Source organism: Tamandua tetradactyla, chromosome 3 (genome assembly GCF_023851605.1).
Source record: "Tamandua tetradactyla isolate mTamTet1 chromosome 3, mTamTet1.pri, whole genome shotgun sequence".
In the NCBI taxonomy this organism is placed as follows: domain Eukaryota; kingdom Metazoa; phylum Chordata; class Mammalia; order Pilosa; family Myrmecophagidae; genus Tamandua; species Tamandua tetradactyla.
Window position 1 is genome coordinate 206,953,025 of NC_135329.1, and position 70,543 is coordinate 207,023,567.

Consider the following 70,543-nt stretch of genomic DNA (forward strand, 5'->3'; position numbering starts at 1 on the left):
GAAAATCACATTGTTGACCTGGAGAAAGCATCAGAGTTCCTGCTCTACCCAACCAGTTTGGAACCTGAGAAGCAGAAGGTGGTTACAAATGCAATTTATTTTATGTTTTCTGAACAGCTGTTACATTTGTAGGGAAAGTTCTTTGCTAAATGCATGAATTCTTATCCAAGTTGGGATATCCCCAACCCCACATGGCAGGGGGTTGAGGGGCAGGCTTTGGTGAAAGCGAGTTACCGCTCTTTCTTTCTAGGAAAATCTGTACGGGGTGGGGGAGTGGGGGGGGGGGGTGAGGGGAGCAGTGAGATGGCAGAAGGCTGTAGGTTGTGGAGGGTGAAGCTTCCCGTGGGCCCCCAGCCCCTCAGTGGCATTACCTGAAACTCACAAAGTGCATGGTGAAGGTAGAATTTTTTGCATTGGGGAACCAGTGGCAGAGCTGAGCATCATCTCCAGGGTGTCATATCCAGGAGCAAAACAGAGGGTGCGTAAGGAGGCAGGAGCATACCTGCAGGGGGGATCCCCGGAGGGGGGGCCCGATTGTTACAGGTCCGGCAGGACTATAAGGGGGCAGGGTGGCAGCAGCTGCCCTCTGCCTAGGCCAGCAACCTGAGGGGGAGGGAGGACCCGAACTGGTGTCTGCAGGGAAGACTGTCCCCGGAGCCCTGCAGTGGGAACCCCCCAGCCTGCTTTTGTGACCTCACAGGAGGGGCAGTGGGTGACTGTTCTCTGTGGCATTTGAGTCCAGCTGGAGGCCAGAGCCTGCCCCTAGGGCAGAGGGCAAACGGCCCCTCCAGGAGGGAGCCAGGAGCTTAAGCGGCTCCATGTGGGTCCCTATTTAGGTTGGGAGGCCCCACCATGAAGAAGGGCAAAAAAAAGAAGCCGGAGGCCAGACGCCGGGATTCCAACTCCCAGCATCCTAGCTCGGAATCCACCCCACCCCAGCCTAGCTTTGAATCCGCCCCGCAGCCTGCTAACCCCAAGCCCACCCCGCAGAATCCTAGCTTGGAATCCACCTCGCAGCCTTCCAGCTCGGATTCCACGCCACCATCTCACACTCTTCCAGCTCCTGGAATCCGCCACTCCTCTGGGAGCCTTTCCTCTCCGGATGCTGACTCAAAAGCAGCCCCTCAGTCCAAGAAAACAGGTGGGCAGTCCTCTAGCTTAAGCAGTCTGCCGGTGGGGTCTTCCTGCGGCTGAATCCCGGGGCCGCCCCAGAGGCTGGTTCTTGTACGGCAGTAATGCAGGATGAGATGTATCCTGGAACTGTTTGTGGAGCAGGAGGGGCTTTGTTTTTGTTTGTACCCAAGACATCAGGAGGCATGGGCTTGGCCGTTCCTCACCATCCTCAGTGTCTTTGTAGCAGACCGCCATGCATCCACATTAACATTGAACTTGGCTCCGTGGTGATACTAGCTCGTTAGGAGTCAGCAGTGCCAGGTGGTTGCAAAAACAAAAAAAACAAGGATGTATTAATAGAAGCATAGGTTATAGAAGAAGGGAGGTGGTCATACTGCTTTACTGTCCTTGTCAGGTTATCCTGGTCGGCAGTAAAAGATGCCTGGAAAACTAGTCCAAAGATGATCTAGTCCATGTTGATGGAGGATGAGGGGTTGGGGGGCAGCAAGAATTATTTGGTATATGAGAATTGGCTGAGCAAACTGGAGGATGTGTCTGTCAGAGGAAGATTTAATCCATGTGTTACAGGTTGTCCTCAGAGGTCTGTGGGCCCAGGGTTAGGTTTGCCAACTAAGACACAGGATGCCCAGTTTAATTTGAATTTCGGATAAGCAATGAATAATTTTTAGTATGTAAGAGTGCCCCAGACATTGCATGCATATGGAATAGCTAAAATTTATTGCCAAATTTTGCACAGCACATACTTATCCTAAAAAAGTATTTGTCGTTTATCTGAAATTCTAATTGAACTAGGCATCCTATATTTTTGTTTGTGAAATCTAGCTGCCCTACCATGGAAGACACTACGGACCAAGAGACTTCTGCTCAATATAAAAAAAAACAAAAACTTTCCAACTCTTACATCTGTCTGAAAATGGGATGGCTGTCTGGGGGAAAAAAATGGCTCTCTGTCCTCTTGGGTAGCCAAGCAGAGTCTGAATAAGCATTGGCTGGTGTACAGGGTCTTCAGTGGAGTTCAGGAGGTGGGTAACTAACACAACCACTACTAGTGGCAAACGCTGACCTTTACTGCTGGGCATTTACTATACATCTGGCACTGGACTGCATGGTCTGTTAGTCATTTATCAATCCTATGAAGGAGGTGTTATTATCATCTCCATCTTTTTTGATGGGGAAACTGAGGCTCAGAGAAGTCAAACCACTCACTCATCAGCAGTCCCTGGCAGCACCAGGAGGAGAACCTCAGTCTGGTCTGACTCCAGAATCCCTGCTCTGAACCTCAGCACCGACCTCCTGGCCCCCAAGAGCAAGGATGTCCTTGTTCAAGCTTCTCCTGCACCCACCGGGAGCCATGACCCGCGGGCTGGGTGCTGACCTTGCCACACTCCCTGGGCCACGACGTCACCCTCTGGGATGGTCTGAGTGTAAACAAGATGAGAGGAGTGAGTGAGAGTGCGAAATCCAAGGTCTTGCCATGATTACAGTGTTTCCACGGCTAAGGAGCCATGGCTGTTGACACGTGGCAATGGCTTTGAGATTATATTGTCTACATTATGATCATCTACCGCTGAGATAAATAGTCCTGGATTATAGCCTTCAGAACTGGTATCTGCAGAAAATGAGATTTTCCATTTCCAAATCTTTTAATGAATGCGTGGGACTGTCACCGCGGAGATGAGTATAGATGTGAAGACTCAGCACATTCGGCTGATGGAGAAGACAAAGCAAGAAGCAGTGGCTCTTCAAAGGTTTCCCTGGTCACTTTTCTCTGAGCTTCCTCTGCCAAAGGATTTCCCTCTTTGAGCCAGAGTGGAAAGAGCTGCTGGAGATAAAGCATGAGGGTCTTGAAGTGGAGGACTCCATTTTCTAATATCCCAAGTCTTTTTGTATGCAACAAGCATACAAAAGGAAATCCGCTAGGATTCCCCACTAGGTTAGCTCCATAACCAGAAGGATAGTAAGTGTTGGTAGTAGGGAGAGAAATCAAAACCCTTTCACGCTGCTGGTAGGGATTTAAAATGAAACAGCAAATAACAATAATAAATAAATTTTAAAAAACGAAGCAGCTGCTTTGGAAAACAGTCTGGTAATTCCTCAAATGGTTAAACAGAGTCATGTCATGACCCAGCAATTCCGCTCCCGAGGGACTAGAAACCTGCGTACACACAAGAATTGGTACATGAGTGTTCATAGCAGCGTTATTCATAAGAGACAAAAACTGGAAACAGTCCAAATGTCCATTAACTGATGAACGGGTAAACACAATGTGGTACCTCCATAAAGTGGAATGCTCTTTGGCAGTAACAATAAATGAAGTATTGGTACATGCTCAGACATGGACGAGCCTCTAGGACAGTAGGCCAAGTGAAGGAGCCAGTCACCAAGACAACCACACTGGATGGATGATTCTACTTATATGAAATATCCAGAACAGACACATCTATGGCAGGTGTGGGACAGGGCCAGGAGGATAGGGAGAGACTGCTCACGAACGTCAGGTTTCTTTTTGGGGTAATGAAAATGTTCTGGAATTAGATAGAGGTGGCAGTTGCACCATGTTGTAAATATACTAGAAACCCTTGAATTGCACACTTTAAATGGGTGCATTTTATGATAAGTGAATTATATCTCAAATAATTTTTTTTTAATTTAGAAGGAAAAGAAAAGTCTTGCCTTTAGAATCCCTTCCTTCCACATCCCAGGAGAAGCATGTGTTTACGGGCAGATCTAAGTGGCAAGTCAGCAAGGCCACGGCTGGCGTTGGGCAGCTTCAGGTTGGAAGAATCTGTAACTCCATCCAGGAGCCAGGACCGGAATAGCCGCATAAAGGAGGGAATTATCCCGCCTGACAGCAGAGGCCCCATCTCTGAGTTCTGTTGGGATCCACAGCAGAGAAGGACACAATTGGGAGATAGATTTGGGAAAGTATTTCAAGGACTGGAAAGCTAGAGCAGCAATTGTCTTCTGGAGAAGTGGACCATGGCAGCTCCGGAGACCAGCTCCTGGAATCTCGGCGCAGCTCTCGCAGGGCAGCCACACGCCGGCTTGGGTCACTTCCTGAGAATTCTGTGGAAAGAGTACTAAACTGGGAATCAGGAATCCTAAATCTGCAAATTCTTCGTGCCTTTTACAATTAAAGTTTCCTTAATTGTAAAATAAGAGTAGCAATAACCCACTTGCTTTTCGGGATTGTTCTGACATTTAAATAGGCTGGATAATGAGCACTATGGGGCACTTACCAGGCATAAGCTATTGCATCCTCCTCATCATCATCATCTTCATTATTATTATTATTCCCAGGTAACTCCAGACTATAAAACCACCATTTGCCTGAATGGTGAGTCCCCGATCCCATTTGGTAAGAGAACTAACCGCCTGTCGTGGTCAGTGGAGTCCCAATTCCTTTAAAGTCCAGGGCTTCCTTCCAGTCATGCTGTCCCAGAAGCCACAGCCACGTGCCGTGGGGGGCCCTTCTCTCTGGTTGTGGCTTCCAGGCTCTCCCGCGAGCCCCCGAAGCAGGGGGGCCCCTCACCTCTCTCCTTTTCTGTCCCCCAGGGCCTCGGACTCAAGGGGGGCCGCGCGCCCTCTGCTCCTGCGCCGCGTGTCCCGGCAGCTCTGCCTGCTCGCGCCGCCTGGGGCTGTGCCACGGCCGCATCTGTGACGTCCTCCTGCCTCGGGACTGGCACATCATCCCAGGGAGAGGAATCCCCAGTCTCCTCACCTTCTACAGGTTCAGGACGCACGGGGGGGCAGGAGCCTGGGGCCTCGTAACTTCCTCTTGGGCGTCACAAGCCGAAAAGGCGGCCTCGACCTCCGAGGTGCAGCTTCCCGGGCTGGGCAGGCCAGGTCCTATCTGGCGTCCCCTCAAAGGTCGCCACGTGCACGGAGGGTGCCAGTTTTCTTCCTCACTGGGCGGTGCTTCTTCCAGGGGTCTCCTCCTTGGGGGATACTGCTTCAGCTCCCCTCGTAACTTCCCTGTCGCCCAGGAAATGCTCTGGCCACCTACCCCTTCCTTCTCCCTCACCCCAGCGGAGGGCGTCCAATTCCTGACCTGAGTCCTCCGGGAATTGAGAGATGGAAATGCGATGCTGCTCATATGCCCCTCCCTGCAACAGCAAGGCTCAACCCCCTTCAGGCTGTTTTGGGAGTCCCCTTGCAGGACGTGCCCCAGGCTGGTCTGTCCGGGGAGTCCCCACCCCCACCCCCAGGGCATTGTCCACAGTAACTGCCACCAAAAGAAGCCTCATGCCACCACTGCCCCTCAGGAAAGACCACTGTCCCAGCCAGGGGGACAGACCCAGGTCCGGTGCAAAGGCCATGCGAGGGGCCTCTGCCCATCCCGGCTCTGAGCTGCGCTGTGTCTCTGGCCCCAAGCCCCTCCGCTTGTCCTCAGAACCCTGCACATCTGCACAGAGGAGGCTGGCCCCGCCGAGGCTCTCACACCCCTAACCCAGGAGCGGAGACCCTCCGGCCCCCCATTCTCCTCTTCCCCGGCCCTCCCCGACCACTTCTGATCCTGGACAGAGATGGAGAATTATCTGCCTCATGGCTCGGGATGGCCAGTTCCTGAGACTGAGGATTTAAAGAGAGGGTTTATTGCTACATGCAAGCAGGAAAGCAGTTGGCCTTGTGGCCCCAAAATCCATCTCCCTGAATCTAAGGAGTCCTGGGTTTTTATGGATTCAAACAATTGTGATGTGTTATCATCACAATAGTAAGTGTCCACAAGGGTGAGACTAGCTGAGTTTCAGTAATTTCAGGTATTAACTTTTGGCTATTCTATAATATAGAAAGAAAAAAAATCTATATAATGATGTAGTAACCATAATCGTCCCTTAAATCCTAATTTCTCAGTTACACTTCCATTGTCCTGTCTGCAGTTGACAAATACCACCCCTCATACATAAGAAGAGAAGCAATCAGATGTCAGAGTGAAAATACTCTGTGACCTAAAAAGTGCCATCAGGAGAGGGCTTACCTGCCACCAGCCATGACTGATGTTACCCTTTCCTCCCATACATTGAGTCTCTCCATCAATCGGTGTCAGATTCTGCCAGAGCTTCCTATCAGTTTAAAACTTACAGGTGTTACTGAGGAGATCCCTGCTGTGTAGGATATTAGACTGGGCACTGTAAGGGAAACTTGAACCTACATGTTACGACATGTACCTATGAAGATAAGATGGAAGGCAGAGAGGGATGCATATCTTATTTAGCAAATAAGAGTTGGTGCTTCTTACTTGGGGTTCAGGTACACTTTGTAGAGTCGATAGTATTTGAGCAGAGCCAAAAAGGGTCTTGGGAACCATGATGGATTAATACGAAAGGGGAGCACATTCTAGGCTAAAGCAAGGCTCAGAATTAGGAGAGTGAAAGAGGAGGGGCAGGGACTCAGTTAAGGGCCTGCTTCCATATCTTGACATCTCTCAGTGGCATGTAACCTCAGCTCTTGGACTTAAATACAAATTTATGTTAAACAAGAATCCCTACTTTTGCAGGATTTTTGTCAACATGGATATTGCACTTTTTTTGAGGGCCTTCCTTGCATTTACTGCGCTATTGTGTCTTTTCCTTGACTGTATGGTGTGTGTAATACATCATTTTCCTACTTTCAGGGTTGTTATGAGGCTGGAGGAGGACAATGGGTGTGAGGCATTTAGCACAGGGCCTGGCACACTTGACCTTGACCACTCTTGACCTTGACCACTCTTCCTAACCTGCTCCCTCTCTTAGAATCCAGGGGAGCTAGCGCCCCATGCCAACTCATCTTCACATCCTGGTGGGGGTGGCTTGTGGTAGGGAATTATTGTTGGAAAGTATGGGGGGGGCGTTAAGTGCTCCCTGGAGAGGAGGCTCAGCAGGGGGGAGGCGGGGCTTCCTGCAGCCTCCAGGGGACCCTGCCTGCAAGCTCTCCCTTGCCTGTAGACAGGCACTAACGCCCCATGGGCTTTCTGCTTTGCTTTACAGAAGACCTACCAGAAAACACTCCGTCCACCGTAGCTCACGTCCTCCAAGCTCTAGGAACTGTTGCTGTGGCGCTGGGGCTCCTAGGAGCTGCCTACTTCACCATTGAGTCCTTGTGAACCAGCCCCCAGCCCATGGCCCGGCAGGTACCTTGTCCCCTGCATGCCTTATGTCTCTGCAGACATGGTCCTTAAGCCCCCTGACTCTAGAAGTCCTGGGGCCCAGCGCCGATGGGGTGCTGGTCCCTTCTCAGAACTGCGGTGGTCTTTACAGGCAGACCCAGTCCCCCCAGCTTCTGGAGGAACGCTGGGGGCTGGGTGGCTCCCGGCAGGGTTGCCTGGCATGGATTCTCAGGATGTGGGATTGTCAGAACAGAGTCTCCACTCCCACTGACCCAGGAGGTTCCCCTCATCACCAGACTGGATAGGAGGAGAAGGTAGGGGTGAGGACAAAGGTTCCCACCCACCTCACTGGCTCTGCTCAGAACTTTCTCGATGCCTAGACAGCTTCTCTCGTCTCTCCATTTATTTGGGGTCTTACCTATCCCTGGTGGCTTGGTCCCAGTTTGTCCACGAAGCCTTCTCCCCGGGCCCAGGTGCAGGGAGCTCTCCCCATCTTCTCAGTCCCTCTTCTCTCCGGCCTCTTCCAGCCTGTGTTGTTGGTTGTATGTACTTGGCCCCCTCCCTATCTACAATGCGTGGTCCCTGAGGGCAAGGATCTGCCTTCCATGAGCGTCTTTATTCCATCCTGTCTCTGGCCAGGGTCCCTGGATACAGAACCCAAGGGGATCAGGTGTACAGGATTAACAGAGGGGAGCCCTCAGGAGAAAGGAGGGAGGGAGGCACCATCAGGCAGGGGAAGGAGAAAGCAGGGTGAGCAGAGTCCAATTTCAACCTGAGCTCTGGAGCATGAATTATACGAGGCAGGTGGGTGGCCTTTTGTGCCTCTCGCTCAGTTCTCATCGTCCGGGTGTGGAGTGCGCGTGGCTGAGGGCAGTTCCCTGGAGAAGTGGGTAGCACTGAGCTCTTAGCAGCCACCAGTCTCCACAACTGGGAAAGGAGGCCCCAGTCCAGCAAGGGGATGGGAGTAGAGCACCAGGAGCACCCACAGTTTTCCCCATTGTCAAGTCCACACGGAGTGAGCACTGGATAAGTGATGCTGGGGGCAATGGTGCTGGGGGGTGGCAATCATTTAAGCCCACCCCCAGGCCCCCGCTGGTCACAGGAGTGGGCAGGGAATGGCCCTCCAAGAGCAGTTTGCTTCTGGGAAGCTTTGCTCACAGAGTATCTCAAAAGCTCAAGCGCATCTCTTCACAGGCTCAGCTCCCTGTTCAGGGGACTTGTTTGGAATAGCTAAGCTTCAAGAAATACTGCGGGAGCTCACCTGCAGGCCTCTGGTGGCTGGAAAGCCGCTGTCTTTGGAGTTAGAGCCCTTGGGCACCAGTCTTGACTCCACTGCTCCGTAGCTGGGTGTTGGGGGGCACGTTACTCAGCTTCTCAGAGATTCGATGCCACCGATAAAGTGGGGAGAATAATGACAACCTCCAAGGGCCATGGTTAAAATTGGGGGGCCACAGGGGGACGTGCAGAAGCCCCCGGATGGGCCTGGGCCTCAGAGCTTGTGTGAGTGCTGCCAGGGGGAAGGCTGCACCTGGGGGAATTGTCTTAGACTGTCCTTACAGCAAGGGGACAGCCTGTGAGCTTGGGTCCTGGAGGCAGACAGGCATGGGGCCACATCCCTCTTCAATATCCAACAGCCCTGAGCCTGGAGCAAGCTCGTTTTCTTTTTATTAAATGGAGATAATAAGCTTTCAGAGGGTGGTTGGGAGGGTGGAGTGAAAAAAGCTGCAGCGTGAAGCACTCAGCACAGTGCCTGGCAAAGCACAAGCTCAACGTAGCAACTCCATTATTATTATTAATATTTTTGGCCTGGTGTTCCCCAAACTTGATGGACTTTTGACACCTGTACTATTACTTTATTAGAGTAAATGTAAATGCTGTGAAAATGAAATGATGTCATGAAATTCTAGTGGTGCCTGATGAAGTGTCGGGCTTGAAGGTGTGGCGGAGCTGGGAGCCAGGGCCGCTGGGTTCTATCCTCCATCTGTGTCTGCTGAGCCTGCCCTGGTGGCAAACTCAACAGGGCATCGCAGAGACTGCACCCAGACTCCAGCACCTCCCTCCAAGTTGTGTATGTGGGGGGGGGGGGGGGGGTCAGGTGGCTGATGGGGGCTTAGAGACTTGGGACACTGACATCACCTGGGACACCATCCCTTTAACCCGAGCCGTGTCATGTGCATCACCTGACACAGCTCTGCCTCTTTACAGAGCTCTAATCCACGCCCTTCTGTCTCCTTGTACTGCCTCCCGAGGCAGGGGTTTGGTCTGGGGTTCTTTCTCTGGATGCTTAAGGTTACAGGAGGCTCTCTCAGGGCAGCCAAAATGGCCCAAGGGGCAGAACTTCATCCCGACAGGCTGGGACAGATATACCCTCTCTGCACACAGCTGTCCCCCACTCTGGTGCAGCTGGAGGGAACAGACGCCTGAGCCAGCCCCCACCTCACCCCCATGGGATTGATCCATGAGGCAGGGTCCTTTGCAGTCCCCAGGGCCTATGCCTAAGGATTCTGAGTAGGGGCTTCCCCCCTCGGACCTGCTGCTTTTGTTGAATTGCTGTTCAGGTGCTGCTTGGAAATCGATGTTAGGATCAATGCTAATTGGCAAGTGGCAGTGGAAGCTGCCTTAGATAAACCCGTTTGTGAGGACCTCCCTAAGGAGGTAGCGTCTGAGCTGAGGCCGGTGTAAGGGAAAGACCCAACCCTGGAAGAGCGTTCAGTGCAGGGGAACAGACAATACAATGGCCCTGAGCCATGCAGGAGCCTGTGATGGTCAAGGGCCAGAGAAGAGGCCAGTGTGGCTGGAGCTTAGAGAGGGCAAGGGTGGCCCAGGATGCTGGTGGCAGGAGGGCAGGGGCCAGGTCAGGCAGGGCTTTGGGGCTTCCAGTATGTTCTAGATACGGTGGGAAGCCATTGAAGACAGACCCTTAGCTAGGACTTCCTGTGGGAAGGGCCATGTCCTGGGCACTTCACAGACACCAACTCATTCATCTTTTGCTCAAGGAGATGGTTTACATTTCAAAAGGATCACAGCACCCACTGGGGAGACGGAGGGGACGGGAAGGTGGAGAGACCAGTAGGAGTCCCTTGCACTAGTCTGGGCAGGTGAAGATGGTTCTTGGACCAGGGCAATGGCTGTGGAGGAGGCGAGCGAGCAGGCATATTCTGGAGGTGGACCCATGCATAATCTTGCCCCTGGATTGGACAGAATGGTAGGGGAAAGGGAAGATTCGAGGATGTCTCTGAGATCAGTGCCATTCTAGAAGGAGATAATTGGGGGAGGGGATGGGAATCAAGGAGACTGTTTTGGCAACATTGAGATGTTAGGTGACCAAATGGACATGTCAAGTGGGCAGATGGATATATGCAGCTCAGGGAAAAGTCCAAACCTTAGGTACCAACATAGGAGTCATTAGCAATATTTAAAGCCACAGGCACTGGATGAGATGGCTCAAGTAGAGGATATGAAAGAAGAGGGACAAGTTCTGGAAGGTACCAGTGTTCTAGAAGTCCGGGAGTGAAGGAAGACACCCACCAGGAAGACACCGCTCGGGATCTGTTCTTGGTCTAGGTGAACACTGGGGCCCCAGTGAGTTCCCAGAGCTAAGAAGAGCAGGCAGCTAAGAAGAGCACCAAGTCTGCACATGGTGTTTACTGTTAAGAAAAGAGAGGTTGACCTCTGCTCCTAAGGACACAGCTGCTGCTTTTATGTTTGTTCTGGTTCCCACTGAATGGAGACATCCGTCCTGGTGCCAGTTCCCCTCCCCGTCTGTAAAGTGAAGGGTGGACCCTGCCCCAGCCCGAGGTGTCGGCCACGTTACCTCTTGGCTGGGAGGCCGAGCAGGGTGTTCCCGGAGCTCCCCTTGCCCTGATATCCAGCTCCAGGCCCGACATTTTCCATCACTGAGCTTGACACAACCCTTGCAGGTGCAAAAAGTTTTCAAGAGAAAAATCCCTTAGTTTGACAACTGAGGGAAGTTCCCCCCCTCCCGTGGTCGTTGTCAGTGTAGCGTTGCTTTACAAACTGGAAAGAGGTCTATTGATGGCTGCACTCCGCCTTCTCTTGTTATGAATCAAGGTTGCAAAGCGAAAGTGAGTTGGGTTGGTAGAAGTTTCCCAAATGCCAAGCGGACATATTCATCTTGACTTAGTGTATAAAGTAGATTACATGGGGCTGCAAATCTCAGAAAATCTGATTCAAAATGGTACTAAAGTAATTATCCCACATAACAAGAAGAGTTGGGAGGTGCCAGGGCTAATTAACTCTATGGGGACCCAAGGTCCCTTCCAGCTTTCTGCTCCGATACCCTCAACAGAGGGCAGACCAGCTCCAGAATTATGTCCTCATACACCAAAGCCAAGGGCAGGGAAAAGCCACCTCTTTCTGTGTCTCTTCTTAAGAACTAAATCACTGTTCCCAGAGGAGCCTTCCCCAGCATTCTTGCCCTCATATCTCATTGACGTGACATGCCCCTGTTTGGGATCTTGTGTCTCTTTTTTAAGCAGATAACCCAGCAAAGGGGGTGGAATTATCATCACTAGAGATCATTCTAGACGCCCCCCCTCCCACCTTCCTGTATCCACCCCGGGGCTAGGGCTCAGGTTGCTCCCCTACAGGACAAGGCCAGGCAAAGGAAGGGGAGCATCCAAACACAGGGGGCCCTTGCCAGAAAGGAGTGCAAGTGGGTTTGGGTGGAAGCCACCAGCACCCTCTGCAGTAGGTAAGAGTGTTGAAGGTGCTATGGTAGCTGTGGGCCGGATGCAGTCAAATGGGCCGACCTGTGGGCTCGGAGGCCAGGACGTGCGATTGTCATTGATAGCACCCAAGTAGGGGTAAGGGCAGTGCTGGGGGTACGTTGTTGGGGTATGCCGAGTCACCCTGAGTTTTGTAGGCTCAGTTCTTAGACCTCACAGAAGGGAACCACGGGCAGTTTGGTGTCCTTTTCTGCCTAGAGAGTGAAAAACCATCTAATGCCAATGGCAGAGCTTCCGCCTCTCTGGGAAAAGATGCGTCCAGGATATCCTTTCCCAAAGCTGGGTGAACCTCTCCATCAGCACCCAGCTGATGACAGGGACTAAAAGCACAGGGCATTTGCCCACTCCTTTCAGGCACTGAACATGGGGAGGCCCGTACCTGGGAGGGGGCATAGCTTTTGGTGAGGGAAGCACCATCTTAGCCGCTGGGAGCCCGGAGGGAAAGGAGAGGAAACGGGCATGGAAGGGTAACTGTGCATGTACCTGCTGCAGCCTGGAGGGAACACTAAGCCCCAGTGGGGCTGGGTGCAGCTCTGTAGCTGTGTTTGGTTAAAAGGAAGAGCAGTCAGTAAAAATGGAAGACATTTGAATCCTAAATAATTCATTTTTCTACAGAAGGATCTTAGAATGCCCTAGCTCCTGGGCCCCCACCCATGGGGTTGTAGAACTCCCATAGTCCCAGGGTAGCGGAGTGTTGCCTAAACTAATGGGCTAACGGCTGTGTCTTTATTTTTCTTACAGATCCAGTTTCCATCAAGGATCTAACTTGTCACTCAATTAGAAACAAAAAAAAAAGGAATTTTGTTTCTTTACTGTGCACTTTACTTCGACACAAATGTCGGACTCCAGGAATGGGTAGGGAAGCGAGCACGGGGCCTTGGTGAGACCTGGCAGCCCTGCCCTGGGCCCCAGACCCAAGGTGGGACAGCTTTCTTTGCACGCACTCCAAAAGCAAATTATGTGTGTGGGACTTCCCCACCCTTAAGAAAAATCGCAAAGCTCTATACCAACTGTAGTTTGTGAGCTGCACTTCTGTGCAGGGGTGATCGCAGGTCGGGGAGGAGGGGACCTGATGTCCAGGCCTGGGGCTTGGCGAGCCAAGGCTCGGAGTCCAGGAACACTCTGTCTCTAGGAAGTGGCTTCCTTTGGCTGCCCCTGCCATGAAGGGCGAGGACTTACTGACTTGCGGTTAGTCCTGGTGGTTTAGCAACCCCTAACCAGAGCCTGGTGGCCTTTTAAATCTAGCTCCTGAGCAGCCAAGAGTGGATCTTTGCTTTAGGTAATCCAAGGAAACACTGGGTGAGGGAGAGGGTTTTGAAACAGGAAAGGGATGTCAGCCTATAATGGGTACAGTGACCCTGGGGGGCACCCAAAGCTTAATCTTGTTGGGGGGCCCTGGGGATCTATCTGCAGGGGACATACCTTGGAGCAATCCCACATGCCAGAGGAGAGGCTGGGGATTTAATACACCCTCTCCCTTAGGTCAGTGGTTGAGGGCGGCTGGCCTGCTTAATTCCCTGCACTTCTGTCCTGCCCAGGAGAGGAAGCCCCCAGGCTGAGATGCAGATGCCCACTAGCTGGGAATTAGCCAGGGTGCACTGAGGCAGTGAAGACGAAGGGGTTTGGGATGGGGTGAGGATAACCCTGAATTCAGGTGAATCCGCAGAGTCACCCCCAGGGGACTGTGCTGCTGTGCCGCCGGACAGCCCTTGGGGAGGCAGAGCTGGCCTGTCCGCCACAGCACAGGGGGATTGGGGAGGGGAGGGGAGGCCAGTACCAGAGACCCCCGGAGCTGGGCCTAGACAAGTAAGCACTAAAAGAACCTATTTAAAAAACATAAAAGAGGGGCAGTATGACGGTGGCCGAGTGGCAAAATTCTCACCTGCCATGCTGGAGACCCAGGTTCGATTCCCGGTGCTTGCCCATGTTAAAGAAAAAAAACCATGAAAGAGGAGGCCTTGTCCCCACCCAGACCTCTGCTTCTGCGTGAAGGCCACCCAGTCCTTTCCCAAATGGACACTGGTGGATGGGCAGCCCGCCTCCGAAAGCGTGCTGGCTTGCGGTGAGGGGGTGTCAGCCCGCCGTCCCGTGCCGTGGGTCACGATGGCAGGGTCCACGACACGGTGGAGGGAAGCAGCGCCACGGGTGGGCTGGCAGAGACAAGCCAGCTCCTCACACTGCCATCGAACGTTCTGGCCCCGCGGGGAGACTCAGCCTGGGCCTCCGTCTCCAGGCATCTCCCCCTCTGCACCCGCAGGGGCAGCAGAGACATCATCAGCCCGCCACAGCCAGCCGCCAAGGTTGGAGCAGGAACTGCAGCCGGCCCATTGCCTTTTTCAGTGTCCCGAGGTGCATTCCCAGCCCAGGCCAGGAGGCCCTGAGCCAGGAGCCGGCCAAACGACTTGGACCGAGGAGCCTGCAGGCTCCTTCCTGCTAGGAGCGTTGCGTCTTTTGGCTGCCAAGGAGGAAGGTGCCTAAGGAAGAGAGCCCGCTTGGCCCCAGCCTCAGGCCAAACAGCTCAGCCGCCTCCAGGACGGGCTTGGAGGTGCAGAGTTGAAATGTGTTCTGTTCAAGCCCGGAGCGATCTATAGCCGTGAAGGAGTCCGTAAAATACAAGTGTGGGAAAGCCCACGCTCCTTCTGCTGGACTCAGGCGGGTTTTGACCAGCTGCAGGCGGAGGCGGACCCCCTGGGACGGTGGCCTCCTCTCCACCTGTCTTTTCTGCCCTCCATTGGCCCGTCCATCTGCAGGGCTCTGGAGCGAAGCGCTCTGCTCATGCCTTATTCTGAGGAATCTGATTTTACCTGGGACACTGGTGTTAGGACTTCAGTCTGCTGCAGGATGGCAGTGGGATTGGTTCTGTTAGCTTGGGGTGCCCAGTTCTGTGGGTGTAGCAGGAGGTGCTTTGATAGGCGCTGATAAGCCAACTCCACAGGAGGCAGTGTGCGGGGAAGATTCTCCAGGCTAAATGACTGCAAGAGAGACCCGGGCTCCCCACAGGCACCTGGGTGGGCCCCTGTGTCTGGCCAGAGCTGAGAGAAGCTGGTTGAAGGATCCTTTGGGGTCTATTTTGCGCCTATGGTGATTAATGCTTTTCTAACGTATTTGTCTCTGTGGGAACAAGCAAAATGAGAGTTACTTTATTTTGATGGAGATAGGGATTAAGTCAGCAATGAGAACCTTCAACTCCCCTGCCCATCTCCCTTCCTCTCACTTGCTCGGCAATGCCACGATCCTGGTAAAACCCAGTTCTCTGCCGCCTGCACACCTTCAGATATGCAGATATGCAGCTGAACGAAAGAAGCACAACTGGACTCAAAATCCACGCCCGCCAGCTCCGAGGGGTTTCAACGCAGGGAGATTGGATCAACTTACATCCCCCAAAACTTTTTCTCATCTTCTGTCCTCAAACTTCCCTTCCCTCCCCTTCCTCTTTCACTGACACTTCCAAAACCCCTACTATCAGGAATCCCCTCCCCCACCCCACCACCAGCCTTTTCCCCATCAATACCACCGTCCCTCCCCCCACTTCACCCGCAGCAACCCTGGTCTGGTTTTGTCACCATAGCGTTACATGAGGTTCTGGAACCACACATAATGGAATCAAAAGACGTAAACTCTCTTGCATCTGCTTCTTTCACTCAACCCAATCGCTCGATTAAGGAATAATTGTTAGCTTTTTAAAATTTTTTGAGTTTCACTGATACTGCTGTAGCTATCAGCAGTTTATTGCTTCTTAATTCCGAGTTGCATTTTATTGTGTAAGTGTATCACAATTTATCTCTTCGCTTGCTAATGGATGTTCAGGCTGTCACAAAGAGGTTGGATTTTTAAATAAAACTACCATGAGCATTTTTGTGTAATTCTTTTTGTGGACCAACATTCTCATTTCTCTTGGGTAAATACCTAGGAATGGAGTTGCTGGGTAGGTGTGTCTTTCACGTGATAAAGTGCCACACTGTTTTCCAAAGTGGCTGCACCATGTGACCCTGCCACACATGGGGATTACAGGGGCTCCACGCGAGATGCTCATTTTTAAGTGTAAATCAGATCATGTCACTCATCTGGGCAAAATCTTCCAATGACCCAATCGCTCGATTAAGGAATAATTGTTAGCTTTTTTAAATATGAAAATGACCTTACGGTTAGGCTTAAATGTTTTCTTCATTCTTTAAAGATACAAATGGAAATTTTTATGGATGAAATGATATGGTGTCGGGGGTGGGAGGCGGCATGCAGATGAAACAAACTGGCCATGAGATGACCCTTGCAGATGCTGGGGTTTTTACCTGAGGGATTCATCACACTTTTCTCTCTACTTTTGTGCATTTTTAAAATTTTCCATGAGAAAGAGATGTTAGAATTGTTGTTTTTTAATCCTCTAGTGGTTCTCCATCTCAAAGAAAGACTGAGGTCCTTACAAGCCCCTTGCATCTTGGACTGCACCCCCAAGTGCAGTGATACACCCCCACCCGCCCTACTCCAGCCCCACAGGCTTCTTGCTGCTGCTTGCACCTGCCAGGCACCCTCCCGCATGAGGCCTTTGCACTGGCTCTTCCCTGTGCCCAGCACACTGTTCCTCATACAGTATGTGGCTAATGCCTTCGAATCTGTGCCCAAATACCACTTTCTCAACGAGGCCCACCCGGACTACCTTGCTTAAAACTGCAATTCCCTCCCCCGCCTCACCCTCGTACACGCACGCTTCACTCCTCCATAGCACTTATTGCCCTCGAATATACTGTGACACTGACCGACTGGTGGGGATTATTGCCTGTTTCCCGCCACCAGCCAGGAAGCCCCATATGGAGCTATTTTTATTCTCCTGGCATTATTTTACTTTAACAATTGGTTGTCCATTTTGTTACCATGTTTGGTTAGTTGATACCAGAAATAAAAATCAAGGGTTATCTCTTGGGCTAGTGTATGAGCCACTCTTAGAATAAATTCTCCTGTGTCAAAGGAAAACTCAAATCCGGACTAGGAGAGCGGAGCCTTTATTTGGAAGGTGACTGTAAGGGGGCGGGGGAGGACGGGGCCCACGCAGAGGACGGCATGCGCCGCCCAGAAGGTCTGCCAGCGCCTTGGGGTTCCTTCTGCAGCAGGGGAAGAACCGGGTGTAGGAAGCGGGACTAAGGGGTGGCGTCATCGGATTGTGGTCTGAGAATACCTAACGCTGAAGCGGCCCCGTCCCCGGGAGGTGCCTTAACCTGCAGGAGTCCGGAGGAAGGAGAGAGGCTTAACCGCTGTTTGGTCCAAGAGCATTTTGTTCGGACTGATCAGTGGGGGCGCTCAGTTCAGCTAATCGTGTGTGAGGCAAAGCAGGGGAGCGCGGAGGGCTGCGTCCCTCCTGTCCTGGTAAACCAGGAGCACCCGTGAGTCTTACCCACGTCATTTGGGGAAAGGGGCATTCTTTGCAGTGAGTCATTTTCCAGAATACATAGAGTAAGGGGATTTCTTCACATTTGCTGTTTTCCAGAATCACCGGGCTTGGGTAAAATTTAACATTGCCACCTGAAATGATATCCCAGTGCATGTTGGTGGCTTCAGAGGGCATCTGGGGGGCTGAGGCTGCATGTGTGGACACACACACCCCTTCTGATCCCAGACACACACACAGGACCTGCAGCCGGAACTAGGTCAGCACCTTCACGGGGCCCAGGGCTCTTCTGGGCCTCTGCTGGCTGGGGGCTCCCTTGGGATGCCTCCCCCCACCATCACCAGAGGCCACAGCTGGATAACAGGACAGGGTGTGTGGTGGGTCAGGAGCAGGGGAGAAGAGTTGGCCACACACCCCCATCCTTCTCACTGCGACCTCCAGTGGGGCCCCTGGGCCAAGAACCCTCATTGGGCTTCCATGATGGCATCCGAAGGCTTTGATGAACTTCTGCTGGGTCGGCAGCTAAAGCCATCCTTCTCAGAGCTTTCTCTTTCAGCCAACCAGGGATGGAGGCAGAGGGAAGGTTAGCAAACCCTGCAGGTGAGACTGGTGTGGCAGCCACAGGTCCCAAACCCGGTAAGAAGGGACGGGAAAAGCAGCCCACCTGGGTGTGGGTCCGACCCCATGTAAACACTAAACAGCCCCCTCCCGACCCTGTCCATTGGCCACCCTGCCAATACACTTCTCAAGGCCATATCCTCAGGCCAGGGTGGCGGGGTAGGAGGGGGCAGAACGTGGAACAGAGGCCCTTGGCGCTGGGAATCAGGTCACATGTTTACCTCATGCAAACCGGCTCTCTGGAAACCTGCAGGGGTGAGGTGACTCAACGCACATCCCAGAATGCTCTGCAGGCTCTTGGCAGAGGCACCTCCCGGCAGCTCCTCCAGTACCATTCACAGGCCGCAAACACAGAAAGGCCATTCACTGCTCCCAAGCTCCACGCTCCACTGAAGGCTTTCTGAAAATGCAAATTTCTCAGAAGTGAATTCTTCTATTCAAATACTTCAAAGTTGCATATTCCCACCAAGAGCAAGCAGAACAAACTCCCTGGGCAGGAAGCTCCTTAAAAGTATTTGCATGTAAGGGAGAAACTTCAGAGTGCAGGGGAGCAGAAGTGCCAGCTTGTCAACCAAAGTTGGGAGCCCAGTTCCTGCCAGCCTCGCTCCACTGGGGGCCCGCAGGTGTGAAGCCCCACCCCCACTCCCCACTTCCCACCTTGGCCTTGCCTCCATTTTTTCATAATTACCTGTATTAGACCCCGGGCCACTGGGGAATTAACAAAACAGTCTGGGCCCACCAGAATCTCAAAGCCGGTGAACTGGACAAACCACTAAATGAGCCAACTCCCTCCCTCTCCAGGGACCTTGGGCCCTCCTGCTCCCTTCACCCCATGGAACCAGGAGGTTCTCGTCTCAGCCCCTCTACAATGTCCCAAGAACGGAGGCCCTGTGCTTAGAGGAGCTGATGTCCACAAGCACAATTGTCTTGTCAATGAGCATTGGCCATTTTGAGTCTTGTATTTGTGTATATGACCTCTCTTGCCCCCCTTATCCTTCTCCAACCCCTACTTTGGCATTTCAAAGAACTAGGCCCTTCCTGGAGGAGGGGGTGCCCTCTCTTCCCTCAGGGAACAGACAGGATTCTAGCTGAGATAACCCAGGAATTCCTGGATTCCTTCTCTCCTATGTAAAAATCCTATGCAAAAAAAAAATTACATAGGATTTTTCTTACCATATGCTTTTATTCACTTCACGTGAAAAACCTTTCCATGTAACATCTTGTTTTGAATAGTTGCATGATGCTCCATCATATGACTGTCTCATCATCATTTATCAAATGAGATTCTGCAGGGTTCAGCATGGTGCCTGGCTCATCTGATGTGCTCAGAGAATACGGACTATTTTGTTGCTGTAAATAATAGGGAAGGAGGAAATGTAACTCAATGTGGCGTAAAGGAAGCAGAATGGCTGATAAACCCATCAAGTCTAGAAGTAGAGCAGGCTGTAGGGTGGATGTAATCCAGACATCCCATTTCTTTTCCTCTTCCCGTTCTACTTCCTTGGCGTCAGCACCATCCTAAGCTTGACACTTGCTGCAGTCGGAAGATGGCAGCCAACAGCACCTAGGGTTGCAAGGGGTCTGTCACCAAATCTGGGTTTTGGTGAAAACCTCACAAAGTGCTGTTTGAAAATGTCCAGAAGATCAGTTAAGAAAATTAAGTGAAAAAGTACCAACATTAGCTTCCCTGCTGCTCTTTGAGTCAAAAACAGCAACATGGAAAAACAGCATCTTGGTAAAAACTCACTTAGTGCTTCTGGAAACTAGCCAGATAATCAGCTTGGAAAACTAGGTGAAACAGAACCACCATTAGCTTCCCTGCAGTTCTTGGAGTGAAAAAAATAGCCTCTAGGTGAAAACCTCCAGAGAGGTTGCCCACAAGGCTGTACATTTTCTGGCACTCCCAGAAAAAAGGGCTAGAGTCATTCTTAATGACCAGCTTGGGTCAGGTGGCCACCTTGGATTGGGCCAGTGGACTGTGCTGTGCTGATTCCAGGGCCCATCGGTAGAGTTGGGTTAAGGCTAGCTCTCTCCCCCCACCCCGTCCCCACCCCCAGGAAGTAAGAGGGAAGTTGCAGGAGGGAATGCTGAAAATTAGATAACTTTTATAAGAGAGCAAAGGATGTTGAAGTGGCAATCAACACATATCCATTCTCAAAATTGGCTTCTTTTCTTTTAATCATCGTTCTACTGGCGGATGTGTAGGACTTTTCAATTCTTCACTTTTATAAGCAGTGCTACAATGAATGTCTTTAAACACACATATATTTTTGCACAGGATTCCCTCTCAATGCCACTGTCCCCTGATTTCCAGACCCCCAAACCCCTCTGCAGACTTACCCTAAAGTTCTCACTCCGTGCTTGGAGTCCCCCAAATAAGCTGCCTGACACCTTCATTATAGTTGCTCCCCTAGGCTGACTAATAAAGACAAAAATGAGTCACTGTGGCTTTTTAGGGTTGAGAAACCTGATGCTCAATTCTTACTCCACAGTAGCCATTTGTGGTAGGAGAATGTTCCCCTAGACTCAGAAATCTGGTCAGGTACTTCCTTGATCCATCTACCATGTGTAATTAGACTAATTCTTCCTTTCTTCTTTAAGCCAGACACATCCTGCTTTTTTGCCACGGCATCAAATAAATTATCTATATGTCTCCTCGCATCTTACCCCTGTGGGAAAATAGTGGAAGTCTGTAGAAATGCGGCTGTAGTAGACGCCGTAGTGTGTGCTCAGATCAGGGCACTCACCCCCAGCTGCCAGAAGTGTTGCCCGCCGAGTCCTCCCAGCTGTACCCATCCCTGGGCGTTGCTCTCAGCTAAAGAAAGCTGCCCTGCCCAAGGTCATACCCCCTCCCTGGGACCAACATGAATCCAATGGCAGGTCCATGTGGGGGTAATAAGGCCCGATCCTATGTCTCATTTGGCAATTCTGAAAGACCATCCCAGTTCCAGAGCTTTCTATGAGTCCCAGCTATCGATTGTTACTATAACTACTCTGAAACCTAGTGGCTTAAGACAACAACAATTTGCTATTTTTCATGATTCTATGGGTTGATGGGGCTCAGTTGGCTAGTTCTGCTCCACATGATACAACTGAGGTTACTCATGCAGCTGCACTTACCTGGAAGAATGGAGGGAGCTGGAGAACCCGACATTGTCTCTCATTTTCTCTCTCCACATTGTCTTTCATTATTGAGGAGTCAAACATGGACTTCCTCATAGCATGGCAACTGAATTTTAAGAAGGAGTGCTCCCAGGCCAATGTGCAGGACTTCTCAAGTCTCTGCTTGTATCAGCCTTGCTAATTAAGGTCCCATTGGCCAAGTAGTGAATCAATATGGACCTACATAAGGAAGTGAATGCCAAAAGGTCTCATTCATTCACTGGGGGTCACCATTGTAACGATCTACCGCAGTCTGTCCTCTAACCCTTAGTGCTTTATATCCACTTGCAAAATATGGTAACCCCACCTCTGCAGAAGACAAAAAACTTCCAAAGCATCTTCCCATTACAGAATTAGACTCAGACTTGATGCCCACCATAAAAATCCACATGGACAATGCTCTCCAGGTGTGGATGACACTTTCCAGGTATGCTGGTTTAAAGCTATTATGTACCCCAGAAAAGCCATGCCTTTTTTATATATATACGCTGTTATGGTGGGGGTCACATTTCACGTCTTTTCCATGTGACCATCCCATTATTGCAGTACCATTTGTGAAATTTTGGAGTGGTAGGTAGGGGGAGTGCACTGGCTGGGAATAGAACCTGGGTCTTCCACATGGCAGGTGAGAATTCTATTACTGAACTATCCAAGCTATGTCCTTTAATCCTCATTCAATATTGCTAGGTGGAATCTTTTTTATTGTTTCCATGGAGATATGGCCCACCCAGTTGTGAGTGGTAACTTTGATTAGATGGTTTCCATTGAGTTATATCTCCACCCATTCAAGATAGGGTTTCTTAATGGAGCCCTTTAAGAGGGAAACATTTTGGAAAAAGTTTTTGACCCACAAGGGCCAAAAGAGCCCACACAGCCAGAGACCACTGGAGATTAAGACACACAGCTAGAGACCACTGGAGATGAAGAAAGAAAATGCTCCCAAGAAAGTCATTGAAGATTCCTGGAGAGAAATCATCTGCCCTTCCAGCTGAGAGAGAAACCCCAGATATCATCAGCCTTCTTGAACCAAGGTATCTTTCCCTGGATGCCTTAATTTGGACATTTTTATAGCCTTGCCATAATTTGGACATTTTCACAGCCTTAGAATTTTGTAAATTTGCAATTTAATAAATTCCACATTTTAAAAGCCATTCTGTTTCTGGTATATTGCATTCTGGTAGCTTTAGCAAACTCAAACGCCAAGTATCAACGACACTCTCTAGTTGTGGGTGATGCTCTCCAGGTGCTGCTGACACAAGAGCACTCAATAAGGAAGGGTCTTATGGTCCCACTTGAGGGGCCTGGCAGCCAGTGGGGCGGTGGGATGTTATGAACCAGCAGAGACTATGAATTGGGAGGTACAAGGGCCAGCACACAGCCCTCCAGAGCTTGGAGGCTGCAGTGGTGTGGGTAGAGGGACTTAGAAGGAAAGTCATCTGAAGTCATCTGAACCAAATGACTCTTGAATATACGAAGTTTGGGCCACTGCCTAGAGCAAAAGCCCTGGATGGAGAGAGCCTAGCCCACAGACCCATGGCTGCTGCTCCAGATCTGGGACTTCCTGGCCCATGAGCAGTGCCGGGCTAACCAAATAATGATGAAAGAACCCAATTAAAGCTGGACACAATCTCGCATTCCCTAGTCCCAGCTCTTTCAACAGGGAAATTACAATCTCCAAGGGCAATGGTTTGCAGAACATCACATATTTATTTACCTAGTGGCAAATTTTCCTGACTTCCTGCTAGGGCTCCTGCCTCTAGCCCATGCTGGTTCCTGAAATACCCTGAGACTAGGAACGCCACATTTAGCAAATAAAAAGACAGGATGCCCAGATAAATTTGAATTTCAGATAAACAAGAAATAATTTGTGGGTGAAGTAAGTCTTCATTATTGCATGTGATATGCTATATTTTATCTGGCAACCCTAAGTGAGAAGGTAAAATGGGCAAACATTTCCCAAATGAGAAAAAGAAGACCAATGAACAGAGAACTTGGTTTTTATTGAACTCAAGTCTGCCATCCCCTGCATGTCACCTTCTACCTGTGAACACTGTCCTTCACCCACATCATTTGTCCAGTCATGCAATCTGTTCATTCATGAACTCATCTATTAGGAACACACTTCATGAGCACCACGATAATGCAGGAATTGGGTATCAGCTTAGAAGTGAAGGTGTAAATAGAAAGGAGGTTGGATCCTTCCACCACTGGAAGGGACAGTGAAATTTAATCACCAGCTATAAGACCACCACAAGATGCTGCTGTCACTGTAAACAGCAAAGTCATCATAAAGGTGAAGCAAGACATTCTCTTCCGTCGTCTCACAAGCAGCCAGTCAGCTGGACCTGAGCATGAACGAGTCAGGCTTAACACGAAGAAAGGTTACAGACGGAAAGCCAAAGTCCTGGATCTGGAAAATCCGGAAAAATTGTCAGCAACGTGAGCCCAATTTTACATGCTGGTATATATATTTTTCACACTGATATATTTTTGTATGATCTAAGAAGCATTGAGAAGTAACAAGTCCAATGCACAATTCTGTATGTTCAAGGCTGTGCACAGCAGGTGTTTTAGTTCCCCAGGCTGCTCAAGCAAATACAATGGAAATTTATTTGCTCATGGTTTTGAGACAGGGAAAATATCCAAATCAAGGTATCACGAAGGCAATGATTTCTTCCTAAAGACTGAGGCGTTGTGGGGCTGACTGCTAGTGATCCTTGGCTCCCCTGTCACATGGCAAGCCATGTGGCAACCTCTGCTGGTCTTCTTCTCTTTGGGTTCTGTTTCAGCTTCTTGCTCCCTATGGCTCTCTCTCCCTCTCTCTCTCTCTCCTCTCTCTCTCCTCTCTCTCTCTCTCTCTCTCCTCTCTCTCGCTCTCTCTCTCTCTGAATTTAATTTGCTTATATAGCATTCCAGTAATAGGATTACGAACCAACCTGATTGAGGTGGTCACACCTCAACTAAAGGAACCTCATCAAAAGTTCCTACTTACAGTGGGTTCACACCATAGGAATGGATTAAATTTAAAGACATCTTTTTTGTGGGGTACATACAGCTTCAAACCACTCAGAAGTGCTCTTTATAGCTGCATAAAAGTTCACAACATTAGGGTGCCAGTTCACATAAATTAGGGTTCATCATATGCACAGTACTATTCAGCCTTTTGAAATAGCGACTCCTGTCTATACATGCTGATGTGGAAAGATGCCCAGTATGCAAGACCCAGGGAGGAAAGTAGGAAACAGAACCCTCTCTGCTGTTATCCCAGTTTTATAAATGGATACTGGATGGTGAAATCTGTAGAGGGAGGTGTGGGGTAGGGACTGCATCTGGTTTTGAACACAGTGACATAAAATAGGGCCTATCGTGGTTAGCACATAGTAGGCCCTCAAGAAATCGTTATTGAACAAATAAACACTTTGTGAAAAGTTGGAAGACTAGTCCCCAAGTTGCTAATCATGGGAAGATGGGTGATGGTTTTTTTTTCTTTTCCATTGTCTTTGTTTTCTATTGAGATTATTGCTGTCCTTCGAATCCCACAGTGCACAGATGCATAAATTTTTCTATAGCAAGTGTAGGAAGTGCTGCTGTATGTGTTGTATGCCCTGTGGCTGAAGCTGGCTGAGGGAACTAGAGGCCAGTTGAGGCTCTATGAGCTTCATTTGAAAGCACTTTATCCTCTCCAGCTTGCCCCTCGGACAACCAGTGACTTGTTTATGTTACTGTATCCAGATCCCTGACCGAAGAGGTTAAAAAAAAAAAAAGTTGAAAGGCTCAAAATTCTTAGAATTCTTCTTAGAGGATTGTAAAACTTCATGAGGACATAGATTTCTGAACCTCATTCCACTCAGCAGGGAATCAAGATAAATTCATAATTATTGTGTCAGGTATGAAAGAAAAGGAGCTATGATGGATGCAAGCGGATGAAAATTCTTTCTACCACAGTGATCATAGGAGTGGTACCAAAATGATTATTCTCAAAGACTAAAACAAAAACTTAAAACTCAATAAAATCCCCAAGTTTCTCAAATTAGGGAATGCCTCAAGGTCCAGTTTAAGGGTCCAGGTAAGAAGATAACATTTTGAATAAATTATCAAAATAATAATAATAACTGCAATTATTATCTTGCCCTAATTAAAAAATAAAGAAAAAACATTTAAGCTTGCTTACAAAATACATCAATAAAAGACTTTTTCTAAAAGTCACAGAGGACTTTAGGAAAAAGAGAACATTAGGTTGGGAGAAATAACATGAGGCCAGAAATCAGATTAATACACAGAATGCATGACATATCTACACTTGCTATATATGGGCATCCCAGGAGCCCCTTCAAGGAAAGAAACAAGATCAGCTATACTATAATGTCTATTAGATAAAAACAAATCAGGTTCTTCAAAGAAGACAAATTCCAAGACCAGAAAAGAATTTCCCCCATGTGTTCTCATCCAAAGGGTGTGTGTGATGTAATGAATAAGACCCTAAAAGCATCCTTAAAGAAATAAAACAATGAGTGTCATGGGACTAGTGCTGATAGCCTCTTATTTAAGTCAATGGCATGACCCCAAGTAGACTCATATAAAGCAGTTTTATGCAGGGTGGAAAGCATGTGGTCGTCCAATTGCAGTACTGAATCCCAAAATAAATGTTGACAGGGACTGCAACTCTCATGTATGAATAAATGTGTGACTGCCATTCAGGCAAGTCTTCCTAAATCTTTTGAAATTCATCTAGGCTTTTGATAATATTAAGCAACAGTGAATTTGATGTTATGACTCTGATCTGGTAAAGGCCCAAAGTGTGTATATTCTATGTGGATGGTCAAGTGCAGACCCCAACATTTACCCAGGCTGGGAGCTGGGAATAGGGCTAATAATCTCTTCTGATGGTCCAAGCGCCTAAGAGAGGCCTCCAGACCCCCTCACAGAGCGGGGCCCGGCCTGGACCCTAGGGAGATCGATAGCATCCACCCCCAAAAACAACCGCAGTTCTTTGCCGCTTCTACTGTGAGAACGAAGTAAGTCCATTCCCAGCAACCAGATTGTGGACATTTCAGAAAATGCACAGCATTGTGCAGGGCCCCTGGGCAGGAACTTCAGTCACATCGGTGTAGAGCTCAGTCTACTTGGGAAGGAAAAGAAGCGGCTTCGTGTTGACAGATGGCGGGGAAATAGAGAGGAGCTGGCTGCAGTGTGCACTCTTTCATCAAGCATAGAACATGATCAAGGGGTGACAGTGGCTTCTGTTTCAAGAGCGGTCTGGGTATGCTCACTTCCTAACAACATCATTCTTTGGGAGAGGGCGTCTCTGCTTAAAATCTGAAATTTCTTGGGTGAAAAATAGAGCTGCAGGGTCAGATGAGCCCAGGTGTTGCTCGTTCAGAAACACAAGCCGAGAAAAAATGAGTTAATTCCTGAAGGAAATGCATTCAGCTGCTTTGATATAGGAAGCCACAGCAGTTAAAAACAAGGGTATAAGGAAATTTGGGGATGGTATCTGCGTCTCTGAAAAAGGAACAGTTCAGCAGGCTAATGAATAAGATCTAAGAATTGTTGCAGCGATGGAAACAAAATGTGAGATTATTTGTGATTTTGGAGATGCAATAAAATTAACCTGTTAAAAATTTTTTAATTCCATTCTCACACACATATGATGGAGGCCTCAAATCTTTATGCTTATATTCCTGATCTTTCCAAGTTCAAGAACCACTTTTCATGCCTTCTCCCTCTAATACGTATAATAATTGTACCTTTAGAATCAGTAGAGGAGAAAAAATAAATACAAAATGACCAATTCCTTTTTTAAATTATAATACTGATGTTCACTGTAGAAAATCCAACCACACAGATAATAAAAAAGCTGAAGATAAACGTCACCATCAATTTGGTTTCCCAGCCTCCAGATACCTGTTCTAGCTATCTCATTCTCCAGAGCATAGTCCAGGGCAGATGGGAGGCAAGGAGAAGACAATATTCTCTCTCCTTGTTTCCTTATAACTAGCGCATGGCCATGTGACCTAAAAGGATTTTAAACCTTGGAGGAGTGATGCAAAGGCCCTGTGGTGAATCAGAAGTATTTGTAGGGCTACGGCAGAGTCAAGAGCCCAGCAGCACACCCCTGAGGGGCCAGAGGCAGTGGTGCAGGGCCAGCACCCCAGGTAGACTGTCTCTGGGGAGTCACTGCTGTCAAAATGGTCTCCTTGATTTTGGTGGAAGATCCAAAGTGACAGAGGCCATGGAGTAGCATTTCACCACCAAAAGCAAGAGAAGCTTGATGTGGTAGTTAGATTCAGTTGTCAACTTGGCCAGGTGAAGGTGCCTAGTTATGTTGTGGTGGACATGAGCCAATGGTACGTGAACCTCATCTGTTGCTCATTACATCTGCAGTCATCTAGGAGGTGTGCCTGCTGCAATGAACGATGTTTGATTTAATTGGCTGGTGCTTAAATGAGAGAGGTCAACATAACACAGCCCAAGCAGCTGAGCATACCTCATCTCAGCACTCGCAGCTCATCCAGGCCTTTGGAGATAAAGAAAGAAATCACCCCAGGGAAAGTTGTTGGAACCCAGAGGCCTGGAGAGACTTGACTCTGAGCCTTGACTCGTAAGCCTTGATTCGTAAGAAAGAACCTCAGTTGAAAGTTAGCTACCTTTCCTCTGAAGAACTAATGAAATAAATCTCCTTTTATTAAAAGCCAATCAGTCTCTGGTGTGTTGCATTCCGGCAGCTAGCAAACTACAACAGATTTTTGGTACTGGAGAGTGAGGTGCTGCTGCGGCTTGCAAATACCAGATATGTTGGAATGGGTTTTTGGATGGCTAAGGGGAAGATTTTGGAGGAACTGTGAAGAGAATGATGGAGAAGTCCTGGAGCACTTGATGAGACGGTTGGTATAAACAGAGCCACTGCCAACCTGGACAAAGGTGGATACAAAAGGGAAAAACTGGAGTTTGCAGAGTGAGAACCATTGAAGGTCAGGTCTGAAGCCAAGAAACCTTGGCCAGGAGAGTGGACCCACCCATATACATGGAGAGGGTGAGTTTCCCACCTCATTGCAGTGGAAGAGTAGTGCAGCCTCAGGTCTTGAAGAAGGTACAGCACGCTCCTTAGGGGACTGGGGAGAGCCTGGCTGCCACCACATGGAGGGGTTGAGCATGTGCCCCAGAAATGGCAGAGAGCCCAGGGTTAGCCCTGATGCCTGGAGAGAGTGGAGCTGAGAAAAAAGTGGTCTCCTCAATGTTTCCCGAGGTTGATTTGGAAAGAGGCGGGCCACTGCATAGGCCCTTGGAAAGAGTGGGGCTGCCACTTTCTAAAGCTGAAGGATAAATGACTTTCAGACTTTGAAATCCAGTGGTGTTTGCCTTGCAGGTTTGCCTTCCAGTTTCTCTCTATGGATCCTGTGACTGTCCCTCCTTTGCGTATTGGCACCAGATAATTTATTTTGAGATTCATAGGTCCACAGCTAGAAGAGAATTTTTTGCATCTTAATATTGTTTAAGGTGATGCATGTAGTTGCCAAGTTGACAAGGGGTGGACATGTGGTAGTTAGATTCAGTTGTCAACTTGGCCAGGTGAAGGTGCCTAATTATGTTCTGGCGGACATGAGCCAATGATATGTGAACCTCATCTGTTGCTCATTACATCTGCAGTCGGCTAGGAGACATGCCTGCTGCAGTGAATGATGTTTGATTTAATTGGCTGGTGCTTAAATGAGAGACTCAACATAACACAGCCCAAGCAGCTGAGCATACCTCATCTCAGCACTCACAGCTCAGCCCAGGCCTTTGGAGATGCATAAAGAAATCACCCCGGGGAAAGTTGTTGGAACCCAGAGGCCTGGAGAGAAGACCAGTAGAGACCATCCTGTGCCTTCCCACATAAGAAAGAACCCCAGATGAAAGCTAGCTGCCTTTCCTCTGAACAACTAATGAAATAAATCCCCTTTTATTAAAAGCCAATCCATCTCTGGTGTGTTGCATTCCGGCAGGTAGCAAACTAGAACACCTAGCTATCCCAGTAGGCAGTGGAAGGCCTGGCTTGATGCCATCTTCTGTGGTGATCAACCAACTATGGGCCAGAAACCTGGCTGGCAACTTACTAAAGTTCTACTTGATTCATCTAAAACTCCAGGCTGGTAAAGCCACTACCAGAGAGCTGCCACCCCTACCCACTTCTCTGATGTGCTGGTTCACAGCCCAGAGCCCCTCACGGAAAGGGTGTGTGATGACATCACAAGTATGTTCTGTCCACCCTCCTCCTTTCCTTCCTGCAGGGCACCTGGCCACGTGTCAGGGAAGCTGTACCCTGGGAAAAGGATAAACCACACCTTTCAGGGGATTATGGACACCAGCTCTGAACTGACCCTACCCTGGGGGCCTAGGACACCAGTCCAGGAGAGGACTGGTGGGATCCTGAGACTGTTTCACGGTGACCTCCTGGGGACAGAAGTGTGCAGCTGGGATAGATACCCTAAGCGGCTGGCAGAATCCCTCCAGTGGCTCTGGGACCCAAAGCGTCAAGACTATTGTGACAGGAAAGGTAAAGGGAAGCTCCTGGAGCCTCTATCCCAAGAAAATAGCAAATCTGGGCGGGCCACGGTGGCTCAGCAACAGAGTTCTCGCCTGCCATGCCAGAGACCCGGATTCGATTCCCGGTGCCTGCCCATGCAAAAAAAAAAAAAAAAAGCAAATCTATAGGACAACAGCCTCCCACGGGTGTCAGCATCACCGTGAATGAGTTGGAAGAAGCACTGGGCTGATGCCTCCCACAGCCCTTCGCGGCCTCCCGTTTGGCCAGTGCAGGTGAGGGGGCCTGGGAGGGAGCAGATGCAGCATGTTGCCCCGTCTTGCTGTGTGGCTCTGTGTGTATGGCCCCTAACCCCCTCAGCAGCCTGCAGGTTGTCCTAGAAGTGACCGATAAGGCCATGGAGACCATCTAAAAGACTGTCAAAAGCGTAACTTCCAGACATCTGCTGCCCACTCGGTAGCCACCAGCCACAGGTAGCTATTTACATTAACACCAAATTAATTACAATTAAATACAATTTAAATCAAGTTCCTCAGTAGGACTAGTCACACTTCAAGTGCTCTGCAGCCATATGTGGCTAGGCAGCTATTGTATTGGATGCACAGATACGGAATAATCTTCATCATCGCAGAAAGTCCTGTGGGCCAGCGCTGCCTCCCCGGTTGCCTCTACCAGTGATAAGAGGCTTCTCCTAAAGCTGTGAGACAGATGCTGCTGTTCCCCCAAAACCACCTCCACCGCCACAGCCCAGTGTGGCCTGAGTTTGGTGAGCCGAGTAGGCTCCAAGCTGGTGTTCATGGAAGCCTCTGACCGCAGGGTCACGTCAAACATACAGGGCCATGAGCAGGTGTGCAAAGGAAACCCGTTTTATATGCACTCATTGAGCCCCCTTTCCTGATCAAATCCCTGACCCAGCCCCTCCTGATCTGAGAGGTGCTGGCCAGGAGCTGGACTGGGCATCACAAGTTAGCATAAGATTCAGATTTTACAGGCACCGTGTTCTATACCAGGCATTCTGTGAAGGGCAATCACAAGGTCACCCACCACCCACACCCCAAAGCACACACCCTCCTAAATCCCATCAGGCGGGGCCTGGAGCCTACAGAAAGTGGGTAGAAGGAGGCATGTGGGTATGGGGGTATGGTATGTATTGGTCTTCAGGCCCACCCTTGGACCCTTAGATATTTTCTAAGGGGTGCCCGCTCTGAACCCTAGGTGCAGAACTGGGATGCTCCCTGTGATAACTGCCCTTTGGTCCAATATAATCTGGAGATATATTGAGAGAGATATAATTGAGAGCTGAGGGTGCCAGTTCGGGTGAGGTCGGCTCACACATGGCCTGGGGGCGCTAAGGGTCAACCAGAGCCCCATTCATCTTGTGGAGACCACTGCCTCTTCCCAGCCATGTCGGCCAGGGCCATCCTCCCGGCAGCTTGGGTTGTGCACCGGATCTCAACCCCCACCAAGGCCGCATCCAAGCGCTGACCCGCGGACCTGCGGGCGTGATCTCATTTGTAAGTTAGATCTTTGAAGATCCTATTAAGATGAGGCCAAACTAAATCAAGGCGGGACTTAATCCAGGCTGCCTGGGGTCCTTGGAAGCAGAGGAAATGGAGACACAGGGAGTGGGGAGCAGAAGGGGACAGAGGGACGGAGGCAGAGGTTGAGTGACACCAGCAGCCGCACCAGAAGGCCACTGGCTCCGGAGAAAGCATGGCCCCGTTGGCACCTTGATTTTGGACTTCCAGCCTCCAAAACTGTGAGAAAATAGATTCCTGTTGTTTAAGCCACCCAGTGTGTGCTGTCCGCCGACCAGGACAGGCTGGACGGGTCGTGGGAGGCTGCTGCTCAAGCTCCAGCCTGAGTACTGCATTGAGGCCAGGTCGCATCTTAAAGGAGACCCAAACTGAGCAGCTTCTTCAAGGTCTTCGGGCATCCTTGATTACCGGTCAGCTGCTGTTCCCTTCCTCCGCTGCTGGAGCTTCAGTTGCTGACAAATCCCCGTGAAGGCCCCACATGTCCACTGTGGCCGGTACTGAGGCTGCACCTTGCTGATGCAAACTTGTCACCAGCTTCTGGAAGCTGAGCGGAGCAGAGAGGTGCCCTCAGAGGCACGGACGCCCTTTCTCATTAATTCAGTGTGCCGTCTGGGTGCAGGTACCGGCTGAATTAGGATCGATTGCCCACCCCTACTACGACCAAGTATATCTTGGGGACCCATATTCACCTCTCCTCCATATAGCACCCACTTGCCCTGGGCGCGGCAGGAGCACAGCGGGGCTCACGCCAGGGCCTCTGTCCCCAGGGATATATCTGGACCTTCTTGGGTAACCTTGGCTAGACCCCTAAGGTTCAGGGAAAAACTGAAATGCTTGACCCCATCTGAAAACCAGCTGGCACAGGGATGTCCCGGTGGGAATTTGCCCTGACTGGGTAGATTTGGGAATGAAACCCTAGGATATCCAGGCCCTAGCCGGTCGTCCAGGAGTCAGGGCATGCCGCAGGGGCTGTTCCACTACCCACGGCCCGTTTCAGTCCCGTCCCTCCTTCCACCCCAGCCTGTCCTTCTGTAGATTTCCTTCCTCTCCATGGCCCTCCTTACATTAAAGACCTTTTTCCCTCTGCCTGGCTTCCCAGGGAGCCCATAAACTCTCCACAGCTCACACCTTCCCTGCAGCCCCCAAACAACTGTCTTAGAGGAGAAGAGAGCCAGTGGAGGGAGGGAAGGGGGGAAGGAAGGGAAGGGAAGAAAGACCCAATGAGAAGGGAAAAAGGTGAGAAAGAGAAGAAAGGAGGGAGGAAGAGAGGGAGAGCAAGTGAGCTGGAAAGACAGGGGAAGAAGGAAAGGAGAAAAGAATAAAAAAAAGAGGAGCAAGGAGGTACCAAGCAGCTGGATCACAATTACTGGTGCCTCGTTTTTCCAAATCAGCACTTTCCTGTCACTCTTGTTTCCCACCAAGTTCTGCCTGAGTGAACAGGGAAAGGCAAATTGCTTCAGAAATCCTAGTTTCACTTTACATTCCATTGAAAAACAAAGGAAAAAGAAGACTATTTGTTTTATGACATTTTCTAGGGTGTGAATTGAGGGGAGGAAAAATATTCTTGGCATCCTGTGTTGTTGTTGGTTTTTTTAAAAGTTTTTGTAGTTTCCAGTTAATTTAATACCTGAACCTTTGACATGTAAATACACAGATAAAGATAAACTTCACCAGCCCTGGACTCCAACCTTTGCTTAACACACTACCCTTCCCTCCGGCCACTACTCCCCCTCTGATCTTTCTCCCATCCCCTCAGCTGGAAAGTTTGGAATTTGTTAGCTGGAAATTTAGAGACAGACAATAAATAGTTCAAGAGACAAAGCATGTTGGTTTTAAACAAGCCTTGTAAGAAAATGCTCAAAAGACCCTGCGTGTCGGGGAGCCCTTCTCTAGCCTACTTCTTCCCCTTTTTCTTATAAAGCTGATCCAGTAGGGTCAGATGCCCTTCCATTCACCAGGCAGGACCCACACCTGCTCTGCCACCTGCTCGGCTTCTGTCCATCAGAACTGTGCTCTGCTGGCATCCTCCGACTTCCCATGTCTTGTATATATCTTACATCTGGTTTGTACCATTTACTTAGACAAGAATAAACTTTCTAAGTGATTCTATCCCTCCAACTTCCATTTATCTCTGAATCTTAACTCAGATTTATTCCTCTCTTGTTGGAGTGTTTCCTCCAACAGTGTTCTTAGAGAGGGGCCATACGTGATAAATCTGATTCCCTGCATGCTTGATAATTTAACTAGAAATAAAAATTTAGTTTCAAAACTCTTTCTCTTTGACACTTAAAAAATCTTACTCAAAAATCTTAAATCCAGTGACGCTGTTAAGAAATCTGGAGTCAATCAGATTCTCATGGCTTCCTCAGCCCTTCCTGGAAGATACCTGGAATACAGATGTGATGGCTGGTGTTCTGGCTGTCAAATTGGATCATGAGAATGCAGGCTACACTCTTGGACTAGGGAAACAGTGCCCTGGAAAAAATCTACATCCTTGAAGACCTACAAAAAAAAGAGCTGCTGCATCAGCCATGAGCTGTCGACCAACAAAATATTTTTTAAAAAAACATATTTGACTTTATTTCATGCAAAATATGTTGACACCCTCTTATGTCGGAGGGGTGGGGTTGGGTTGGCCCCTTCTTGCTCTGGATTACACTGCCAAACTGTATTATCTTAACTAATGATGAGGGGCTTCCACTCAAATGTCTTTCCCTGTCTTTAGAATAGGGAATAGGGGTGGGGGGTAAAAGAAGTCTCAGTTCACCTTGTACTCCAAATTTGTGGCAACCAGGGCAAAGAAGAAGAGAAACATGAAGATTGGGGTGGGGAAAGGAGAAGGAACAAGCGGAAGGTATAGTAGGAGACTGCTTAAAACCCACTGCGGAGGACAAGCTCTCAGGTGGTTCTGCGATCGCTGCTCCTGGAATTCATGCCCTTATCCTCTCCCCTTAAGTCCTCCAACAAAACTTTATGAGAGAAAAATAAACTTTCATTGTGTTTATGCTGCTGTGATTTAGGAGTCTATGTGTGTTCATGCTGCTATCTGGGAGTTAGTGTTATTAGCACCTGAAACTAATCTTAATTGATGCCTCTATTAAATCTGTTTTGTTTCCTACTCTCTAGAAGTCTAATTACTTTTTCCCAGAGAGTTCATGTTCTCCTGGATAGCATCTACCTTGACTGCTAACGGCCCCACCTTGTATCCTGCCTGGGGAACTCGAGGAATAGGAGCAGAGCTGAGAATTTGCCTCTGGTATTACAATGTGGGCTGGGCCACTCCCCAGGTGCCACCTACTGCCACCACCAGACAAACCCTTCAGGGAACTTCCGGACATTCTCCCCTGGCCAGTGCTCTTTCCTGTGCACTGGGTCCTGTGCTTGGAATCCCCTGATCCCATGCGAAGTGGGAGAAGGGGCTGCCAGGGACTGCCAAGTCTGGTGGCTTCTGTGCTTCTCACCCTAGCCTGCTGCTGCTGACCTGGATGGGCACTTGCTGTTTTCTGCCTCGCAGGCCCATAGCAGGGGGGGGGGGGGCGGGGGGGGGGGGGAAGGTAACGATCTATCTAGGCCAATGTTGGGTGGAGGAAAGGACACAACAGAGGGAGGCCTAGTTTCTAAAGTCCTCCTCAGCACCCCTTCTTTGGCATATTTTTGGGTTGTATTCAGAGGATGGGGCCAGCATCTCTAGCCTATTCACCATCCATCAGCCCCGTTATTTTTTTCCATAGCACTGATCACTGAAACTGTTATTTATGTGTTTACTTGTTTATTGCTTCTCTCCCCCTTCCTCAACTGCTTGAGGGTAAGAGCTTTCTCATGTTCACACCTGTGTCCCCAAGCATTGGGCCCAGGGCTTGGCAGAAATGCTCAATAAATACTGGTCAAATGACTTGCACGGCCAGTGCTGGAACTCAAGCCCTGAATTCAACCAGGGCTTCCTGCTCCAAGTCTGGGGCTTTTCCCACCCCAGCCCAGGATGTCCACTCTGGGCATCATCTTCTAAGAGGATCCCAAAGATGGTACACAGAGGACAAAGGTCATCTTAATCAGGATCTTGACAGAGTTTGGGGGGCCTTCCCCCCAATGTTGGCTAAAACAACTGCTGGACAACTAGAATTAGGGTGGGGCTGCAATTTGTTGGTTGCACATATTTTATTGAATGGACACACAAAACTCTCCTAGAGGAGACGTTCATATTAATTATACAGGGTCAGGAAACCGAAACTGAAAGAGAGGCTGGGTTTTATCTAGTGAAGCACAGGGCTGGGTATGAACATATTCTTGGTTCAAAGGGTCCTTTGGTCTATACCGTGTCATAAGAGCTGTGGAAACAAAAAAGCTAGACCAGCAAACAGTGTTGTCCACCAGCCACATGTGGCTACTAAATTTAGATTAATTAAAATTAAGTAAACTATAAAGCTCAGTTCCTTAGTCACACTGGCCATATTTCAAGTGCTCAGTAATAGCCACTGTGGCTGATGGTCACTGCAATGGACAGGGCAGATAACGTTTCCACCATCACGAAGGCTCCACTGGACAAGGCTGACCTAGCTCCTTAGAATGAAAGAACAGCAATCCTGCTTCTGCCCTGGCCTCCTGGCATATCTTCAGGCCCCAAAGGTCAGAGTGGCAGCCCCCCGGACTTTCTGTTTCACGAGAGAGCAATACTGTCTGCCTTCCAGGTTTCTCTCCCAGAGAACATCCCCAGTGCCTAGGGCAGTGCCGGGAAAGTAATAAGTATTGAAATAATGGGCCCTCGATCAGTTTTCATTAAATGCTGACAGAGGGTTGGGGGACAGAGAGAACTCCTGCTTCTCTCCTCTCTCACCTCCCATGGCCCTACTCCACCACTCCCTCTCCCCCTGTCTCAGGTATCAGAATGCTTATCCCGTTTGTGAAGGTGCGTATATTCGCATGAGCATCTTCACCCACCTTCGGCTGCCCAGCACCTGCACACAGAAGGTGCTCAATAAATATTTGCTGAATAAATGAGTGAGCGAATGAATGAATGGCTCGGTTTCCCCGCGTCTGCCACAGGGACAGGGAGAGCAGCCACCACGAGAGGGCTCGGGAGGGAAGCGCTCGCCGCCGGCCTCCCGCCCAGCTCCGGGCGGAGGGTGCGGGCAGCGGCGGCCGGTGGGCCGAGGGGTCGGGCGGGGCGCGGCCCACGGGGCGTGTTCTCCCGGGCCGGGCCGCCGCGGCGGGGAGAGGCGCAGAGGCCGAGCGCGGCGGGCATGGAGCGGGAGCTGGAGGCGCTGGCGGCCCGGCCCGCGCGCCCGGCCGAGCCGCCCTTCCAGGCGCTGGTGGAGGCGGCGGGCGGCCGCGGGCAGGTGCTGCTGGTGGGCGAGCTGTGGGAGCGCGAGCCGAGCCGCGCGCTGCTGCGGGACTTCGCCCGGGCCGTGTTCCCGCCCGAGCCGGCGGGGGGCAAGGCGGGCGGCGCGGCGGCGGGGGGCGCGGGGCCCGCCGGGCAGAAGGCGTCCGGGACGCCGGCGGGGGCGCGCGCCAGCCGCTCGCCGCTGGTCTTCGTGCTGTGCCGCGCGTCGTCGCTCGCCGCCCGGGAGCCGCGCCGCCGCCTGCGGGAGATGCTGCGGGACGTGCGCGGCCGGCGGTGGGCCGGGGCGGCGCTGGTCGCGGTGCTGGTGGCCGAGGCCGGGCCGGAGGACGCGGCGGCGCCGGGGCTGCGGCTGCTGGAGGCGCTGCTGCGGGCCGTGTTCGGCAGCCAGGCGGGGGGCCCGGTGCAGGCGGTCGCCTACTGCCCCGGTCGCCCGGCCTCCAGCGTAGCCGTCCAGGCGGCCGCCTGCAGGGCCCTGCAAGCCGCCGGGCCCGGGCGACCAGGTGAGGCTGCACGGGGCCGGGGAGGGCGCCAGAGGGCCCCGCGGGGGGATGGGAGAAAGCCCTCAGGTTTGGATCCCTTTAGACGGGCCCCCCCCGCATGGTGCACCGGAGTAAACTGAGGCCCAGAGAGGGGAGGTGCCTAGCGCAGAGCGGACCCTGGACGGGGGGTCATGTCTGTCCCGAGTGGATCCCGAGTACTCAAGAGATCGCGGGCCCAGGGAAGCCCAGGGGCCAAGCAGAAGGCAGAAGTTGGTGGAGAGAAGGTTTGGACCAGCTGGGGCAAAGATCGAGGAGCCCGAAGAGTGGGAAAACCTTGGGATGAGTGAAAGTTTCGGGGGACGGGGAGGGGTAGAACTGAGATGAGGGGGATTGGCGGTGCCAGTTGCTGCTAGGAGGTCACCAGGCTTAGGAGGCCTCTGAAGCCGGTTTGGAAGCCTGGTGAGGTCATGGGAAGGAGGCAAGGATTAGGTGCCAGGGACTTGGAGGTTGGGGGAAGGGTGCTAGAGACTGAGAGCCCAGAATTTTCTAGTTTTTCCTGGCTGCCCACCCTGCTTGTCTGCCTACTGCTGTGTCACTCTGCTTCTCTTTGTGCTGAAACAACCTTTTCCCTTACTGGGGTCTTCTCCCAGCCTAACCTGCCACCCCACCCCCCTGCAGCCATTGGCCGAAAGGTCAGAATTCCACTCAACCTGGTCCACAAGGTTTTACAGGTTTCTGGTATCCTAGGATTAAAGTATAGGCATTATATATAGCTGCATCTGGTGAAACTGGGAACTGCCAGCAGCTTTTTTTTGCATCCCCTATGTTTCCTCCCCCCCCCCCCCCCCCCCCTTAACTTCGCTAGAGTTAAAAACCACAGTGGGTGTGTTGTGCCTCCCAGGCAGGGCATTGGTGTGCTAATCAGGAGCATGCCAGACTTGTGGGTCCTTTCCTAGTGAGGTTACCTGGTACCTGTGACCCTAGTAAATGCCACAGAGCCCACCTGCCAGCCTGGCCTGCTTGGATGAGGGGCAGCCCCTTCCGGCTGTGGAACCTGCCCTGGCCTTCTTCCCCAATGCCCACAACCCCTTTCCAATGGGACTGTGAGGCAGCCAGCTAAGCCTGAAACTTCACAACCAGCATCCTGAAAGTTGTGGGAAATGTCCAGAGGTGGACTGCTGTCCGATTGTCCGCTCTAGGCGCTTTGCTTTCTTGGCATCATAGAAAGTGAAATTTGTAGGCCTTCAGTGACCTGGCACCTCTTCTCTTAGCCCTTGGAACTGTTCCTCTAAGGAACAACTTTCAATTCCCCAAAGCCTGGGTCTCCCTGGCCTTCTAGGCTTTGGTGTGCGTTGCCTCTGCCTCGGCCGAAGAGGTCTTTCCTCCCATCCTCCTCTTCACCTCATCTCTTCATTCAGAACTGGACTTCCTCTTCCAGGAAGCCTTCCCTGATCTCAACATCTTCCAGGCAAAATCTCAGAACCCCTTGTATTTCTACTTCCTTAAACTCTTGTGTTCTAATTGTTCCCTTAATCACCATCATATCCGCATTTCCTGACCCCTGGCTGGCATGCAGAATTGGCCAGTGAATCCTTGCCATCTTTTAAACACAAATACTTGGGAAATATTATCACTTTGCCAGGGAATCATTCTCTGTGATAAACACTTTTCTGCTTTTTATAGAACAAAATGGAACCTTTCATTAATGACTAAAGGGCATCATTGTGATGATAAGTTCTTGCCCACAAAAAATTTTTCAGTTTTTGCAGAGGGTAGCACTGTTAGGCCAAGTGGCTTCATGTTGCTGAGCACTGGCTGGCAGTTGTGTCTGGCCTTGTCTTTACTGTCCCATCTCTTTGCTCATTGCCTGGGGGCGATTCCTCTAGTTTTGGGGTGCTGCACTTCAGCAGGACTCCTCTACCCTGCTCGTGGTCATAACCAACTAACTAACTGCCTTTGGGTCAGAAACACTCAGGAGCCAGTATGGCCAGAATTGGGTCCAAATGAACAGTAAATAGGCCCTGAGCAAAGATTACAAACAAGAATTTTCTGTTGTGTTCTGGCTGCTCAGAGTCCTTTTTTTTTTTTAACTTCGTTCCTGTTGAGTCTATTCCAGACAGTTGAGGATGTTAGGTGATTTCCGAGTAACTGAGGTGGTCCTACAGTCTTAATAAAGAAGGAAGAAACAATGTGTGGTTATTTTGTATGTGTTATCAAAGAAGATTAAATCTATTCCTGTTAAGAAATGGCTTGAATTAAAAATCAGGGGAGAAATGTACTGCTCTCTGCTTACTTTTCTCTGAAGGTATATAATCATGAAGTTTATAACATTTTTATTGCCAATGGTTTCCCCAACTGGGCACCTGCATCATAGAGTTTTTGTGATGATGCAATGAGATTATATATATATAAAGCATTGCTTTCTTGGTTTGATTTTTTTCCCTTTTTTTTTCTTCCATACAGCTGTGCATTTATCATCACAATCTACTTTTTTTTCTTTTTTTGTGAAAAATAACATATATACCCAAAAAAGCAATAAATTTCAAAGTGTATCGCAACAATTAGTGGTAGAACAGATTTCAGAGTTTTGGTATGGGTTACAATTCCACAATTTTAGGTTTTTACTTGTAGCCGCTCTAAGATACTGGAGACTAAAGGAAATATCAGCATAATGATTCAGCAGTCATACTCACCTGTTAAACCCTGCCTTCTCTGTATAACTCCATATAATACCTTTGATCTTTCTGTCCTGTTCTTTAGGGGTATTTGGGCTATGCCCATTCTGAATTTTCATGTTGGAAGGGGCTGTCGATAATATGGGGTAGGGGGATGGAACCAGCTGATGTTCTGGAAGGGCTGGCCCCCTCTCTTGGTTTGATTTTTAAGCATAAAATCCCACCCACTTTTGCAAATCAGGCTTTTGTTTTTCAATCAGCCAGTTGAAACTAGGGCAGCTGAGAGTTGGAGCTCTGGGCTTGCTGAACAGAAAATCTCCTGATCATGCCACCAGCAGCCTCCTAACCCTCTGCCTCTGGGCTTTGTGTTCTTTTAGCCAAGGGAACCTGGGAGAGACCCGGCCTCCTGGGCCTGCTGGGGTGCTTTTCCTGGGGTCCCAGGAGCCAGAGGAGGGACCAGGCTGACGTGTCCAGCGGCCCAGTTCAGGGTGAGTGCTTCATCTTCCTTCTGTCCTTGAGCTCCGGGGGCTTGAAATTAAGCATGTGGTCACTTGGGGATAGGAACCTGGGGGATAGGCAGTGACCGACATCCAGGGGAACACTTGCCATGTGGTGTGGTGGAGGTGAGCAGGGCGAGGCCAGGCTTGCTCAGGCAGGGCTCATGCCCCCCTGGGTTCCCATCTAACCAGGGCAGGGTAGGGGAAGGGCGGTTAGAGCAGGGTGCTGGCCATGTGCTGGGATCCACTGAGCAGAACTCGAGTGAGTCCACCCCCCACCCCCACCCCCCGCACTGCCACTGAGGATCCAGAGAGTTCCATGGAGGAAGTGACATTTGAGCTGGGGATTGAGAAACTTTCACAGGCAGAAATGGGAAGAGTTTGGAGAGAGAGCCCCGAGCACCTCACAGGACAGCAGGATGTTAAAAGGTCCCCAGCTGAGAGTACCTGGGGACGAGGCTTAGCGGAGAGGGGAGGGTTGGGGCCCACGAGGAGAGCTGGGACCAAATTGGGACCCTGGACATCAGTCTGTCAGTGACAGTGAGGCCACTGGCGATTTCCCAGCAGGGCTGGTAGTCAAGATCAGAGATGTGTTTAAAGACTTGGACTCTCTTCCGAGTTCATGTGATTAGTGGCAGAATTTAGTCCATGTCATCATGAAGTTTATAACATTTTTGTTGCCAGTCGTTTCCCCAGCAGGGTACCTGCGTCCTAGAGTTTTCTACCTGCCGGAGGACTGGGGTCTTTCTTGTGCTTTCCTGCTAGTTGTCTGCCAGGGGCTGGTTTCAGCTCCAAGAGCCCCCATTGCCCCAGTTCTTTGCCATAAGACCCCTCCCACAGGCCCTTACCCTCACCCTCACCCTCTCTCAATGTGGGAGCTCACTTTTAAGCCAGCAGGAGGTGTATCTAGTCTGCAGAGAGAAGGGCTCGTGCCCCTTACCAGGGGAGTGGCTGCCTTGCCAAAGCCAGAGTGCACAGTGCTCCCCACCCCTGGGAGGGATCCAGGCAGGGTGGGTTCACCAAAGGCAGGGATCTTGGGGCCGTCTTAGAATTCTGCATACCACAGTTTAAAACGCAGAAATGCAAAAAAGGGAAACTGATCTTAAAAACCATTCACTTAATTCCATCACTCGGAGGTAACTACTATTAATATTATGGAGTGTTCCATTTTATGTGTCTCTCTCTGTATATATCCTATGATATTTAAATTTTAATGAATTCACTGCTGTCTATATAAAAGAAATGTAATAGGTATTTAAACTAATTGCAAGAATTTTAACGTTACCTTTCAACCTCTCTATCATTATTTTGGATGTAACTGCAGACTAAAGGGAAAAAAGTAAGGCAAAGGAATCATTAACAATATGATGTTAATTTTCCCTTCTGTTGCATATAACTAATTATTTAATCTCACGTAAAAGTTAATTTATGGACTATATGTATATAAAGTATATATAATAAACATGTTATATTGTACATACATCTTATATGTATGGCTTTGTAATCTGTTCCCTTCATCAATAATATATTGTGACTGTCTTTCCAGGCCAATTATATGCTGACAGTATCTGTTTTTTTGCAGGGGGGTGATTGTAGATTCATGTAAAGGTCTAAGAAATAATACGGAGAGATCCCTTGTACATGTTGCGCAGTTCCCCCAATGATAACATCTCAGGGATCTAGAGAGTAATGTCATAACCAAGATATCGACACTGACCCCCTCCACCAATCTTATACAGATTTCCCCAGATGTACTTGTACTCCTTTATGTATATGTGTGTGTGTGTGTGTGTGTGTGTTCTGTGAATTTTATATGTTATTTTTAGTGCCTGAATCCCATCATATGGGTGAGCTGCAATAGACTCAACCCGTGTCCTTTTGGACATCAAATCAGCTGGGATGCTTTCAGCTGCAGGTAAAGAAAGCATGACTCAAACTGACATGAACAGCGTGGGAATTAATTACCTGGCCTAAAAGACAGTCCAGAGTTTGAGTCGGCCTCACCGTTGGTGGGTCCCAGGGCTCAGCAAACCCATCAAGGACTCAGGTTTTTTTCCCTTCTCTGCTGGGCTGTCTTCGGTGATGGTGCCGTCCTTAGCCTTGCAGAAAGATGGCTGCATCAGGGCCACTAACTCTTCCTAGTTATTTCCTTAGGATAAAATCCTAGCACTGAAATTGCTGGGTCAAGAAGTATGTACATTTTGAAGGTTTTTGATATATGCTTTATTTTTATTTTCTAAGTAGATATTCACTTAATTGACCTCCCATCACCCCCTTTCCTTCCTAGCTTTCCCACTTATAAACTTCACCTTTTCATTGGGGAATCTTGTTTCCTGTGTTCCAGAAGTCTCCCAGGACCCCGAGGAGGAGCTGGCACTGACAGCTGTATTTCCCAATGGAGACTGTGAGGAAACTGGAAGAGGGGCAAGAGCCTGTGATGGGGTGGTCCACACTCCCGCCGAGCCCCCTGGAGTATCAAGATGAAGGCTGGGTCCTTGGGCTGCCCCCAGCTCCAGACCTGCAGATGCGGGGACCAGCTCCTTCTCTACTTGGAGCTGCCATGTCTCCTGATTGACCTTGGCATGGTGGTAACGACAAATGTTCCACCCGCCCGGGGTTGGGGGGTGCACATTCACAGTCACCAGCCAGGCAGTGGGACTCACTGAGCAGGAAGCCTCCTTCCCACTTAGCATGGCAAGTTCTGTGATCACGTGAGGTTATTTTGTTTTTCTGTGCCTTGGTTTCCCTTTGCCACTGAGACAGATGGCTCTCTGCCTAGAGGCTCTGTGGGCCCATGACATCCCCTGGTATGTTTGCAATACTCTGGGTACGTGCACAAGCAGCCATCACTTCAAGTGCAGCTGGAGGAAGCCCTGGACTGGAAGCCATCAGCTCTGGGGATGAAAACTTGGACATGCCACTCAACCTTTGGTCTTTTGATCCCCAGACTCCTGAAGAGGCTTTTAGCTCATTGGTTGTCAACCAGGGACCAGCCACCCCTCCAGGCAGCATTGGAACACGTGTGTGCATATGGTGGGGGGAGGGGGAGTCATCATGACTATGGGGCACCCCTGGCATTTCACATACATCCTGCAATGTGCAGGACAGTCCCCCACAATGAAGAATTGTTGCCCTCGGGATGCCCGTTGTGTCACCTTTGAGAAACCCTGAACAAGCCGTCTCCTTGTCAAATTCTAGGGTGAGTTCCCTGGAGCAGAGAGGGCAGAGGCTCTGCTGCCTGAGTCCTGACACCTAAAGCTAGCCAGAATGAAGACTGCGACAGAGAGGGGCACACGGACAGAGGGCTTGTCTAGATGTCAGGTCCCAGCCCCAGCTCAAACCCGAGCTGCCTAGAGGTGGCCTGCGTTCCGGAATTGCCTCCTCTGCGACGGTGGTTAGGACAGGGCTCGTACGTTCCCTTGGGAGCTGGGAAGGCCATCTGCCACTTCCGGCAGGAACTCAGCAGCTCCTCCCCTGTCTTTCTTGCCTGCCGTGGGAGAAATCCAGTCTTTGGAATAGCAAGAGTCGCCGCCTGATTGTCCTTTCTAAAAAGCTAGAGGACGTTGCCGAATTCATTCATTCACGCCCAATTCACCCAGCAGGTGCACGATCTTGCCGGTTGTGCGCCCGGCGCTCTGCGAGCTGCTGCGTGAGTTTGATGAGCTGTTTCGGCTCATCGATGGCTCCACAGTGTGGAATGAGAAACCTTCTGTGGCTGATGGGCTCCGTGATCTGAAGGGTGGGGTGCGCCTGCCCTGTGCCTCGATTTCTTCCCTATGATAAGAAGCCTAGTCCTATCCTTTCCTGGCCGCGTGGACACCGTGAGAAAGGGCCTGATGATGTCTTATTTGGGATTAGTTGGCAACAGGAGTCATTTTAATAATTCGGGGCATCTCAAGCAATAGGTGGACTCAGCTGTCTTCCTTCTACACAAGAATGAACTTCATGAATTACTGTGCATTGTGTTTCAAAATGGAGAGACCAACATTTTATGAAGCGGCTGTATTTTTCTTTCTACCTTAATTTCTTTGTTTTAATTGGGCCAGGGTTTTTCCAGTGGGAGGGATGCTTCTTTTTTAAATTAGGAATTTGTGTAAGGAAGAAGTTACCAGGCTCTGCCTTGTGTTCATTGCCTTTTGTATTCATTGCCAATATTTAAAACGTGGTTGAATGCACATAAAAGTCCAGTTTTCTGGGTGGAGGTGGGGACAAGCTAGTTCCAGTTTGCTACAATTCCTGCCCCCCAAGGCTGCTTGTCCCTCCTCCCACCACCGCACTTCACTCACATACACCCGCCTACCTGGTCCTGGCTCAGGAAGGCGTTTGGGTTTGTGGCCGCATATCTAAAGGATGGTTTCTGCATTATTTTTCATCACCTTCGGTATTTCCTGTGAATAATTGAAAAGAAGGTCTTTACTGAGATTAACCAATAAACACAGGGTGAGATCCTTCCAGGACATTTTAGCTTCCTTGAGGCTTGGCTAAGATAAGCACCATCATTATAGAGACAGTCCCTCTGCTGTTTTCTAGCAGACAGAAGAGTAAGATGCTGGAGTGATGCTGTCGGTGATGGGTCTTTTCCAAAGGACTTTAGCAAGGCATGGGAGAGCAGGTGGGTCTGGCAACTGACTCCCAGGCTGGGCTCTTAGGTAATAAATAATCTTTGTAACCCAACAGCACTTGCGGTGCTTCCGGCTTGAATTGATCATTCCTTATATTGCATAGAACCAAACAATTCCTAATTGATATCTTATTGAAAACGAGGTAGAATCCTCCCCTTCATTCTCATAAGGTGTTCCTTGCAGGCACCCTGGGGAACGGGGAATCTGGGCAAATGGTGGGAGCCTCTGACATCATCTGGGGCCTGAAAGGTCCCAGCCCCTGCCCTGGGTGACATTGTCCACAGTCCTCCTGGCTGTGACTAAAACACACGAGTTTCAAAGCATAAGCAAACGAGATTTTTGTTTGTTTTTAAAGCTGGCATTCAGCAGGGTATAGAGTAGTGTGTGCAGGTCTGAATAGAGCTGAAGCGGCCTAGTTGAGTTGGAGAGAACCCTTTTCTCTCGTCTCAAAGTGTTTGTTTCTCAGACCTACTGCCCAAGAGGAGTCTATTGGTTGTCAATGCAAAAGGTTAAGGCAAATCAGCAAAAGGTCAGCAGGTGGAAGCCTCCAGGCCTGTGACCTGGGGAGCCCCTCTTAGCGGGGCAGAGAGCAAGGTCTGAGCTCGCTGGGGAGGCTCCGGCAGTCTGCACCTTAACTACACTGCCCAGCTTGTTCCGGAGGGCAGGAGGCCGGACTTTGTCCCATCGGAGTGGCAAACCCCGCTGGCACAGCGTGCCGGTGGAGGAAGCTGCCCTGTGTCCCGAGGGCTGTGTCACCCTCTCCTGACCTGGCTTTATGTGTTAGTGGATCTGGAACTGGGACAAGCGGGGGAGTTGGCCCACGCAGCCTGTCCTTGTGTAATCGTGGCGTTCAAGGAGAAGTGGGACGCAGGCCAGGGTGGATGGCCAGATTCCCACGCGTGGCCCTCAGATGCTTCGGGCACCTGGTCTGGAGCCCTCCGATAGCCTTAGATTTGGTACTTCCTAATCGGAGTGGAGGCAGAGAGTGGCCTCCCCCAACCCCGGGCCATACTATGGCTCACAAGGTACCAGGAAGCCATCTCAGGGGGGACCAAAGGGTGGGGTAGCTCAGGTCCAAAGCAGGACTGGGCACCGGGGCCAGGGGTGCATGGCTTTGGCAAGAGCCAGAATCCTGTTGGGATCCCCCCCTGGACTCCCCAGCTATTCTAGCCTGCTAAGCTGTACACAGCAGATACCATGAAATGCACCAGCTTTTACAATGGGGATTTATTAGATTACAAGCTTACAGTTCCAAGGCTATGAAAATGTCCAAATCAAGGTATTATTAAGATGATGCTTTCTTCCTGAAGATGGGCTGCTGGAGAACCTTGGCTCCTGTCACGTGAGGTGGTATCTGCTGGTCTCTCCCTTCTCTTCCAGGTTTCGTTGCTTTCAGCTTCTTGCTTCTCTGTCTGAATTTCATTCTCTTATAAAGGACTCCAGTAAGAGGATTAAAGCCCACCCTGAATGAGGTGGGTCACATCTCAACTTAAGATCCTTATTTGCCAAAATATCCTTCTTACAATGCGTCCACACCCACAGGAATGGATTAACAGTAAGAACAGATTTTTCTGCAGTCTACGCAGCTTCAACCCTTCGGCCCCTACTCAGGCTCCTGCCGCCATCACAGACCCAGATCTGCTCAGACAGGAACAGCCCTGCCCGTGCCTGGTGAAATTCAGAGGCCTTCGGCCAGGAGCCAGGGTTTCAATAGTCAGCTAGATTTGTGGCTGTCCTGCTCGAGACACGAAGTCATTTGACACTTGGCCCTTTGAGTCCTGGTGGCAAAACCCGGGCTCTGCCTTGTGGCTCCTGGGTCCCATGCTTGACTGGCTCGGCAGGCATTCTAGAGCAGGGTACTGCCCCATCCCAGACCGCGCTCCCCCTGGCCCCCTGCAGTCCCAGCTAGCTCACCCGCGACCACCCAGGCCATCCTGCTCCCTGACAGGAGAGGGTCCCCCCTTCTTCAGCCACTGCCCTCTGTCTGGTCTGCCCTGCTCTGGCCAGCAGGGAGGGCTGAAGCAGGCCAAAGGGAGGGCTGCTCCTGGAGGTCAGAGGGGCCACCTCCAGGGAACCACCAGCCTAGCGACAGCCGCATGAGTTGTTCCAAATGTTCTAGGAGACATGGGAAAAGGTGAAAAGAAACAGGTGAAATAAAGCTCAATAATGCATCTTATTTAGCCGGTCACATCCAAAATATTATCATTTCCACTGTAAATATTAACAAATTGAGCTATTTTACATTCTTTTTATTTTTTCATGCTAAATTTTAGAAATTCCACGAGAATTTTTGTAGCACAACTCAAGATACTAAATTTTCATGAGAAATCCTTGGTCTGTGTTAGATTTCATCACATTTACACTTGAAAAGGTCAGCTCACAATCTCAAATCCCAAATGCGTTTAAACGTTTTCCAATGACGGTGCTGGGGATCATTTTAAATTTAAATTGAGAAGTATTTACAATTCACTCCCATGGCCACATTTCAAGAGCCCAGAAGCCCATGTGGCAAGTGGCGGGAGCATTGCACAGGGAGGCTGGAGAACAGGGAATGGGCCAGAGACTCGATTGGGGGGTTCGGCAGTAGCCCCCAGCTGCCTCCCACCCCCAGCCCCTCGCCCAGACCTGGTGGTTCACCAAGCCATGGGGTAGGGGGACCCCAGTGGTTTCCAGCAGTCAGCTGGCCTGGTGCAGCCTCTAGTTGCTCTACTGGACGCCAAGAAGAGAGTCCAGCTTCTCCGATGGCTCCACGGACCTGTCCATGCCTCAGTGTATCCACATCAAAGCCAGCCGGCGCAGGCGTTATCCGCAGACCCGGCACTGGCTGGTATCAAAAATCTACCCCAACAAATAAATGCTTTTATTGTAAAAATGTACGAGGGCGTGTTGGAAGGGAGACAACGCCTCTGGGCTCGGCGCAGGCGGCCACGTGGGTCGGTTCCCCCGCAGGTCCCGGCGCGCGGACAGCCAAGTCCTCTCCCGCCACCAACAGAGGCGATCGGGCACGTTTCTAGATCTTTTCTAAGACGCGGCGATCTAGATGCCCCAGGCGGGAGGCTCGGCGGCGCTGTTGCCCTTTCCCGGCTCTCCGGCGTCTGAGGCGTTGGTGACCGCTAGAGGGCGCCGCGCGGGTCCCGGGGACGCCCGGAGGAGGGTGGGAACGGGCGCTCCCCCCCACTCCCACCCCGACAGAGCCCCCTGGCCCATCCACACCTGTTGAGGTCACTGGCCTGGCTTGGGCTGTCACCTGTTTTGCATGCCTTCTAAATTTGGGTGAAGGTTGCTAGGGCTTCACCAAGTTCTAAATCTCTTATGAAAAATGGGGTCTGTTTTAGAGTTTGGGATAGGGCAGAGGTTTCAAAGCCGTAGGTCAGCAAGGCCATGCGCTGTTCCCGGGTGGTGGCCTTCAGGTCTTCTGCCCTCCGCTACTCAGCCATCGCTCTCTCTTCTTAGGGTGCATCTGGCTGCTGCTGACGGCAACACTGTTTCCCCTTTGTATACAACCTCCAGCCACACCGGTTAAGACTCACCTAATTCAGCTTGGCCACACCTTAACAAACAATGACATCTGCAAAAGGACCTGTTTACAAACGGGAATGTGGATTAAGGTTTGAGCATGTCTTTTGTGGGGGGCACAATTCAATCCCCAACACTAACTAACCCTGGGCATTTATTTGTTCAATCAGCAAACATTGATTGGGCGTCTCCTATGTGCTGTGCCAAATTACAGGGAATCCCGAGATGAATATGCTGTGGCCTTGCCCTTGAGCAATTCCTTGTTCCATTTGTACAAGTACAGGGGATGTGGTTATGGCGGGGTGGGGTGAGGGCTTCAAGGTGCACGTGGTGAAGGGTGCGTCAAGGACGCCTTCCTGGAGGAGGTGCTGCTTGACTGGGACTCAAGTCATGGCGGCTGGGAGTGGGGGTGGGGGCTGGGAGATGAACAGAGAGCCCTGAGCTCAGAGGAGAGAGCAGGTGCCAAGTCAGAGGCAAGGCCCATGGCCACTCTGGGAGCCGCAGCACAGCAAGTTGGTTGGAGTGTGGCATGCCAGGCCAGAGGGGTGGCAGGCGATGACGGGGTGAGCAGGGTCAGGTGAAAGTCCCAAAAGAGCCACCGAAAAGAGAAGGTCCTGGTTTAACTTGTTTTGAATGGGGCATCTGGCCCCATGTGAAGAATGGTCTGGAGAATTGTGCAATGGTTATCAGTATTTCAAGTGTGCAGGACTAGATGAGAGGGAGCAACCCCAGGCAGGGGCGGGGGGCATTGAGGCAGCTATTGCAGCCAACCAGGCCAGAAATTAGAATCCCCAAGGAGAAAGGGGCCTGATGTATGTGGCCAAGCCAACTGGCTTTTGGCCATCTCACAGATTCTCCTGGGACTCAGTTGAAGTCATCACAAGCACAACATCCAAGCTGGTGACATGACTGTCCTTCCATAGAGAACATCTTGCCCATGAAAGATAGAGATGGTCAACTGGTCATCTGTCTGTTTTGAAGTAGTTGCAACATTTAAAAATCAGACTTTTTTTTTTTTTTTTTTTTTTTTTTGCGTGGGCAGGCACCAGGAAAAAAATCAGAAGATTTTACATGAAATTCAAATTTCTGCTTTTTCTTAAAAAAAACCATATGCTCTGGCAACAATAGCCCTGTTGCACATGGTGACACTGTAGGCACTGAGGAGGAGTGGCTGCTCTTTTAGAAGGTATACTTAACTCTTCATTTTATCACAGTCCCCACCACTCCCTATTGCCTCTCTAACATCAGCCTGCTGAGCTAGTAGTTTTTAACACTAGAGCAGCTTCACTCATTGCCATTACCTGTTGGCATTTGTTTATGACTCTTCTGGGGGCTTGGGGACACACATTATCTGTATGTGAGGGATCATTGGATGTACCTCTGTAAAATTTTACCCCAAATACTCCACCTGTTTATTTTCCATGAATATCTCTAGGTTTATGTGCAGGTTTGAGAGGGTAGATGTACCCTAGAAAAGCCATGTTTTAATCCTAATCCCATTTTGTAAAGGCAGCTGTTTCTTCTAATCCCTATTCAGTACTCTATGTTTGAATCTGTAATTACATCATTTCCCTGGAGATGTGACTCAATCAAGAGCAGTTGTTAAACTGGATTAGGGGGAGAGGTGTTTCCACCTATTTGGGTGGGTCTTGATTAGTTTATTGGAATCCTATAAAAGAGGAAACATTTTGGAGAAAGTGAGAGATTTGGAGAGAGCAGAGATGCTGCAGCACCATGAAGCAAAGAGCCCACCAGCCAGCAACCTTTGGAGATGAAGAAGGAAAACGCCTCGCGGGGAGCCTCATGAAACAGGAAGCCAGGAGAGAAAGCTAGCAGATGACACCGTGTTCGCTATGTGCCCTTCCAGATGAGAGAGGAACCCTGACCGTGTTCACCATGTGCCTTTCCAGATGAGAGAGAAACTCTGACTGTGTTCGCCTTGTGCCTTCTCACTTGAGAGAGAAACCCTTAACTTCATCAGCCTTCTTGAACCAAGGTATCTTTTCCTGGATGCCTCTGGACATTTCTATGGGTTGTTTTAATTGGGGTATTTTCTCGGCCTTAGAACTGTAAACTAGCAACTCATTAAATTCCCCCTTTTAAAAGCCACTGTTTCTGGTATATTGCATTCCAGCACCTGGCAAACTAGAACAGTTGGTTTTCCATCTAAGCCACAGGTTTTGAAAAATGTTTAATAATTATTTTTAAATGTTTAATAATTATATATTTTAACAAGTAAAGCTTAAGAACTCCCCCTCTTTTTTTGTAATTTCATACATCCTCAAGTGTGTCATCAGCCAAAGTTTAATTCATTGGCAACCATGAAACAATGATGTGTGCCACTAGATTAGCTTGTTTTGAGAAGCCTCAGAAATAAACTTTATCATCTCTAGTTGAAGGGTAACCTGATAGTGAAAAACTAGCTTTGCCATTGCTTATCTTTGTCAAGACTTTCTCAGTACTGACTATTAAATTAATTTGGCAATTGAAGCTGGGATGAGACTGCAAATGGCAATCGGTAACTGCCGTGTTAAATTTCTAAAGATATATTAGGAATCAATAATCCTTGCTATGGGTGCAGAGAGGAATTGGGCAGATGGGAAGCAAGGATGGAGACTTTTTTTTCCTTTGGAAGATTTTTCACTGTATATCCTTTTGTACATCTGTTTTTTAATCATGTAAATGTACATCACTAACTATTCAAAAGTAAATAAAAATCTTCATTGTTCAACTTTATAATAAACCAATGATTAATTATTAATCCTAATAAAGCACTTCTAAGAAGTTTTCTTTTGAAGACGGGCTCAGCTAAAACTAAAAATCGAAAATCACTTTTCTATTAAATGTTCTTTCCTCCCCCAAAGGGTCTGCAGTGAGACCTCCCGCCCAAGAGGTGGCGCGGCGCGCATCTGTTGCACCTTCCTTCTACATCTTGTCAGCAATGGCGGGTGATAGCGGGGGGCCTCTCTTCAGGGCTGGCCATGCTGCGGCCTGATCCCAAGTGTCGATGAAGCCTGGATGCGCTGGAGCTCTGGCCTCGAGAAGGGTTGATGAAAATAATATAGCTATACATACATCCTTCTGTATGAGCCAGAGCCACGGTAGCGGAGCGGAAAATGCAGGCCGGAGGGAAAATGAGCGCCTACCGACAGGCGGGGCTGCAGGCAGCTACGGAGCAAGCGGGGTCCTGGGCGAGGAGTGAGCCGGCGGCCTTTGGAGACAACTGACTGAGTAGCTAATCCCGGGAACGGGCAGTTGCGGCGGAGTGTACCGGCCCTGAGCTGACAGATACTCGGCGCGGCGAGGACGGCCAGTGAGCCGGCGGGCGAGTGCAGGGCGCAGCCATGATCACTTCAGCGGGTAAGTGTGGCCCGGAGCCGGCAGCGAAAGGGAGGAGCTGCCGCCTCGCCGGCTTTTAGCTGAGTCAGGGCCAGTGACTGGGCGCCTCCCGGCGAAGCGCCGGCCTGTGCGGCCCCTCGCTGCTCAAAGCTCATCCCCGGGAGGGCGGCTGGGACCTTGACGGGACCTTTTTTGCTGGCCTGCGACTCTCTCGCCTGAGAGGGATCGTACCCGGTCGACCGCTTTGGCGTCCCTCCCAGCCACACCCCCGTGTCCCTTCTGGAGGGGCTTTCCTTTCTTTTTTTCCTCCTGCTTTCGGCCGGGTGGGCTGTCGAATCCCTAGCCTCCCACGCAGGTGTTGGTAGGGATGCGGTTCTCTGTGCCGTCGCCTTGTGAAGCAGCCTCTGGGCGGGCAGTCGAACTGTTTCTAAGCGCGGAGGTCACTCCTAGTGAAATTTGACATGGTTTGAAGTGGATAATTTCTGGATCTACTCCGAGGGGATTCAGCTAAAACACTCAGAAAACATTTGCGTTCGGCAGTAGCACGCGGAGACTCACCTGTTTGAGGCCAGATGCTTAGTAGTAAATACTGCACATTCAGAAAAAACTGTGGTTCAGGTTTCATGCTTATGAACTTGCACCTCTTTCCCATAAGTTTTTTTCCGGTTAAACTTTGCATAAATAGAAGTCATGTAATGACATTTGAAATGGGATAACATAGAAAACAAGTTTTGAACGGAGATCTAAACCCCAGATAGAGACTGGGATTTATAGTTACAGAGCCAGCTATAGACTGATTTACATGTAGTTGTCCGCAACTCTGGTGCTTTTTTTTTTTCTGCCTGCTCAAACACCCTCTTCTCCTCCGGTTTTGCTCTACACTTGTCCCACAAGTATTTTGTTGTAAATAAGCTGGTGATCAGAAAATAACGTATATGGTAAAGAGCTCAAAACCATGTTCTTATGAGGACTGGTTAAAGAAGCTCTAGAGATGTCGGGAGACGGTATAGTTCTTTTCAAAGATTTGAAGGACTGTCACCTGTACTTGGAATTAGACTTTTGCCTTGGAGGAATGCCAATGATTGATTGGGACATCAATTTTAGTTCAACATAAGAGCTTTTCTAGTCAGAACTGTCTAAAGTTAAAACAATCACTAACTTTCTGGCTACCCCTAAATGGAGGCCTCATTCTATATCAAATCCATCCATTACCTCTGCTTCTAGCTTAGCCCAAACCACCTTCATCTCTTGCCTGGGTTACTATAACAACCTTAAGAAGACTTTGTTTTTCCACTGTTACTTCCATACAGTCTCTTTATCCTGTAGCCAGAGTATTCATTTTAAAACTTTAATCGCATCATATCATTGTTTTGCTTAAAATTCTCCAGTGACTTTCTATTGCGTTTAGAATAAAATTCAGACTCTTGACCAAAGACCTACGTATTCCGATTCCTACCTCATCTCATACTACTCTGTTCCTTTCTCACTACAGCTCATCACATGGGCCTTCTTTATGTTTCTCGAAAATGTCCATTTCTTTCCTACCTCAGGACCCTTGCACATTCTGTTTTGTCTAACTTGACTCCTCTTTTCTCAAGTTTTCCTTTAGTTTCTCAGTGTTTAGTCTCAGCGCAAATGTTAGTTGCTTCTGACCATCCTATTAAAACATGCTTCCTATCTTCCCACTAATTGACTTATCCATCACAATCCTATAATTACCTTGTTTCCTGATTACTATCTTTTTCCACCTGGTAGAATTTTCATGAGGAAACTTGTCATTTTTACAATTCCTACTATACTGCCTGACACATGGCAAAAGTTTTTAAAAAAACTATATCTTGAATGAAGCAGTTAAATTAGTAAATCAATCACTACAGATTTTTATGGAGGGGCTGAAAAAGGACTTATTGGGACTATAATAGAATTAAAACCTCCTGAGGGTAGTGGGACTAATGATTTTCCAGGTCCTCTCCTGAGATTCTGTGATGTTAATGTAATGTTTACATATTATTTACTATTTGTTAAATTTACTAGATTACCTGTCACCATCTGCTCCAAACCTTTTATCATTTTGTTTCCTGACCTCTGGTTCACATTGGCCTAGGACCTGTCCTAGGTGTTAAAGAGTCCAGTGACATGGTTCTGTGTTTATTAGTCAGGTTATTTATTCATTTATTCACTGTGTATTGAGTACTTTCTAGGTAGGCAGTGGTGAATAAGAAGACAGCATGCTCTGTTAATTCTTTCCAGAAGTTTTAGGTGGTAGAGAGCTAGAGATAGGTAGTTGCTGGAGGAGATGTGCATTTTTTTTTTAAACATAACATGGGCACATAAAGGTAAATAGTGCTAAAAAGCTATAACATAGTAGTCTCCCATCCTCTTTCTGATCCCTAGAGGTAGCTCTTTCAGTTTGCTAAAACTGCTGGAATGCAATATACAGAAATGGATTGGCTTTTATAATGGGGATTTATTAGGTTACAAATTTAGAGTTATAAGGCCATGAAAATGTCCAAATTAAGGCATCCAAATAAAGATACCTTGACTCTGAATGCATCCAGGGTTCTTGTCTTCCATGGGAAGGCACTTGACAATGTCTGCTGGCCCTTTTCTCTGAAACGTCTCTGCACTTCTCTGTGTTCTTGCTTGTTCCTTCCTTGGTGTTTCTCTCTGAGTTCTCTCCAAAATGTCTCTGCCTTTTATACTCTCATAAAGGACTCCAGTAAAGACGATTCAGACCCACCTTGAATTGGATGGGCCACATCTCCATGGAAATAACCTAATCAGAAAGTCCCAACCAACAAAAGGTCTGTACCCACAAGAAAATTAGAAAAACATGACTTTCCTGGGGGTACATAACAGTTTCAAACCAGCACAGCAACCACTTCAATTTTTTAAGCTGTTTCTTCTGGAATATACCTCCGTATTTATAAATAAAATCCAAATTCTGCTATGAATTGATGCTATAATTTTAGACAATATCTTTGGGTTCCTATTGTGATATCAGAGGGTTTTACTTTCCTTAAACCTTTTCCATTCCCTCTCCCATCCAAAAGAGATTTGTATTTTGTTTTTTAAGATGGGAAACATTAGTGTATGACATGTAGCATATTTGATTTAGTTCTGCTCCATGCCCTAAGGCTGCAATTCTGTCTGCACAATCATATAACAAATTATCACAGATGAAACTGAACAAGAAGAGTGTGTGAAAATCCATCACTTCCTTTGGTAGAACATTTCACACACACTGTTGATTGATGAGGGAATCAGCCTAGTTAGTATTTTGCTGAAGTAGTCATCCATTCATGATCTGTTCCACATTTGAAGCATTCTGGTCTGTTATCTATTCTGTATCACTAATTTGCAATTTTTTTTTCACTGATTGTATTCTTTAAGTTGCCCTTTTTTTGTCATGTTGTCAGTGTGACAGCTCTGATCTGGACTTGTCATACCAACCTAGAGTACCAAGAAATTATTTTTATCTGCTTTTAGAATAGTAGCATGCCTTAGCTAGCAGGGTGATATAGTTTCACTTGCTAAATTTTGTGTTATTTTTTGTGTATTTCTTTAGAGACTGCAGGAAGCTGTTTGACAAACCCTCCACTTATCAGTTTGAAATGGTTACATCTCCTAACTAAGCTTGATACATTTTAATCAAATATCCCAGTGTCTACTCTGTGTTTCAGAAAGATTTTAAAACCTATATGAAAACGAGATATCTGAAAGACTTATTGTTTTTAAGGGCAGTAATTTCCCCAATAATTATTTCCCCAGTAATTTCTTTGACCTATGACTATATTTCAAGATAATTCTTTTGGAAAAGTCAGTTGTTTTCTTTACTCTCCTGTGTTAATGCTAAGAACTCCAGGCTAAGGTAAGGCCAAATGGGGAATGCAGTGCTCAGGTAATTGAATTCAGAACAATTAAGAGTGTTGATCATTTAGCAAAGCCTTCCAGGTTACTTGTGATATAAAGAAGGTGCCTTAATGTAGCTACTTGAAATAACTGATTCGTTTTGCCCTGTTGCATTGATGACTAAATACTCCTTTTTATAAACGATTTTATAACTGTTGGTTTATTTTGTGTTAATTGTATTCTAAAGTTGTGTGGGAATTTTTCCCATTTAGTCAGTAAATTAGGCCAGTGGTTCTCAAACTACTGTGAGCACCAGTATTATTATGAGAATGGCTTTTTAAAACATACATTGCTGGAACCCACCCCTAGAATTTCTGATTCAGTAGGTTTGGGATGCAGCCAAGAATTTGCATTTCTAATAAATTCCCAGGTTATACTGTTGTTGCAGTGCTGGTCTGTTCTAGTTTGCTAGCTTCTGGAATGCAATATACCGGAAACGGAATGGCTTTTTAAAAAGGAAATTTAATAAGTTGCTAGTTTACAGTTCTAAGGCCGATAAAATGTCCCAGGTAAAATAAGTGTATAAATATGTCTGATCAAAGGCATCCAGAGAAAGATACCTTGGTTTAAGAAAGCCGATGAAGTTCAGGGTTTCTCTCTCAAGTGAGAAGGCACATGGCGAACATATTCAGGGCTTTTCTCTCAGCTGGAAGGGCACATGTGAGCACGGTGTCATCTGCTAGCTTTCTCTCCTGGCTTCCTGTTTCATGAAGCTCCCCAGGAGGCGTTTTCCTTCTTCATCTCCAAAGGTTGCTGGCTGGTGGACCCTGCTTCATGGTGATGCAGCATCCTCTGCTCTCTCTGAATCTCATTCTCCAAAATGTTTCCTCTTTTATAGGACTCCAGTAAACCAATCAAGACCCACCCAAATGGGTGGAGACATGCCTCCCCTAATCCAGTTTAACAACCCCTCATGATTGGGTTACATCTCCAGGGAGGTGATCTAATTGAATAGGGATTATTCTGCCTTTACAAAATGGGATTTTGATTAGAACATGGCTTTTCAAGAGTACATACATCCTTTCAAACCAGAACATGGTCCAAGGACCACACTTTGGAAACCATTGAATTAGGCAAGAAATGTGATATATGTGGCATCATATACATGATCACATAACTGATTTTTTTTTTTTTGCCGAGGCAGGCACCCACAACCGAACCTGGGTCTCCGGCATGGCAGGCAAGAACTCTGCCTACTGAGCCACCTTGGCCCAACCGTTTTGGGAGTCCTATAACTCCAGTAAACCAATCAGTTGATTTTTAAACTTTGAAATAAAAGCCTGTACACCTTCAAAGAAAAATAATTGTTCCCCTAGTGAAGTCTCTCCTCAAAAAAATACTTATTTTTCTCCAGCCTCATGTATTTTTGACCAGTCATTAATTTCATCTCAGTGAGCATATATTTCATAATCATGATATGCCTTTTGTCTTATAGCTGGGATTATTTCTCTTCTGGATGAAGAAGAACCACAACTTAAGGTATGAGTTAAAGAAAAAATAACTAAATTTAGTATGGATACATTTGGTGTTGTCGTCTGTGTCTCATCCGTTATTTCAAGTAGCACCCAGCCTCCGCCCACTCATTTGAATACTGGTCCCAGAGGACAGAATTTCATCAACACCAGTTGATCTTCCCCAGACTTTAACAAAGTTCAGACAATGATAACCATAATATGGCACTTAACTAACCCTCAGTTTATCAATGGAAAGCACAAAAAATTATTTTCATTTGATGAAAAATTTGGACTATGTTCAACTGGCTCTAGAAACTTGAATTCATTTTTACATCCAAGCTAAAATCTGGAATTAACCTTGTACATTCAAAGAGGAAAAGTGTTCAGTGTGATAGCAAATGATATTACATGACTAGTCTGATGTTTTTTGATTGAAAAGGGAAAGGAAATGTATAAACCGAAGAGAAAATATGAATCAATTGGTACATTTTTTTTTTGTAACAAACATTTTTTGCTTTAGTCTCACACATAAGGTGACATTTTAAAGTATTAATTATCATCTATTTTCAGCACCCTGCAATAATGACATTCCTTTGTTCTTCCTCATGCAAAAACATGTTTAAAATTTGTACATTGTACATTTCACTATTATTATATACTCTAGGGATTCCTAGATTATACCATCTAGGAATAATCAGAAAGACCATCTATCTTTCTTTCTGATTTCATCTATGTCCCCAGCCCTCCTCCCTCTATCATTCTCACATGCAGCTTCATTCAGTGTTTTAACATAGTTACATTACAGTTAGGTAGTTTGTGCTGTCCATTTCTGAGTTTTTATATTCAGTTCTGTTGCACAATCTGTGTCCCTTCAGCTCCAATTACCCAATATCTCACCCTATTTCTATCTCCTAATGGTCTCTGTTACCAAGGAAATATTCCAAGTTTATTCACTAATATCAGTTCATATCAGTGAGACCATACAGTATTTGTCCATAAAGTGTTTCTGGCTAATCACACTCAGCATAATGTCCTTAAGGTCCATTCATGTTGTTACATACTTCATAACTTTATTCTGTCTTAACAGCTGCATAATATTCCATCTTATGTAAATGTCACAGTTTGTTTAGTCAACTTTCTGTTGATGGACATTTTGGCTGCTTCCATCTCTTGGTAATTGTTAATAATGCTGCTATAAACATTGGTGTGTAGATGTCCATTTGTGTCCTTGGCCTCGTGTCCTTTGAGTAGAGACAGCATATAGATGGGTAATTGGTACATTTTTATATTTGTTATAGATTAAAAGTTATACTGATTATTACTGAAGACTTTGTCATTTGCTGGACATGCTTTTTTTTTTTTCTTGTAAAGAAATGTAATAGTCTATCTCAAAACTGATTTTGGCTTTATTTTCCATAGGAATTTGCACTACACAAATTGAATGCAGTTGTCAATGACTTCTGGGCAGAAATTTCTGAGTCTGTAGACAAAATGTAAGGAATTGCTTTATTTCTATAAGTCGGAATAAGGTAAATCAACTTTACCTGTGGATCTGGGTCTTGTGGCTTATTAATTCATTAAAAATTTACTGTTACTAAATTGTGAATTGAATTTTAGACTTGAGTTTTTTGTTTTTTGTTTTTAAAGAAAACACAGTTTGAACTAGGCCTATGCTTTCTAATTTCTTTCAGAGATTTGTTTTGTTTTGTTTTATTTTAGAGAAGTTGTGGGTTTACAGAACAATTGTGCATAAAACACAGTATGCACTTCCAGTATGCCATTCTATTATTAACACCTGGCATTGATGTGGTACATTTTTTTACAATTGATGAAAGGACATTTTTACAACTGTACTATGGTTTAACTTAGGATTCATTGCTTGTGTTATGCAGTTCCTTGGATTTTTTAAATTGTGTTTTATTCTAGTCACATATATGCAACCTAAAATTTCCCCCTTTAACCACATTCAAATGTATAGTACAGTTCTGTTAATTATGGTCACAGTGTTGTTACCATCACCATCAGGCATTACCAGAACATTCCTGTCATCGCAAGTACAAACTCTGTACTTTTTCTTTACCCCTTACCCCTCCCTTTCTTTTTTTTTTAAATTAATTTATTTTTTATTTTTGAGACATAACCACATGCGAACATAAACATTCTTATATGATCATTCCATTCTTGTTATATAATCAATAATACATTATCATCACATAGTTGTATATTCATCATCGTGATCATTTCCTAGAACATCTGCATCAATTCAGAAAAAGTAATAAAAAGAAGACAGAAAAAATTTCATACATACCATACCCCTTACCCCTCCCCTCCACCGATCACGTGCATTTCAATCTACTAAATTTATTTTAACATTTGTTCCCCCATTATTTATTTAATCTTTAATCCATGTGTTTTACTTGTCCATTGATAAGGTAGACAAAAGGAGCATCAGACACAAGGCTCTCACAACCACACAATCACACTGCAACAGCCATATCATCATACAGTTATCTTCAAGAAACATGACCACCAGAGCTGTCCACATTTTCAGGCAGTTCCCTCCAGCCTCTCCATTACAACTTGACTAACAAGGTGATATTTATTTAATGCGTAAGAATAACCTCCAGGATAACATCTCGACTCTGTTTGGAATCTCTCAGCCACTGACACTTTATTTTGTCTCATTTCACTCTTCCCCCTTTTGGTTGAGAAGATTTTCTCAATCCCTTGATGCCGAGTTCCAGCTCATTCTAGGATTTCTGTCCCACTTTGCCAGGAAGTTCCATACCCCTGGGAGTCATGTCCCATGTTGGGGGTGGGAGGTAGTGCAAACTCTATACATTTTTTTTTAATATTAATTTTTTTAAGTTTTTTTTTAAATACAAAAAAGCACCAAACAAACGCATACATTCCTAACTTTTAATCATTCCATTCTACATATATAATCAGTAATTCACAATATCATCACATAGTTGCATATTCATCATTATGATCATTCGCATCTATTCAGAAAAAGGAATAAGAAGAAAACAGAAAAAAATTTATACATACCATGCCCCCCACCCTTCCCCTCACCGATCACCAGCATTTCACTCTAAATTTATTTTAACATTTGTTCCCCCATTATTCATCTTTATTCCATATGTTTTACTCCTCTGTTGATAAGGTAGATAAAAGGAGCATCAAACACAAGGTTTTCACAATCACACAGTCACTTTGTGAAAGCTATTTATCATTTTGCAGTCATCTTTAAGAAACATGGCTACTGAAACACAGCTCTACATTTTCAGGCAGTTCCCTCCAGCCTCTCCACTACATCTTGAACAACAAGGTGATATATATTTAATGCATAAGAATAACCTCCAGGATAACCTCTCGACTCTGTTTGGAGTCTCTCAGCCACTGACACTTTTTTGTCAATTTTGGCTCATTTCACTCTTCCCCCTTTTGGTCGAAAAGATTTTCTCAATCCCTTGATGCTGAGTTCCAGCTCATTACAGGATTTCTGTTCCACGTTGCCAGGAAGGTCCATGTCCCTGGGAGTCCTGTCCTATGTAGAGAGGGGGAGGGCATTGCAAACTCTGTACATTTTAAGCCTTAGTTCTCTGTTCTCTACCTCTCATCCCTTCCCCTGGTAGCCTATATTCTGGATTCTAACTCTGTGAATTTTTTCAGAGAAGTTTTATATGAAGATGAAGGTTTCCGAAGTCGGCAGTTTGCAGCCTTAGTGGCATCAAAAGTGTTTTATCACCTGGGGGCTTTTGAGGAATCTCTGAATTATGCTCTGGGAGCAGGTGACCTCTTCAATGTAAATGATAACTCTGAATATGTGGAGACCATTATAGGCAAGTATTTTCCATTTGGTAAGGCTATATCTTATCTGCTTCTTAATTGCTATAATGCATATAGCTTTTATTTTTTCTAAATTTTTGATATTGTCCAATTTGATATTAATTGGAAGCCTATAATCTTTCTATGTAATTTTATAGAGGTTAGGTTTTAAATGTGCCCTTCTGATATGTACTTTATTATTTTTTGTCAAAGCAAATAGGAGCATTAATAACAATAATAATTAATGAATAACTTACCTCACAAAATATTTAAGAATGAATCTAAGAAATTATTCTAGAACAACCAACTTAACAAACACATAAAGCTACTTATCTTAGCAGTTAGGATTATCTCATATGTACTTACTTCACACAATCAGGACTAAGGGTTATTTTGAGTTTTAGAGTTCAGAAAATGATATTTACAGATATTTGCTATTTCAGTCCCTACCATAAGAGTTTTAATTTGCTATAATCTAATAGACATGCTGTTAAAAGATTATATCAGATTACTATGAATAACAAAAAGGAGATAATAGCAGTTTTTAAAGGTTTTTAAAATATTTTATTAATATCCACTGTTATTTTTCACAAAAAAACATTAAAAAAAGAAATATCCACACACATACAGTCCAACCATATTATATAATCGATATTCTTCATCATGATCATTTTAAAAATACTTGCATCACTCCAAAAAAAAAGAAAAAAGAACTCATACAACCTGTACCCCTTACCCCTCCCTCACATTGACCCACAGTATGTCAATCTACTCAGTTTTTACTCGGCTGTCCATACTCTGGATAAAAGGAACATCAGAAACAAGGTTTTCACCATTGCATAATCACACTGTAAAAGTTATATAGTTATAGTTTTCTTCAGGAATCAAGGCTACTGGAACACAGCTCAGCACCTTCCGGTACTTCCCTCTAGCCACTCCAGTACACCATAAAGTAAAAAGGGTTATCTATATAATGCGTAAGAATAACCTCCAGGATAACCTCTTGACTCAGTTTGAAGTCTCTCAGCCACTGAGACTTTGTTTTTTCTCATTTCTCTCTTATCCCTTTTGGTCAAGAAGGTTTTCTCATTCCCATGATGCTGGTCCCAGCTTAACCTGGGAGTCAGGTCCCACACTGCCGGAGAGATTTATACCCCTGAGAGTCATGTCCTACTTAGTGGGGAGGGCAGGGAGCTCCCCTGCCAGGTTGGCTTACAAAGAGAGGCCATATGTAACCAATAAAAGAGGCTCTCTTGGGTGACTCTTAGGCATAATTATCAGTAGGCTTAGCTTCTCCTTTGCAGGAATAAGATTCATAGGGGTGAGCCCCAAGATTGATTGCTCAGCCTATTGAATTGGTTGGCCCCACTGCTTGCGAGAATTATCAGGCATTCCCCAAGTGGGGAAGTTAAATATTTCCTCTTTTCTCCCCAGTCCTTCAAGGGGACTTTGCAAAATTTTTTTTTATTCTCTGCCTCAATTACTGTGGGATATATCAGTGCATCACACTAACCTCTACAAACTGGCAAGATCTAAGCACTCACTTGTTTTTAATATAAGAAAACAGTAGTGAGTATTTGCATTGTGCTTGGTACTGTGCTAGTCACCACCTACCATGGTTTATTTCACAGCTACCCTTTGAGGAAGGAGCAAGCCTTGTTTTACAAATGAAAAAAACTCAGGCTCTGAGACCATTGAAGACACATAGCTATTAAGTAGGAGGTTGAGAATACAAAATACTAAAATCCATACTGTTTCTACTAGTAAGCATTTTTTTTCCCCATTTGTTTCTTTACTTTAATATGCTGTCATGTTTCAAAAAGAGTTTGAAGTGAGGGGGCAGTACTCCGCCAAGGTTTTGGATCCTCCTTCTCCTGTGTCAACCAGAGCAGCTCTTCAGTATAAAATTTTGTTCAAAGATTTTGTAACATTAAAAAAAGGATAGAGAGGAAAGTATGGTAGCCCATGACAAACTCTGGGATCTGTCCTATAACTATGTGTTGAAGAGTGCTTTGACAACTATTGCTTTTTTGTTTCTTTGCTTTGTATATATGTTATACAGTAAAAGAAGGTAAGGGGAAAAAAAGGGTTGAGAACTCATAATCCAGTTGAAAAAAGGGATTGCCTACCCTCAGACATGCCTTTATGAATATCATTTCTAGCAGACACATTTGGATCATAGTTACAGAGAGGTCAAGTGTATATTCTCTGTCAAGAATATACAATGTAGATATACTGATTGCTGATTAAGAGGGGAGCTGTATTGTTCACCCTAACTCTTAAAAGGAGAAATTTGGCATTCTCTTTCGGAAATTGAGAAATGTTGCATAAGGTGGTTTAATTGAATTCCTCCAGATGTCCCAGAAAATCTGACTAGGATTCTTTCTTCACATATAAAGTTTTTGCTATGAGAATGTTGCAAGTAACCTTACTACCCCAGAGGGCTCCTTTAGTTAGGGTTTTCATCTATGCATCCTATGGAAAGAACAAATGGTTATAAAGTATAAATCATATCATTTGAAACCAGAGCACTTTGCCCACGCTGTTAAAATGGAACGTGGGAGTGAGGTTAGATACATTTACCTCTATTATTTGATGGATTTGGGATGACTGTTGATAACTTTTTTCTTTGACTTTTTTATTGTATAATATAACATATATACAAAGCAAAGAAAGAAAATAGCAATAGTTTTCAAAACGTTCTTCAACAAGTTGTTACAGGACAGATCCCAGAGTTTGTCATGGGCTAACATGCCATCATCTCAGATTTTTCCTTCTAGCTGCTCCAGAACATTGGAGGCTAGAAGGAATAAATATTTTTTTATCATCACAATTGACTGTTTTTTTTCTTTTTGTGTGTGAAAAATAACATATAGGATTTAACAAATGAATATGATTGTAGTGCGGTGCTATAAAATTTATTGCTTTTTTGTATATATGTTATTTTTCACAAAAAGAAAAAAAGGGTAATTGTGGAAAAAAAAACTACAATGGGAGCAGTGCAAGGGTAACTCAGTGGTAGAATTCTCGCTAGCCATATGGAAGACCCAGGTTCAGGTGCCAGACTCTGTACTTCCCAAAGGAAAAAAAAAAAGTGAATTATGATGGAAATTAGAAATAGTTAGAAGTGATGAAAAACTAAAGATTATATAATGTATGTTATGCAGTTAAAGTATTAAGTTTATTTTATTACTATATGGGCCTTTCTAAAGAGAAAGGATTAAAAATTTTAAAAAAGTAACATGCAAAAAAAGCAATAAATTTCAAAGCACATTGCAACAGTAAGTTGTAGAACAGATTTCAGAATTTGTTATGGGCTACAGTTCCACAATTTTAGGTTTTTACTTCTAGCTGCTCTAAGATACTGGAGACTGAAAGAAATATCAATATAATGATTCAGCAATAATATTCATTTGTTAAGCTCTACCTGCTCTGTATAACTCCACCATTACCTTTGATCTTTCTCCCACTCTTTAGGGGTATTTGGGCTATGCCCATTCTGACTTTTTCACGTTGGAAGGGGCTGTCAGTAATAAGGGGTCGTGAGATGGAACTAGCTGATGTTCTGGAGAGGCTGGCCTTTCAAGGATTCAGGACTTATCTTGTCCAGGGACCCATCTGAAAGTAGTAGGTTTCTGGAAAGTTACCTGAGTGTATGGAACCTATAGAGAATCTTATATATTGCCCTAGATGTTCTTTAGGAGTGACTGGAATAGTTTTGGTTGGGGTTTGTTTTGGTAGGTAGCAGTGTCTAACTGAAGCTTACGTAGGAGTGACCTCCAGAGAAGCCTCTTGGCTCTATCTGAACTGTTTTAGCTACTGATACCTTATTTGTTATACTTCTTTTCCCCCTTTTGGTCAGGATGGCGTTGTTGATCCCACGGTGCCAGGGCGAGACTCTTCCCTGGGGGCCATCTCCCACATTGCCAGGAAGACATTGACTCCTGGATGTCATGTCCCACGTAGAGGGAAGGGCAATGATATCACTTGCAGAGTTGGGCTTAGAGAGAGTGATGCCACATCTGAGCAACAAAAGAGGTCCTCCACGACTAACTCTTAGGCATGCCTATAGGTTGGCTAAGTTTCTCTGCCATATACGTAAGCTTCAGAAGAGCAAGCCTCGAGATCAAGGGCTTGGCCTATTGATTTGGGTGCCCCTAATGTTTGAAACAGTATCAGGGGTTTCCCCGGTGATAAAGTTTAATAGTTCCCTGTTTTTTTCTCCCAACCCAAACTCAAGGGACTTGGCCGATACATTCTAGGATGTATCCAGGCATTACATTAAGCTGTACAGGATTAAAAACCCTCATTCTTATTCTGGGCTCCCTCTGTTTCGATTATTTAAAATGAGCTATCCAGACAGGTTGAGTTAGATTATGTTCTACAGAAAATTTAGTTTCCAGACAAAATAAACCTTTCTTCCTTTGCTCTCAAAGAGTAACTGAGGTTCTAAAATATAGAAAATGTCTTTCTTACCCCTGTGTTTTGAATTACCTTAATCCCAACCTGATCAGCTTTGTTCTTATCTCTAAATACTAGGTTACACATGTATAAAAGAGCCTCTCAAAATCCAGAAATAATAATTACCACTCTGGACTGCTATAAGAGCTTACAATCTATGCCCCTGTTTTCTTAGCATTTTCTAAAGGAGATCATAGAATAATTGTTCTTTGGTTTCTGGCCTATTTTGCCTCACCAAATGTCCCACAGATTCATTCATAATGTTGCATGCCTCACAACTTCATTCCTTTTTGCAGCAGCATAATATTCAGTCATACGTATTCACCATTGTTTGCCAGTCTACTTTTCAGTCAGTGCATCCTTCAGCTACCTACATTCATTAGTCATCATGTAAAATGCCCAAAATCCACAGTCCATCAACACTCAATTTTTGATAATTTAGTTGTTCCCAAGAGAAAGATAACCAATAAACACACCCTCACCAAAAGGGAGATCTAAACCTTCCCTTAAATCTTGTCCCTCTCCCCATTATTTACTACTGGTGTTGCTGTGGTTGATAACTTTTTTCAGCAGTGATCTGCAAATGCTTACAGTGCCACCATTTTACAAATCATTATACTTTCAAGCAAGACTGTTGGTCCATAAAGTACTGAGATCATTGATGTCTTTGTTTCTAAACATTATATATTATCTTAACTTATAGATTGTTGATCAATAGACCAGCTCTATCTGTTTTTGCTTATGCGGAAGTGGGGCTCATCTTTCTAGTTTTGTAGGCACTGTTAAAAATTATTTTAAAATGTTAAAGAGATTTGTGAGGGGGGTATGCAGAGTGAAATTTGGAAAAGGTTTCTAAGGATCTTATTGAATATCATAAACAGTATTTCCAGAAAATTCAAGACTAATAAATAATCCTCTCCAGGTTATGAATAGACCTTAGCTGTTGTTCTAGTTTGCTAGCTGCTGGAATGCAATATACCAGAAACGGAATGGCTTTTAACAAGGGGAATTTAATGAGTTGCTAGTTTACAGATCTAAGGCCGAGAAAATGTCCCAATTAAAACAAGTCTATAGAAATGTCCAATCAAAGGCATCCGGGGAAAGATACCTTGGTTCAAGAAGGCTGATGAAGTTCAGGGTTTCTCTCTCATCTGGAAAGGCACATGGTGAACGCAGTCAGGGCTCCTCTCTCGGCTGGACAGGCACATGGCGAATACGGTATCATCTGCTAGCTTTGTCTCCTGGCTTCCTGTTTCATGAAGCTCCCCGGGAGGCGTTTTCCTTCTTCATCTCCAAAGGTCGCTGGCTGGTGGACTCTCTGCTTCGTGGTGCTGCAGCATTCTCTGCTCTCTCTGAGTCTCTCTCTCCAAAATGTTTCCTCTTTTATAGGACTTCAGAAACTAATCAAGACCCACTCAGATGGGTGGAGACATGTCATCCCCTAATCCAGTTTAACAACCGTTCTTAACTAAATCTCATCAACCAGGGAGATGATCTCATTACAGTTTCAAATATACAGTATTGAATAGGGATTATTCTACCTTTATGAAATGGGATTTATATTAAAACATGGCTTTTCTTAGGGGACATATATCCTTTCAAACCAGCACAGCTGTGAATGAGGTTGTGGCTATGGCGTAAATGTGGTGAATGAGAATATCTCAGAAACACCTGGAAGGTCCTTTTTTTTTTCCCTCAGGAATATAAAGTAAGGAAAACACCCCGCATGTTGCTGTTCTGAGGTTCCTCTCTCATGGGGTAGGGGCCACATTTCCTCACTTCACCACAATTGGCTTAGAAGGCTCATATCAGGAGCATGGTAAAGATGTTACAACCAGAATTGTTTAAAGAATACTCTGTGACTGCCACTTTGTTCTCATGAACTATACCTGGACCTGCATGAGTGTACCTAGATAGACTCCAAATGTGGTGTGTTTTAATTTGTCAACGTCCTCTGCTTCCCCCAAGATATAGAACAATTTTGTATATTTCTAATGGCCCAAGTTTTTTATGTTAAGTCATTTCTGTTTCCTGGGCTATGTTCAAATCATTTATGTTTCCTAGGCTTTGGTTTACAACTGTAAAAACAAGACTCCCTATTTGAAAGGGAGAAAGATAGGGCAGGCCACGGTGGCTCAGCAGGCAAGAATGCAAGAATGCTTTCCTGCCATGCCAGAGGACCTGGGTTCGTTTCCCGGTGCCTGCCCATGTTAAAAAAAAAAAAAAAAGGAGAAAGATATGCCAGTGAGTAATAGAAAGGTAGCTACTAGTGTCATTCCTGTTGGGTGGCTATGTATCTTCTTTATGAAGAAGAATTCCCTTCTTTGGTTGTTCCTAGAAAGTTTTAGATGTGATTGCAAAGCAGTCTAACTAAGTTGTAAACAGACTTCAGATTCACAATAAATGTGTTGTTCACACCCTTCAGTATGCCACCCCATCCTCTTTATCTACTCGAGACATTGTGAATGTGAAAGTCGAATTGCATACATGATACTTCTGCATGAATGTCCAGATACCCTCTGAAGGGAAACAATGAGTTGAGACCTAACGTTGAGACAGTTAGATTTAACTGATTTGCTGCAATTGTTGGAAAAGTTTTTGGAAATTTTCTTTTAGGATTACCTTTAGAATCTGTGGCACATCTTAGGTCATTTTTACCATTGTGCTACAAAGATGATTTAGGCATAGTACCTATTCTCAAGGAGCTAGTAGTATTGATATAAAGAAGTATAATAATATATAGTGTTATTTTATTTCCTCCATAGCAAAGTGTATTGATCATTACACCAAACAATGTGTGGAAAATGCAGATTTGCCTGAAGGAGAAAAAAAACCTATTGACCATAGATTGGAAGGCATTGTGAATAAAATGTTCCAGCGGTGTCTAGATGATCATAAGTATAAGCAGGCTATTGGCATTGCTTTGGAGACACGAAGACTAGACATCTTTGAGAAGACCATATTGGAGTCGGTAGGTAGATGATGTAATTCTGAAGATTATTATTGTTGGGGAATGAGCAAAACAAAGTATAAAACTGAAAATCACATGAAATAGTGAAAAAAAATCTAGTTTAGAAATACCAAGAAGCTCTATTGCCAAATCTTTTATTTTTATATTTATATATGAACCTTGGTTGTGTTTTGTGTTCACAGAATTTCTGTTTATGTTTTGCCACATTTCTTTGATAACTTTAAGGTCTTGCATGGGGCAGTTCTATTAATTACCCTGTCCTTTTTAAGATGACTATATTAATAAACTTTTTTAATGCATTTATTGTGACTAAAACTAATTCACTGGTGTTGATTACATTCACCATGTTGTGCTGCCATCACCACCATCCATTACTCCAAGTGCCAACACTTTTCCATTGCTCCAAGCAGAAACTGTACCAATTAAGCTTTGACTTTCCATTCCCTACCCTCACCCTGGCCCTGGTAACCTGAATTCTAGTTTCTAACTGTGAATTTGCATATTCCAATTATTTCATATCAGTGATATGATACAATATTTGCCCTTTGTGTCTTGCTTATTTCACTCAACATGGTGCCTTCAGGGTTCATCCATGTTATAGCATGTATCAGAACTTCATTACTTTTGATGGCTGAATAATATTCCATTGCACATATATACCGCATTTTATTTATTCACTCATATATTGATGTACATTTGGGTTACTTCCATCTTTCGACAGTTGTGAATAATGCTGCTGTGAACATTGGTGTGCAAATATTGGTTTGATCCCCTGCTTTCAATTATTTTGGGTATATACCTAAAAGTGGGATGCCTGGTCATATGTAATTCTATACTTAACTTTCTGAGAAACTACCAAACTGTCTTCCTTAGCAGCGCAGCTGTACCGTTTTACATTCCCACCAACAACACATGAGTGTCCCTATTTCTCCACATCCTCTCCAAAACTTGTGATTTCCTTTTTTTAAAAAAAAAAATAGCCATTTTCCTGAATATGAAGTGGAGACTGTAGATTCTTTCCCAGTTTTCATCTTAAGTGGTTAAAATTTGTAGTTTTTATTCTTTAAGGCTGCTCAGATGAGTCAGGAACATGTATTAAAATAATTGAGTTCCTAAGATATAAGACTTCAGTACCTAGTAATGATAATAATCTTTAAATTATTTCTTTCAGAATGATGTCTCTGGAATGCTAGCTTATAGCCTCAAGCTTTGTATGTCTTTAATGCAGAATAAACAGTTTCGGAATAAAGTTCTAAGAGTTCTAGTTAAAATCTATATGAACTTGGAAAAACCTGATTTCATCAATGTTTGTCAGGTAATTACATTGCACCACACCTCATTATTATAATTGTTTCAGACAGGTATCTCATTTGGTCTTCACAACAGCCGTGTGAAGACAGAAAATGGAATCGATACTTTCCTGATAAGCTGAGTCTCAGAAAACTGAAAAACTATTTTGTTATAATATATTTTTCTACTTACTGCTTTCTTCATTTTGAAAATAATCCAGGTTATTTAAGGACATTTTTGAAATTGCAAAAAAGAAAAGAAGGTAGAAGAAAAAATTAAAAAACAATATCTATGCTATGCCTCATTTTAAAAGGAATTTGAAGTGTAAAAGTCCATTATAGTTTTGTTACCCAGACACATTTGGGTATGTTTTGTCTGTTTTCATATATGAATTTGCTTGTACAAGAAAAAAATTTCAGACAATACATAAATTAAATCTTTCTTTTTCTTTAAAACTGGGCCTTTTCCCACAGGTAATGCATTGCTTTTCCCCACTTATCAGCACATGTAGATCTCCCTCTTTCTTTTTAATGGCTACCTTATATTTTATTGAATCAAGGCTTTTTGGAGTTTTGTTTGCTTCTAAATAATCAACAGTAATTATTTCATGGTGTGATTTTTAAGATTCACACTTTAGTAGATGTTAATTGTCTCCCCTTCTGTATTTATGGTGTTAAACTGCTTTACTAGTTACAGAATTCGTATTATTTGAATAAAAGTGTGTTTGTAAACCGTATGGGAGCTAAAAGTTAGGAATAAAACATTTTCTTAAAAAAATAAATATATGTATACATATATATAAATGTGTTGAGCAAATGGAATACAAACATATGGATCTGAAAATCTTATATGAGAAATAATACTTCCCTGCCATCTTCTGTCTATTTCAATTTCATTATCATAGGCAATTTTATCTCTTTTAGCTGTTTTATTCCTTGAGCTTTTAAAATTTTTTTAATTTTTTGTTAT

General features: G+C 46.6%; 3 protein-coding genes across 6 annotated transcripts in view; all 3 read left to right on the top strand.

The window, feature by feature from the left end:
- The first annotated feature begins 690 nt into the window (after positions 1-690).
- On the top strand, positions 691-12,766 carry SPATA3 (spermatogenesis associated 3). 3 transcript variants are annotated; one of them, XR_013173106.1, is made up of 5 exons: positions 691-1,141; positions 4,690-4,864; positions 7,101-7,243; positions 9,127-9,287; positions 12,709-12,766. XR_013173106.1 is itself a non-coding variant. In XM_077155407.1 (4 exons), the coding sequence occupies exons 1-3, from the start codon at positions 853-855 to the stop codon at positions 7,204-7,206; spliced, it is 570 nt and encodes a 189-aa protein (XP_077011522.1). In that variant the 5' UTR covers positions 691-852; the 3' UTR covers positions 7,207-7,243; positions 10,641-12,766. The 3 variants fall into 3 exon arrangements, 2 of the variants coding, with proteins under 2 accessions (XP_077011522.1, XP_077011521.1); XM_077155407.1 differs by lacking the exon at positions 9,127-9,287 and having other exon boundaries at positions 10,641-12,766; XM_077155406.1 differs by lacking the exon at positions 9,127-9,287.
- A 23,660-nt stretch (positions 12,767-36,426) lies between these two features.
- Positions 36,427-44,937, top strand: C3H2orf72 (chromosome 3 C2orf72 homolog). The gene is made up of 3 exons (XM_077152056.1): positions 36,427-37,027; positions 40,059-40,169; positions 42,523-44,937. Exons 1-3 carry the CDS (start codon positions 36,427-36,429, stop codon positions 42,660-42,662), a joined length of 852 nt encoding a protein of 283 aa, XP_077008171.1. The 3' UTR covers positions 42,663-44,937.
- Positions 44,938-51,493: 6,556 nt separating this feature from the next.
- Positions 51,494-70,543, top strand: part of PSMD1 (proteasome 26S subunit, non-ATPase 1) — a 111,607-nt gene continuing 92,557 nt past the window's right edge. Inside the window, exons 1-6 of one of the 2 annotated variants that reach the window (XM_077155409.1) lie at positions 51,494-51,676; positions 57,003-57,046; positions 58,441-58,514; positions 60,697-60,866; positions 68,079-68,284; positions 69,456-69,599. In XM_077155409.1, coding sequence (XP_077011524.1) covers positions 51,661-51,676; positions 57,003-57,046; positions 58,441-58,514; positions 60,697-60,866; positions 68,079-68,284; positions 69,456-69,599 — 654 coding nt within the window. In that variant the 5' untranslated portion in view covers positions 51,494-51,660. The remainder of the gene's footprint in view (positions 51,677-57,002; positions 57,047-58,440; positions 58,515-60,696; positions 60,867-68,078; positions 68,285-69,455; positions 69,600-70,543) is intronic. The other variant, XM_077155410.1, reaches the window with a different exon arrangement.

Coding starts and splice junctions, on each gene's coding strand:
- SPATA3 (XM_077155407.1), top strand. CDS start 853: ATGAAGAAGGGCAAAAAAAAGAAGCCGGAGGCCAGACGCCGGGATTCC. Junction 1,142..4,689: donor CCCTCAGTCCAAGAAAACAG/GTGGGCAGTCCT, acceptor TCTGTCCCCCAG/GGCCTCGGACTCAAGGGGGG. Junction 4,865..7,100: donor AGTCTCCTCACCTTCTACAG/GTTCAGGACGCA, acceptor TTTGCTTTACAG/AAGACCTACCAGAAAACACT.
- C3H2orf72 (XM_077152056.1), top strand. CDS start 36,427: ATGGAGCGGGAGCTGGAGGCGCTGGCGGCCCGGCCCGCGCGCCCGGCC. Junction 37,028..40,058: donor CGCCGGGCCCGGGCGACCAG/GTGAGGCTGCAC, acceptor GTGTTCTTTTAG/CCAAGGGAACCTGGGAGAGA. Junction 40,170..42,522: donor GTCCAGCGGCCCAGTTCAGG/GTGAGTGCTTCA, acceptor CCTGTGTTCCAG/AAGTCTCCCAGGACCCCGAG.